At 34.5% G+C, this 63,719-nt stretch overlaps 6 protein-coding genes across 12 annotated transcripts; 3 read left to right on the forward strand and 3 right to left on the reverse strand.

Annotated features, from left to right (window-relative positions):
- Positions 1-3,867: 3,867 nt before the first annotated feature.
- On the reverse strand, positions 3,868-6,385 carry LOC111406806. Its single transcript, XM_023036178.1, has 4 exons — positions 5,956-6,385; positions 5,613-5,758; positions 5,432-5,512; positions 3,868-5,345 (listed from the first exon to the last, which is right to left on the reverse strand). Exons 1-4 carry the CDS (start codon positions 6,383-6,385, stop codon positions 4,662-4,664), a joined length of 1,341 nt encoding a protein of 446 aa, XP_022891946.1. The 3' UTR covers positions 3,868-4,661.
- A 396-nt stretch (positions 6,386-6,781) lies between these two features.
- Positions 6,782-11,427, forward strand: LOC111406136. 3 transcript variants are annotated; one of them, XM_023035357.1, is made up of 4 exons: positions 6,782-6,940; positions 8,155-8,240; positions 10,729-10,856; positions 10,978-11,427. In XM_023035357.1, exons 2-4 carry the CDS (start codon positions 8,208-8,210, stop codon positions 11,171-11,173), a joined length of 357 nt encoding a protein of 118 aa, XP_022891125.1. In that variant the 5' UTR covers positions 6,782-6,940; positions 8,155-8,207; the 3' UTR covers positions 11,174-11,427. The 3 variants fall into 3 exon arrangements, 2 of the variants coding, with proteins under 2 accessions (XP_022891125.1, XP_022891124.1); XR_002704940.1 differs by lacking the exons at positions 6,782-6,940; positions 8,155-8,240 and having other exon boundaries at positions 10,494-10,830; XM_023035356.1 differs by lacking the exons at positions 6,782-6,940; positions 8,155-8,240 and having other exon boundaries at positions 10,502-10,856.
- Positions 11,428-31,320: 19,893 nt separating this feature from the next.
- Positions 31,321-32,474, forward strand: LOC111406807 (acyl-lipid omega-3 desaturase (cytochrome b5), endoplasmic reticulum-like). The gene is made up of 4 exons (XM_023036179.1): positions 31,321-31,389; positions 31,821-31,894; positions 32,091-32,180; positions 32,258-32,474. The coding sequence occupies exons 1-4, from the start codon at positions 31,321-31,323 to the stop codon at positions 32,346-32,348; spliced, it is 324 nt and encodes a 107-aa protein (XP_022891947.1). The 3' UTR covers positions 32,349-32,474.
- A 3,040-nt stretch (positions 32,475-35,514) lies between these two features.
- On the reverse strand, positions 35,515-36,239 carry LOC111406135. Of its 2 annotated transcripts, none has more exons than XM_023035355.1 (2): positions 35,746-36,239; positions 35,515-35,700 (listed from the first exon to the last, which is right to left on the reverse strand). In XM_023035355.1, exons 1-2 carry the CDS (start codon positions 35,980-35,982, stop codon positions 35,548-35,550), a joined length of 390 nt encoding a protein of 129 aa, XP_022891123.1. In that variant the 5' UTR covers positions 35,983-36,239; the 3' UTR covers positions 35,515-35,547. The 2 variants fall into 2 exon arrangements, with proteins under 2 accessions (XP_022891123.1, XP_022891122.1); XM_023035354.1 differs by having other exon boundaries at positions 35,515-35,697; positions 35,731-36,239.
- Positions 36,240-38,338: 2,099 nt separating this feature from the next.
- On the reverse strand, positions 38,339-40,589 carry LOC111406134. The gene is made up of 4 exons (XM_023035352.1): positions 39,962-40,589; positions 39,613-39,758; positions 39,430-39,510; positions 38,339-39,343 (listed from the first exon to the last, which is right to left on the reverse strand). Exons 1-4 carry the CDS (start codon positions 40,389-40,391, stop codon positions 38,660-38,662), a joined length of 1,341 nt encoding a protein of 446 aa, XP_022891120.1. The 5' UTR covers positions 40,392-40,589; the 3' UTR covers positions 38,339-38,659.
- A 181-nt stretch (positions 40,590-40,770) lies between these two features.
- On the forward strand, positions 40,771-45,611 carry LOC111406137 (ATP-dependent DNA helicase 2 subunit KU80-like). 4 transcript variants are annotated; one of them, XR_002704941.1, is made up of 5 exons: positions 40,771-40,945; positions 41,431-41,550; positions 42,250-42,332; positions 44,857-44,987; positions 45,109-45,611. XR_002704941.1 is itself a non-coding variant. In XM_023035358.1 (3 exons), the coding sequence occupies exons 1-3, from the start codon at positions 40,928-40,930 to the stop codon at positions 45,182-45,184; spliced, it is 225 nt and encodes a 74-aa protein (XP_022891126.1). In that variant the 5' UTR covers positions 40,775-40,927; the 3' UTR covers positions 45,185-45,611. The 4 variants fall into 4 exon arrangements, 1 of the variants encoding a protein (XP_022891126.1); XR_002704942.1 differs by lacking the exon at positions 42,250-42,332 and having other exon boundaries at positions 40,773-40,945; XM_023035358.1 differs by lacking the exons at positions 41,431-41,550; positions 42,250-42,332 and having other exon boundaries at positions 40,775-40,945.
- The last annotated feature ends 18,108 nt before the right edge of the window (positions 45,612-63,719 follow it).

Genomic DNA, 63,719 nt, shown 5'->3' on the forward strand with positions numbered 1-63,719 from the left:
CTGCTTTTATATTTGCTTAGCTGGAACTGAACTCGGTGTACTTTACCGTACACGCAATGCTCGCAAAAATTCATACAAAGCTTCTTCAAGTTCTTTAACAAACCTTTCTTGACTAGCAGATCTAGCCCCTTTTTAGACATATGCCCAAGTCTCCTATGCCATAGTCGAGTGCACTCACATGGGTCTCCACCACTTTCACTTGTTCCAACTGCTACATCTTCTATAACAGTAGTACCCTGAAGAGCATAGAGATTGCCTTCACGAATACCCTTCATCACAATCAAAGAACCACGAACAACCTTCTTTACTCCATTCCATGTTACAATCTTGCAACCACTGAAGTCTAAAACACCAACAGAGATAAGGTTCTTCCGCAAATCAGGAACATGTCTAACATCCTTCAATGTTCTAACCACTCCATCAAACATCTTGATTCTAATTGAACCGAGCCCCACAGTTTTACAGGAATGGTTATTACCCATGAACACGGTTCCACCATCAGTGCTTCTATAAGTAGTAAACCACTTCCTATTTGGACACATATGGTAAGAGCATCCTGAGTCAAGAATCCACTTACCGGAGATTTCGTCATCACAAGAGATGGTGTAGCACTCATCGCTTTCCCCTCCTTCCGAGGCATAGCTAGCCTCTTGCTTCACTTGCACCTTCCCATTGTTGTTGTTGTTCTTCCAACTCCTTTTGTTTGTACAATTCGTCTTGAAATGCTCAAGCTCATCGCATTTGAAACAAGACCTTTCCGCAAGAGGTCTAGAACTCGATCTAGATTTTTCTCCCTTGCCCTTTGGTTGCACATTGCTTCTACCTCTTACAAACAATCCTTGAGCTTGCTCCTTGTTACCAATGGTAGACATGCCACTAGTTGCAATCTTTCGAAGATCATCCGCTAGAAGTGACGTTCTAGTGTCCTCCATCACAAGTTTATCACCCACAAGCATCAATGTTTGCACTAGGTTCTCGTAAGACTTTGGCAATGAAAGAAGTAGTAGAAGTGCTTGATCCTCATCATCTACTTTCACATCAATGTCCTTCAAGTCCGATATGCACCTATCAAACTTGTTGACGTACTCCCGGATTTGTGTACCTTCATCCATCTTGCAAGTATACAATTTGGACTTCAAATAGATCCGATTAGTTAGAGTCTTCGTCATGAAGTTCGTCTCCAACTTTGTCCCCAACTTCGTCGCCATTTCCTCACCATCAACCAAGAAAGCAACATCTCTTTCAAGGCATAGAATGATAGACGCTCGTGCCTCAAGATCTAGCTCTTCCCAATCCTCGTCAAACATATCTATGTGCTTTTTCTCCTTTTCCGCCAATGCCTTGTGCAACTTTTGAGAAATTAACAAATTTTTCATTTGCATTCTCCAATATGAGAAATCATTCTTCCATTGAATTTCTCTATCTCATACTTCCCAATCTTCACGTTCCTCTAGTAGACATGATTTATCTACTTGTTTACCGGAAATAAACCAACAAAGTTCACTTGAAAATTTTCACAAACACCTTGTGTGCACAATAAAGTTCAAGCCAACCCACAAAAATCAGAGCTTAACCACCCTGATTTAAGAAGATGCTCTGATACCAAATTGTTGGGAATACAACACTCCCAAGATTGCCCAAGAAAGATAACTTGTAATGTGAAAAATCCCAAACCACTTCAAAGATAAGAAATTGGGGAAGAAATGATTTTCAATAAAAATGAAGAACAATGGATTGGATTACTTGAACAAACCTTAAGTTAATCCCAAAGAAAATAAAAATGACTTTGAATTTATACCCAATAAGAACAACCTCTTACTTGATAAATTCTATCCAAGCCCTCTCTCTATTTTTCCTCTAAAAAATCGGGTTCTATACAAAAGGGAAAAAATCAGCTATATAAAGGCTAAATCGGGCGCCTAGGCGCCCACAAGTTTCTGCCCTATTCTTGCACCGGCCAGTGCCTAGGTGCCCACTCATGGCGCCTAGGCGCCCTGCTTCTTCTCCATTTCTCACACAATCTTTAGAGGAACAAGATTACAAAATTCCTGATAAATTATAATGCTTTGGTGCCAGTGACTGGAGTAGAGTTTTTCCATGGAACAATATTTATTATAGTCAATAATATAGTAAACAGCGTTTGGTGTTATGGACAGTAGACGATCTGTGTAACATTTGTCGACTATGAATCTTGAGTGAACGATTTTGTCAATACCATGCATTGTCCGAAGGTTACATCAAAACCTTGTACTCAAACTTTTGATTGAATGGAATGGTGGAAATCTGCTCGAATACAAGTATATGAAACACAAAATCATTGTCGTCGGAAAAACAGTGAATCTGAAATCTTTCATAACTTATATAATTTCTAATTACAAGATCTGTTTTTTCTTCGGATTGGTGAATGTAGTTGCCATAATAATATGTTAATTCTACAGAACTTTAAAAAGAATTCTAATTCTGACCTCATTGTTCACTAAAATTTCATGTTATAAATGCATAATCACCTAATTCAATATCTATTGTGGTAAACACCGATTAATTTTACATAATCTTTAATCAAATTCCAGATTCTTTGAGTCCTATCTTCTAATTTAGAACTTTGTTGTATGTACAGAAAAATAACTTGACAAGATGCTGCCAACATTGTATCTGATACTCGTATAGGGAGAATCACTCAGTACAAGTAACAAAATTCTCCAGGTTGTAGATCAAGTGATATAATATGTCAATGTCCATAATTAGTTTATGTTGACGTCAAAATTTGTTTGATTGAGTGGTTAATAGAATTTTGATCATCTCACCATCCACCTAGGCATCACCTACACGTTGAAATATGCCGTTAGGTGGAAAGATCACCAGCTAAGAAAAAGGGTTCGATGATTATTTGCACTTCAATGATCAAATCAACATCCAGGAGAGAGAAAGTGAGTACAAGAGATGGGTGAGGAAATTGGGCTAGAATTAGAATACATACCTTGAGTGTGAAATGAACTCTCACACTTATATCGTGGAAGGAAAACGGGCCAAGATAAGTTAGTCGACCGGGACCAAGTCCATGCCTAAGAAAAGGTTGCTTGATTTAATCGATCCAATCCAATTAAAATAATTGATTGTTGAGTCAACTAATGTGGATCTCTCTCCATTCTTTATCAGGGGTTTGGTCTCTGGCTCTCAATAACATTTTTTCTTTCATTTTTATTTATTTTAATTTTCAAATCTTAAAATTCTCCCCACTTTCACCTATTTGAAATCCGATTCACATCATCACCAATTTATTCATCATCAATAATTCAAGATTTTAATATTGTGAAGAATAAGAAATAATCAATATGAGAAAGCCACGGGTTATGATTTCATCAAACCATCGACTATGTTTCTCAATTATGTGGTCATCTCTTATTAATTTTTCCAAGTTTAATTTTAATTTTTCAATGATTTTATAATTAATGTTCAGTGATGCCACTAAATTTTCTGTGTAGGATGGATATCTAAATAGGTATTAGGCTCATCCTTGACATGCATATTATGTGGTCGTACGTAGGAGGATTGATATCATCTTTACTGGAGACGACAGTAAGTTTAAGTGCTGACAGCTTGAGCTCTTCAACTAGCACTATGAGTGCCACTGCCTTGCCGCTTTTTTACTTCTAATTCCTCGCTTAATTTTAAAAGTTACTCAATGCTTACTTATTTTTTAATTAATTATTAATCCACACAGAGTTTAAAAAAAAAAAAATAAATAAATAAATAAAACATCAATTAGGTCTTCCCTTTTTCTTTTTTTTTTTTTTGGACTCTAAGACACAATGTTTATTCAAGGCACCCCTTGCATTCATATAGTATATTCTTGCTTTGAAGTGGAAGTGGAACCTGGGTGTTTACAATTTAGCATGTCAAAAAACTCTTGAACCCAACAAGATTCAAATTACAATGATAAAGAATAGGTTTGAAGTTAACATCCAAACTGCAAAAATACACAAGCTACTCTATACTAAATGAATTGGCACAAACTACAGTGATTTCACAGCAAGTGGCGAACTAAGGTATCCATGACTCCATCGGCAGGATTGGATGAGTTTAGCGTGCTCATCCGTAGACACAATGCTAAAAAGAGACACTGTTATATCGGCTTATTAATTACAAAATGAATTCTATTTAACACACTTGAACTATTGATTCCAGTGGATTCCACTATACTAGGAGCTTAAAGAAGCATATCAACAGAGGAAGCAAGAAAGAAAATCATTGAGAGAATCTGTGAAGGTTTGGTCTTGTTGTATGAGGCTTTTATCAAGTGTAGCAAAGGGAAACCCTTTTATGGTGGAGATAAAATCGGTTACCTTGATATTGCACTAGGTTCCTACATGGGATGGCTTAAAGCGACAAAGGAAATAAATGGACAGGAAATTTCTTGATCAACACAAGCCCCCGAGCTTGGCACAATGGGCGGAGAAATTTTTTTCACATTACGCTTTCAAAGAAGTCATGCCAAAGACTCAGAAGCTAATGGAAATTAATAAAATGGTCCAAGGCAGGGGAAAAACAGCTTCTGTTTGATAATGCATAAGATGATTATAGCTGTTTCTTGGAATGTTTTTTTTTGAAGAGTTTTCTTTGTGAAAGATAATCTCTAGCATATAAACTACTGAACTGTTACATTATGAAAAACCTAATGTGCCCATTAAGCCAAAGTCAGGGTTGAAGCAGTCGAGGGTCGGTGCATTCTGCTGAAGTTCTAGAAGAACATCAAGTTCGTCCTCTTCTGGGAGTGTCATACTTGTGACTGAAAAACATGAACTTTGAGGACTTGGTTGGGTTGTGCAGATTTGATTCTCTGTCCATTCCACTCTAGTATTGGAACGATCATTTTCAGTGGTAGAGAGCTCAAATTCAGTACCATACTGATCAAACGACAATGGAATATGTCTGGCCTTCTCAAATCCATGTATCTCATCAACTTGATAATCAAATAAGCAAGGTGTTTCCATGGTTTGATTAAGAGATGACATCTCATCAGCAGCGAGTTCAAATCCAGGATCACACTGATCAAATGACAATGGAATTTGTCTGGCCTGCTCAAATCCATGTATCTCATCAACTTTATAGTCGAAGCAGCAAGGTGTTTCCATGGTTGGATTGGAAGATGATGTCTCTTGAAATATGAGCGATTCAGTCCAAAAGGAATTATCACTGTTATCAATGCAATTCTGTTGAAATCCCATGCTGTAAGGAGTATGACCAGTAGAGTATGGCATATGTAAACTTTGGGTCATGTAGAAAGATGCTGCATTTGAAGATTGTAGTTGCAAGGAACATGGCAAGTATTGTTCTGACTGAAAACCCTGTTTTAAATTTAACAAAATATTATATTTCAGTTTTAAAGACAGGACATATAAATCAATCAAAAAAAGCTAATTGTTTTACATACCAATTGTGACATAGGTTCAGAAGAAACCACAGGTCCCAAATGCATACCTTCAACATTGCTTGGAAAACCACCAAAATAGCCCTGAAAGTTTGTGTTAAATAAGATTTAAGAAAAATTCGAATAGTGGTGAAAAATAAGCAGCCTAATGTGTAATAACAACATAAATGGACAATGCTCTTACTGGAGTAGAAGACATAATATTCCCAGGCAACTGATTTCCAAAACCAAGCATGCCAGCATTAAAATATGAGCTCAGATTTTGTGAACTTTTTGGAGGCCAGGCATTAGGAGGAATGCCCCCACTCAACGGGTTGCCAAATTCAGACGCTGGATAGGAGAAGGAATAATCAGCTTCTTCAAAAGAGTTTGTTATCATGATTAAAAATTAATTCAAACAACAAAACCATATCTATCCATGAATAAATACAGAAGCAGACCAGTATATGAATTCCAGGAAGAACATAATGAAACGTGAATAAAAAGGGCTAGTCCAATCACAATAAAAAAAATAATCATGAAAGTACCTGAACCTGTTTCTTGATCTTTGGTCTTAATCTCCTTTATCCGTTTCTTGACTTGATCTAATTTGTTCTCAACCTTTTTCAGAAAATTTTCTACAGCCCCTTCATCACCTCCCAAAACCTGCTTCTTCTTACAACCATGATCATTATTGTTATGTTTTCGCTTCTTGTTATTAAGGCAGTCTTTTTTGAACAAGTCGATCACATCCTGTACATCGCTGCGATTCTCAGGCCACGTTTCTATCTTCCCATCAGGGCCTAAGATCACAGCACAAGCCTTGACTTCACACAAAACAGATAATTCCATTGTCTTCTTCTTTATACATTCTTTTCTTGCCAAGAATGCCTTCTTCTTGGCCTTCAACTCATCTTTCTTGAAGCTTTTTTTTTGAGGCCTGGAATGATTGTCTGATCCACCATCATCATCCCCCATGATTGTGATCTTTTTTGTATGTGAAGTATGTATATTTCAAGATTCAGACTAAGATCGTGAATTATTACAGTGAGGAGAATCAGAAGGAGAGAAATCAAGATTGAGATGAGAGTAATGGAATTGAAACAGAGAGAAATCAAGATGAGACTAGAGTAATTGAAACCGAGAGGTAATTGAAACTGAGAGAAATCAAGACCGGGAAAAGAGCATCAAGAAAAGATCCGTTGTGTTTAGGCGGGAATTTGAATTACTTAGAGCGCTAGTTTTAACTTACCGTTGGAGTTTTGTTTAATTATCGAGGAAATATCCGGGTCCGGTGGGTGTTTAATTCAAGGCGTCCGAAGGGTATTTGTGTAAATTCGTCGCGTGTATTTAGCTTAGGGTTTTATTTTGCAAACAATTTGAAGATGAATCAATTTGAAGCTGAGACCGGAAACGGATGATTCAAACAAGTCGACAATGGCGAAGGAAGGATGAGATGGGATGGGAAGGAACTGTAATTACGAAAGCAACTCCAGGGCCTTCACCATTTTCAAATGAATTTTTTTTTTTAAGGTATAACATGTGTTGCTCGATCAAACTTCTAAAAAAAATCTTTATATTTTTACTCTCCATGTGGACTAGTTCTGAAATTGAATTCAGTAAAAAGAATTTTGGATATTAATCCAACTTTTGCTGAGATCGCTGGTTGAACGTAGAATTCATTTGTAGATTTTATTTTTTTTATTTAGTTGTAAAATTAAAATAACATCTTTGTAGTTGTTGGACTGTTTTGCCTTTTATTTTGATGTTCTTCTAAATCTCCTTTTAATAATGTCGTTTTGGCACCTATTAATGGATATGACGCTCTTGAGCTTTTGTGCTCGATTCCTGTATTTTTTTCAATGTAGCAATTTCGATGTTTAATGTACAGGGAAAAATTATACCTTTTTATGAATTGTCGGAATACAAATGGTTAGGACTACATTATTTTGATGATTCCAAATACACATGCTTTGTGACAAATATATTGGGTTGGTATCCTGCTGCATTTCCTATATGATTTGTATTATTGCAGTATCGAATTGCAAAGACTCGAATATATCCAGATGTATCTTTGGTACAGGGTTGGTAGGTGGAAGAAAAACTCTCTTTTTATTTGTCTATTTTTGCTTACTTTAATTTCGTGTTCCTGTTAACATAATCTTTTTTGATGATGTTTTCTTGAATTGCTGCACTGTGAGTGGCATCTTTTATGCTAGTATTTTTTCAGAAAAATGCTTCTTGTACTCTAGTGTATACCCCTTTCACATGAGAGGGGGCCCACATTGATTGAAAAATTCGTGGGCCCCCTTGAATGTGAGGGGGCTGTGCACTAGAGTGTATAACTCTAGTGTACAGGTAGCATTTCTCATTTTTTTATTTGACTCAAGACAATTTTTCTTTCGAATACGGATAATTCGAAGTTGGTCAATATGAATTTTCGTATCCAAACCTTTTTATGGCTTTTCTTGGAAGCTTTCTGTATTAACCTGGCAGTCCAAATTTCTAACCATAGCAGTAGATGATCTTGGTTTATTTGTTATTGCCTTCAAACTCTCAGAACAATGGTTGGCATGCCCTGTTATTTAGTTGATGCTAGTTGGATTTTGTGTTTGACAATCAGATTTACAAAATATTATTCTTTTGAAAATGTGTGGCCTTGATGTTGTTTTCCTAGTGTATTGTAACTGATCAGAAATAGTTTGTACACATTTGACTATTATTATTATTATTTTTTTTTTTTGTAGAATATCCTGTGACTTAAGCCTTTGAGCCTTACCATGGTAGAGAAGGGAGCAGTATGGGCAATATTTCTTCAGTGAAGTCCAAATCTGTATGTACTTCTGTTATCAATATCTTTTTATGTTATCTTTGTGCACTTTTGCAGGACTTGACCTTCACTGAAATAGTTAGGCCAAATTGTTTTCTGACAAGAAAGCAGTGTTTTGCAAGGAGATTATTTTTCAATTTCTCCTTACCATAGTTAGGAGAGGGTGGATTGTTTGTTTGATAGTTAAAAGTCTTTTTCTTACATTTTTATCTTGAGGGGATTAGTGAGATGATGGATATTGGTCCTTTAACCGTTGCCTTTGGTTTTGGAAACAACGATTCTTGACCAGTCATGACAATGTGAATTGGTTATACTAGAGGAAGTTGGGATGCTATTTGTGTAGGCTTTGTTGCAAATTTGTATGAACATAGGACAATAGAGAACACAAGTGAGACACTAATCCCTTTGTTTGGTAAGACTTGAGTTTTAATGACAAATCCTCTAGCTGTAAAAATAAGGGCACTGCATTTTCATTTCCCAGTTATCAACTTGACCACATCTTGATTTAGTGCAAAGATGTTATTTTAATTTGACAACTAAACTTGAAAAATTAAAGAGCCAAATGCATTGCCCTTAAAAGAGCTCTTCTAGTCATCACTACACTGCTTGTTAAATACTGGTGTGTCTCAAGCCATTAATATTGCTTGATCACCAAAGCATTAATTGAAGGAAACTTGCTTTAGAATAAATAGAATCACTTTTCAACCTCCTAACTGATAACATTTTAGTAAGTAGTCCTACCGAGTGTTTGCTTTTGTGCCAATTTAAATTGCAACTAAGCCACACTTATCCCGAAGGTTTTAAAAGTCCCAGTTTTGTATTTTATATAGGACAACTGAACAGGGAAACAACTAATCAGTTTCTTTTGATTGGTACTTTTTATTTAATAATGAGCTCTCATGGAAAATCTTTGGGAAAAAAAGGTTATTATGCTGTGTCCCAGAAGCTTATTATTAATATATTTTTTTCCTCTCTCTCTTTTTTATTATTTTATTATTTTTTAATTTTTCAATTTTATTATTTTTTTATATTTTTCCATTGAATTTCTGGAAACATTGCATTGTTTGTACTGCAACGCATTCTTGCAGCAAAAGCACTTAAACTTGGTGCCGGTGAATCCTGAAAGGCTACTGTTCTGAAAAAACAAAACAATGCCTTGTTAGCTATGTGAACGAGAATTTTCTACCAATGACGTTTCTGATTTGTGCTTCACAGATTATTTTCTTTGGTATTTTTTTTCCTTTTTTCATAAAATAATTGCGTTTGGCCTACATGTGAGCGATTTCATCATTTCCTTCTTGTAAAATCTAAGCAACAAGATGCAGCTGTACCTCCAACTGAAGAAACTCTCAGGAAGATAACAGAGCCTGATCCTGAACTTATTTCTCAAAATAAAGCTGTTTATAGATTAATTTCGTAGATGCTTCGAACTGAAAGGGAATTTGAATGTTATTTTGGCTGATCATCATAATTATTTTTTGTATGCAACCAAATTCTACAGAAGTAGTGGTTTTTCTTACTCAGTTTATTCTGTAGCTTAAGTTGTCTCAAATATTATTAACAGAGAAACCAACTGGATCAAGTGAGGAAGGAGTTGGCAAAGGTACTGATGTGCAAGACACTGAATACACCTCTAGAGTCAAAGTTGAGAAAATGGGGGATTTGGATCCTGTTCAAGATTTTGAAGCCATGATGTCTCAAAGAGAGTACAGAATAGTTTAATGAAGCGATTCATGATATGAAAAATAAAATCTCCTTTAAAGGAGACACATACCATAAAGCACTATAACGTTTAGTAGCTCTTTGCAAGGGTTGCATTCTAGAGCAAGTTTTCTTTCATGCTTTGTATACACCCAGAAAATTGCCTAGACACTAAAAGCCTACATATAAATGATGATTCAAACATATTGTTTGGTTTAATATATGACTAGATAATCACTATTTTATCTTTACTGGCGTGTAACTTTCCATCTTGAATATTTATTCGCGCTTGTTGGCCCCTCCCCCTTCCTCAATGTTATTTTACATCACTTGTTGACTGCACAACATCATAGTAGGAAGAACAGTGGAAGTGTTGTTTTAGGAGTTATTAATGATGAAGTTCTCGTGTTATTCTCTGACAATTTCTGCAGCTCTGCCAGATTCAAATTACTGTTGCATTCAGGGAAATATGTGGACTGTATTTTTTATCCTTGTGATTAAGCACACTATTTCAACTATATATTGGTTCTTATCCAAGAAATGTAAGTTGGTTAGCTAACAAAACAAATTTGTGAAATTCAAGCAACCCTTTCCCAAATTGACATGAGAAATGTAAACCGGTTAGCTATGAGAAACAAATCGCTGAAATCCAGTGACTTATTTTTTTATTTTTTACCCCAAATTTGCATGAAAAATTTGTATTCTGAACTTGTAGTATATAAGTATGTTGACTCTTTTAGCAGACTACTTTGAAACAGCTGTCAAATATTTTGAGTTTTTCCTTGAACAGGAACCCAAACAATTCAATGATTTCCTGCACCATCTTGTCAAATTCTGCCAAGAGAAAGACCTCAAAAGCTTCGGTGAATATGCATCACTAGAAATTACACTGGTAAGCAAGCAAGAAGCACCCGACAGGTCTGTTATTACAAAGTTTGTCCTACAATTCTTCATGCCCTTCAATTTTTACTTTCATTCTCACCATATAATTTTAGGATAATGCTTATTTTTGGTCCATATATCCTTGCTATCCAAACAGTGAAGTCTACCAGGATGATGCCAGAAGCTTTATAAAGGGAGCCAGAAGCCGAGCAAGGATTGTGAGAATTGGCCTGGTGGCCTCTAGTTTGAAGTGGGCACGAGAAATTCACTCAGATATTTTGATGATATATTCTCTGCTCCTGTCTTTGATATGTATAGATTTCAACAGGAATCACGCCAAACAATGGATTTAAAACTTGTCCATTCTGAAAAGTTGAATAGATTTTTCAAGCTTAATCTTTCAAGTGGCATTGAAAGAAAAGTTGATGTTAATGTAAAATGATGTTTCAATGAATTATTAGTCGGTAAGTTGTTCAACCAATTTCGGACGTTGGATCTCAACTTCTTTCAAAGAGTCTCTGTTTTAATTCTTGGAGGGTGTAGACTTGCAGTACTACGTAAATTGTGTGATGCAGTATGGAAGAAATGCTTCATTTTTTACTACTCATTTTGAGTGTTGGAATGTTTAGTATTAATATCTGGCATTGGGATCTAGAAATATTTGTGATGAACGTACAAAAAACCTTCTTTGGATTGCCCATCATTTTGGGACCTATTTATGGATTTGAACTTTTATACTGTATTCCTGTGTATGACTTGTTGCTCCCACGTGGCTGTTATTTGAAAAATTCATTGTTCAAGACTAAAGATAGAGAGGAAGCAGGAAACATTAGTTTGAACACAGGTCCAATTTTTTTTCTTTCTTGAGGGGTGGTACAGGGGATGGAAGATACCGCTCCTCGAATTCTTAACCTTGGTTGTAGACGCAACAATTCTTGACCATCGAAGACAAGGTGAATTGGTTATACTCGTGATAGTTGGGATGCTAGCTGTGTAGGTTTTGTTGCGAATTGGTACGAACATAGGACAATAGAGAACGCAAGTGACAAATTATTCCCCTTGTGTGGTGAGACAAAAGTTTTAATTAAAAATCTTTTAGTTGTAACAATACTGTTCATTTTCAAGTTATCAACTTAACCACATCTTGTTTTGCTATCAACCTTATGGCTGTGGTAGTTGATTCTCGTGGTTCATTTAAAGGGTTTTCCCTTCAATTGCTCAGATAGTCATTTTCAAGTTTTTTGCTAAACTGTGTATTGTGGGCGTCTTGTTATGAAAATACCCTTACAATTAAGGATCTTTCGAAAAATCATATGAAAATTTTTTTGAATGTAAAGAATACTGTGTAAAATTAAAATGTGACATAACGTTACTTAATTTTATATATATATTTTTAGAAATTGTCAGTTAATATCACTTTTAAAAGTTTAGTGTTACTTTTATATTAAAAATATGACATACAATTTCATTTTTATTAAAAAGTGATGTATGTCACTAAAAAAAGTGATAAAAATTTCCAGAAGACGATCGAAAAAAGTGACAAAAATTCAAAAAAGTCACAGAAACAAATTAAAAAAGTTACACAGATTAAAAAGTGGCAATAAATAAAAAAAAGTGACAAACACTCGAAAAGTAAGAAAATAAAAAATACGACAAACTAAAAAAAGTGACAAACATTCAATGTCACTTTTTTAAATAAAAAATGACATACTATTATTAAAAAATTGATTTTGTCGCTCAAAAATGAAAGAAATTAACATCTAAAAGAAATTCTTATAAACAAATGAAAAGCTCAATCAAAGATTTATTGTTCAATTAAAATTAGATTGTGTGTGACATTTTAATAAACAAGTGGCACAACATGCTATATCACTTTTTACTAAAAATGCCACAAAATGCAATATATATATATACACACACACACACACACACACACACACACACACACACACACACACACACGGATTTGAAAAGTACTTTTGATAAATAATCGTGACTTTTAATTTAAGCAAATCCAACAGTTAGTATCTCATGGATCTCAAGTGGTTATAACTAAATTTTCCATGATCCTAGTGAAATATTATATGTCAAAAATACTTGTCAAATCTATGTGTAGGAAGAACGCTCCAATATATGTATATACACCATCACTTTTCATCAGAGCTTTTAATTCATTGTAAATTGATTTTCTTTGACGAATTGAGTTGATGTACAAGTTTAGCTTGTTTCTTTCACATCCATAACAAATTGTAATTGAATTTTTTGTTAAGACATGTGGCTTCGGTTATACATGTTTTAATACACAATTATACTTGTAAAATTTATCAAATGCCATTGCCAATATTTGAGTTAGTTTTCTCTACTTAATCTCACATATTTCAAAAATATTACTTTCTAATTTTTACAAAATTTATTCTTAAAAAATTTACATCAAACTGGCCTTTAATATTTTGTTATTAGTGAAGTTTATGTGCCAGGGTTAATAACACCTTTGGTCAATGAACTTTCAATAAAATCTCAATTTGATTATTCAACTTTAATCTCAATTAAATAATTAAATTTCAATTTACTCTCAATGTTAATCACTCCATTAGCCCCCAAACCCTTTGTTGTTATATTGATTAACATCAACCCACGATTGGTAATATTTTGTTTTTGTGTGTGTAATAATTAATTAATTAAGCAATTATTTAATCAATCAATTAGATTTTAATACATATTTTATAAACTTTTATTAAAATTTGATTAAAAAAAACCATTTTATCAAAAGCTTTGTGAAACAATCGCTTACTTGAGTCATTGGTTATTATACGAGGCATTTCAGTAGAAACCTTTTCGTTTCGTTTGAAAGAGACGAATAAGACCAATTTCCTAGAAGTGTAAAAATGTTAAGGATTAATTGTCGATTTTATAAAATATATAGTTTTAAGCACAAAATTATCCATAATTTCACGTTGACCAGTTTCTAAGTAACATAATAACACTCTCTCCACTTAATTGACATTTTTACCAATCAATGCACTTCACTCTTTAGCCTTTCTTCCAAAAATTATCCATAATATCACGTTGACCAGTTTCTAAGTAACATAATAACACTCTCTCCACTTAATTGACATTTTTACCAATCAATGCACTTCACTCTTTAGCCTTTCTTCCAAAGTGCACACTTACTTAAAATTAAAATTTAATACCTGTTTGGTGAAAATTAATTTAAAATTTTTTAGTAGATTTTAATAAAAGTCTATTAAATGTGTGAATAAAAAATTGTGAATCCTATAAAATTAGTGGTTAAAATTATTGTTGACTTTGACTTTGACTTTAACTTAAATTAAAATTTTAAATTTAATTTTTACCTAACCACAAAAACCATAAATAAAAATTCATTTTTTTTATTTAAGTAACGTCGTTGAATAGTAAAACATTAAGAGTGTGTTTGATTAACATGGAAAATATTACTTAGAAAATAAAATATTTTCCATCTATTGTGGAAAATAAAAACCACCTCTACCCAAGGAAAATATTTTCCTTAAAAACAAGGAAAATTAGGCATATTTTCAAAAATTGGAAAATGTTTTCCATGGAAAAAAAATAGCAATCAAACACTCTAAGTGAAAATTTGGATGGAAAACTAATATTTTCCATGGAAAATAAATGTAATCAAACACACCCTAAATCTATGAAGAAAAGAAAAGAAATAGGAATTTCTTGTTTCGAGTCAAAATTGGACGGTGGAAGCGTAGCCAACAGCCACAATTACACAAGAAAACAAAATTCATTTGCAAAGCACAAAAGAAACAGGAAATACACAGTTAATCCCACGCTTTGTGTTGTCATTGAGAAGTCGAGACGAAATCTATTATCCTCTTAAATATATATATTTTCTTAATGCAATTTCGATATTTCATTACATCATATCTTATGAACAAATGAAAATAGACTGTAACGTGTAATGTGCTAAGATGTCGAAAAATACGTAGCGTTCAAAGGTGATGTGATAAAGGACAAGGAGTTCGAAATAACATATTTGAGTTCAGAGAAACCATTTATTGGAATGAGAAAATTGCAACATGAATTTCTTATCTATTATTTTTATTGCAAGTTAGTCTTAAATTTTTTATTCATTATAAAAAATTACCACTACCCAAGTCTAAAGATTGTGGTGGCACTCCCTCTCCACACCAATATGAAAAACATTAGAGATCCAAAGACTAATCATTGAGAAGACTTGTCGGAAATGGCCAGTTGGTTGGTCCAAACAAGAAAGGCATGGGAGTCTTTAGGCATAATCTTCTTCGACTAATGAGATCTCGATCCAGAAGCCTTTTGAGTATCTTTTCGATAGGCATTTCTATTCGCTGTAGATAGATCTCGCCCGATGTTCCCCTCCTTTTTTTACTATCTTCGTAAAAACTAGAAAGTATTAGAAAAGTGTTCCGTTACCATCATATATTTTTTGCGCAGTATTTAATGGTTTTTTTATCCAACATATAAAAGAAAAAAAATTAGTTGGGAACTGATTATTTACATACATACCCATACTATTATTACGTAAAACTACAGGTTAATTGAGCCACAAAAGCAATGCATTGTTTATTTCTTCTTCAAGAATGGCAATAAAATCATAATTGGTCTAGAATACTAGTGAAACATATTTTTCATTTTAGATGTTCCCATCTTTTGCCCACTAAATGGTAGTTGGCTTAAAATTAATTAATTTTAACTTAATTTATATTACTAATAATTTTTTTTTTTCAAATTTTCGACTTTGATGTCTTCCGCGAATAAATCTCCAATCATTACAAATTCTCTCGAAGTGGATAGTACGTAAAGTTATTGGCTTGAACACAAAAGCCCTGTCGTTACAAAATTCAACTTTAAGGAAAGGTCATGGGTTGGATGCGACAGAAAGTCATGAGAGATGATATGGACTACCGCTCTCTTAAAGAGACAGTACACAAGTTAGCGATTTAGATATAAAAGTCGAGTCGTTACGATGAAGAACTAGCTTCAAGGGATGATAAGGACATTGAATTGTAAGCCTAAAAGTACAGCAACAGCTTTCTAGATGATACTGCAAGGGTTAGGGCTAGTGTCTCAATGCTAGGGTTACCTCGTTACAATGATGTAATGCCTTAAAAGATTGGTGGGTAAATTCCATTTGTAATAATCATATTTTTGTCTGATATCAATCATGTGATTAATTGTATTTAAACTTGGAAAATGCCTTGTGTACTGGGAAAACTTCACAGATGTTATACAGAGACAGTCACATGGGGGTGGGCCCCATGTGAATATTTTACAATTAATCTGCAAGTACAGATTTTTCTAAACAGAATTAGTATAAAAAGACACTTGTCTTCCCATGATTTGCTGTTGTCAAAAATTGTTTTTAACAATAGTCAATTACAGAAGACAACTATTTTTCTGTACAAATTCTGTAAAAAAAAAAAAATGTACTTGTAGCATTGTTCAATATTTTATGGGTGTGGGCCCCACTGCTATGAAATCTCCTGTAAGTGTAGCACAGTTCTTTCAATTTTATTCAATAGGATAACTATATATATATGGATTGAGAAATATTTTTCATTTTTCTCTCTTGACTCTTCATGTGGTCTTGTGTGTGGAAGTTTCTGGGTCTCTATCTTGAGACTTTGTGTCTATGTCCTTTCTTCTTCTTCGTGATGTCTGTTCATTTATGTAGGAATGTATTTTATTAACTATCATGTCATCAATTTCCATTAATCCAAGTGGTACAATTGGGTGTAGTTATTCAATTCAAAACAAATTAAAATATAGTTATCCTATTGAATAAAATTGAAAGAACTGTGCTACACTTACAGGAGATTTCATAGCACGTGTTTCATAAGTCTTGGGCCGAGTTGTAGCCTACTTCACATTGAGTTATTGGGCAATAGTGTAAGTAGTATCTGTTGTGTTAAGTAATTTCATCTTTGTCCAATTGGACTGGACCAATAAATCAAATGGCATCATAGCCCAATAAAGTTCGATCATCATTCTCCTCTAGTTTACAGTCGTTTCAGCTTTTCTTTTGAAAGGCTTATTCTTCTTCTAACTCGGATGCATATATAGTGGTATTCTTTCGTGGAGAAGTTCTCACCTTTTGGGAATGATGGGCTCAAGGAAATAATTTATCTGAATCAATATGGGGACGATTGACACCGGTGAAAATTTGGTTTCCAATGTTTTTTTCTTGGGGAAGACGAGAAGGGCCAGTTTACCTATTTTAATGTAACTCGATTTGAGAATGGATAGAGCCTTCATTCATGAAATTCGATAAAGTGTTCACTCTTCCCCTTTAGAGTGGAGTTTCGCCTTTGTACTTGGCCAGCCACAGTCTCTAGTTTTTATACCATTTATCTTATTGGTTATGCTTGTTTTCGATATTCGCTAAAACATGATCTAGCCAGATTATCTTGTAGTTAACCAAAATTGGTAATAAACGAGCTCACTTTCAAAGGAGTTAAAAGTGTTTGTAGAGTGCATTCTGTAGACATTTCACCAAAAATAACATGGAACATAACTTGTCGATTTATAACGAAGTAAGCTGCATTCCATAGGTGCTTTCTGGGCATCCCATTGGAGCCCCCAGTCTACAATTGTGGGATCCAATAACCTCTATGATGAGATAAGGTCCTCTCAATAGGGACCCAGAGTTTTGATCTCTACTTCATTACAAGGGAGCTAGACCTTCGAAAACACTTAAAACTCCGACGTTAGAATTATGGTATCTCCCTATTGCGTTGTTATACTACGAATCATAGTTGCTCCTCATTCCTTTATTTCAAAAAATTCATATTTTCTCATTGGGCTGCGTCATTTTGCATCTCGTCAAAGTGTAAGCTGTGATGAGACGAATGCAAATGGCATCTCGCTTGTGGCAGTTCTTGTTGTGGTTCAATATGACCACATGAATAGGGACAACCCCTTTGCCCAACCAGCCTTGGTGGTTTACAACTTATGCTTTAGAGTATGTCGATGATCTTGTTGACATTTTTGACCTAGCCATTGGACAGGGTATAACATGGTGTGGAGAAGTCTCTAGGATGTCGAGTTCCTCGCAATAAGGTATTAATTTTTTTCCAATATATTAAATTCTAATTATAGACACGTTTTATATGAGGAATGCAAAAATGGCAATTCTATGTTCTTCCATATGAATTTCTAAGTGTTTTCCTCAGTGATCTTAGTAAGGGGATCGACCTTTACTCACTTGGTGAATAATCTAGGGCCATGGTTAATGCTTTACTCCATCCTTGCCCTAGGACAAAGGTCCAATGAAATCGATATCCCACTTGGGAAAAGGCCCAGGGCTCTTCATTAGAGTTAAAACATGGGCATGAAATTTTGGGACATTGGTGAACCACTAGGATACCACATTTTCACACAAAAGTTATGTGCATTTTCCTTCATTGTAGGCCAAGTGTATCTTATTTCAAAACCTTCTGAGCCAGGATGTATCTTCCTGTATAGTTGCCTCATACATTTTCATGTTATTTTTCATAACATATTGGTCTCATTGTAAATAAGCCAAAGTAGGAACTTGGTAAAACCCCATTAATATAGAACCTCATTCTTTGGGAAAAAACTTAGCAGGCCACATAGAAAGCTTGTGGACGGCCACCTTGTTGGTGGTGAGCATCAAATCCCTTACATATATGATGAGTGTGTCTTCAAGCTAATCTTGATAAACTGTGATTTATTTGAGCGTATTTCTACCTAATTACGTAAAATGATATGATTTGCAGGAATAGTTCAAGGTTGAGCGCAATTGATGCAAAAGTGGTAAATTTGAGCTTAATTGGAGATAAATTTTGGCTTTCGAAGATTAGTTAGGGTTGCAATTAATCGACTAAAAGAAATTATTAGTGCAATTTGATGAATTCATGAGATTAAGCAAGAAAAATTGATAATTGGAAAGTTTGAGGATCAAAATAGAAGTTTTGAAAAGTCGGAGGACTAAACTACAAAAATTGAACATTAGGCCATGGGTTGACCTCGGTTTGCAAACCAGCAGTCCATCTGCTGCCAATGATTTAACCTATATGTCTCGGGTAGGCCAACACGAGGCCGACCCTGGCAAGCTCCGTTGAGGCATTTTTACGTTTTGTTTATTTATTTATTTATTTTTAAATTTTCTTCTAGTCTTTTTGAGTTTGTTTTGTTAGACTTTACCTTGATCTATCATGTGTGGATAAACAAACAACATATAGATAAAATGAGGAAAATAAATAACAGAAACTAACATCCAGCCATTGATCTTCAAAATACCAAATTTCAGATTGTGTTTGGTGCTTCCAAATCTTCAAGACCTCTCTGCGATGGTGCAATTTCGTGAAAGTCTCGACTTGGGGACCAATAGCGCTACTTCCCTTTATAAACTCCTTTCCATCAAAGGAGTTACGAAATATGAACGGTTAGGAAAAATGGACGGTTATGAGATGATGTTTAATACCCAATAAATGAGGGAAATAATGGATCATTAAAAAATGTAAAACGTTTATAGTCTCCCACTTGGTCCATACATTTCACTCAATATGATATCCAAAATCCATCAATTCTGACTTTCAAGAAACAAAAATACACGAATCACGGCGATAGGTTCTCTAAATACAAGTATTATCTTCTATGTATCACAATGCATTATGTCTCTTAAACATCAGCCCATATAACTTAATGAACAAACCCTATATTTATTCTAGGTCTAAACATCAGTGATATTTCTCAACATTAATGTGTACACAAGGAAAATCAAATATGAGAAAATATCACAAATATATTTTCATTTAATTAATCATTCGTTCTTATAACGAAAACTACATAAAGGTATCAAGTCCCATTTTATCCGCATGATCCTTAAATTTTAATGGTGGCATGCCTTTTGTCAAAAGATCAACAATCATTGATTCAGTATTAACATGTTCAATGACCAAAAAGATCAACAATCATTAATTCAGTTCCTTATGGCTAGATACTTTATATCGATGTACTTGCTTCAACTATCATTTTGTTGTTCTTAGCCATAAAGACTGTAATACCTTAATTTAGTAAAAAACAAAACAAATAAAAAAAAGGAAGAAAAGCCAAAGATGTCATAAAAAAATAAAAATAAAAAAATTAAAACAATTAAAAAATAATTTAGCAGGCGGTGGACCAAAGTCATCCAAATCCATCCCATTTATATATATACAATGCAAATCCATTATTCACAAAAAACGTACACAGAGCCTGCACAAGAAAAACGAGGAGGAGAGAAAAAAAAGGAAGAGAAAAGAGAAAGGAAAAAGAAGAAAAAAAAAAGGAGAGAAGAGGAAGAAAAAAATAGAAAAGAAAAAAAAGGGGAGAAGAGGAAGAAAAAAATAGAAAAATTCGCCTATGTTGTTAGAAAATTAAGTGGTTTACATTATTAGGCTTGAATTCCACAATTTTGAAAGGTAAGTAAAAAGTTACTTATTGTTAAGTTATGTTTGATTTTATAGTTGTTATATTGTTAGACTAAATTCAATTTTATTGAAGGGGTTAAGTATAATAAACTATAAAATTTAGTAAAGTGAAAGAAAAACTAGTTTTAGTGATTAAAAAGACTGTAGAAATCGCTTAAACGTGAAATGATTAAGTTTGGGTGCTGCCTATTTAATTATTGAAATTATTTAAAATAATTAATTGTTTATTTAAAAATTATATTGTATTTCAGGCGACGATACTAACATCAGAATAGCTTACCAACCAGATTGATTTTGCGAACATAGTACTGTGAGTGGAAAAATATAAATATTTTCAAAGTATTTATAAATTAAGTATATTGTTAAAGTATTGCAATTATATGCAATTATGTGTTCGAATCACATGATTATTATGGAAATATCTTTTATTATGATACATGTGGAATTTCAAGGATTATTTATTGTACGTTTGTGACTTTGTATATGAGACATGTGATATTGAGATTTGTTTGGTATGTGGGACGTGATATTGAAATCGACCAGAAAAGTACTCGCGATTATGTACTTCTTCTAGTTCACAGAAGGGCCTTGGCCGTATTCTATCCTACACGAAGGGTTTAGACCTGATATTGATTTCGATCGTGTATATATAGTTCACAGAGGGATCTTGGCCGTGTTATATAATTAATTATGAGAGGTCTTTGAGATCGACTTTCGTTCACGGAGGGGCTAAAAGCTCGTGGCGAAAGTTTTTAGCCTGAGAGGCGAATTATATATTTCAGTCAGATGGTACATTTTTGGTGGATTTTTCAGTATGTTTGATGCGATGAGATTATAGTGTGGTTATTAGCTGATATTTATATCATAATTTTGGGATGATATTTTACGATCTTATGTGAATATTTCACTTTTGGTTATTTACATGATGTTATCTTGTGAATTATTAAATGATATGAACTTGATTTTCGATAGAAATGTAAAATTGAAAAAGTATAATTATTTTCGAACTTCTCCATTTACTGAGCTATCAACTCATATTTTTTCCCACGATTTTTCCTACAGGTAGCAATTAATTCTTTTTAGTTGGAAGAGCCTAATGATTTCGAAATGAGAGCCACACGACATGTTGAATATTATAACTCATATTGATGAAGCACGAAGTAAATATTTTGGGCCCATCGCATTATATTTTATATAAGCATTTGATTTTGTTGCATTTTTTTTTTTGAAATAACTCATAGTCAGCCTTGGTGATAGATTTGACATCTAATCAGCATCTATTATCGGCGCACGACACGTTTTGGGTCCACTAGGGTGATTTGGGACGAATCATGTCAAAGACTGCAGTTGAATTATCACAATGTATCGTCAATGGCTTAGAGATTGAATCCACGATTCTAAGCCCGTAAATGAAACTCTTCATCCAAACACCATGCAAGGTAACCTCAAACCAATATAAGAACTTAGTTCGTCTATATATAAGCATGTAATTTTGGTCCCTTGACTTCCAGTACATGGGTCCACAGTGATATAAGAACTCAAAATATTTCGGTTATATCAATATTCAATAGTCAAAAATGTTATTAAAATATTCCAAAATAATAACATAACCAATTTGTCTCAAAATATTTCGTTTATATCAATATTCAATAGTCAAAAATGTTATTAAAATATTCCAAAATAATAACATAACCAATTTGTTATGAAAAGGACCTGGAAATCTGCACCATTTTTGACCAACTCACTATTTGATAATCACGTGCAATAAGAAATTGGCAGAATTGATCTTTGCAAAACTTAACAGTACAACAGTAGCCTTATTTCATGTGAGTGGAAGCCTCTTGTTTTGTTTGTTTTTTGCCTTTTTTTTTAATTATTACTTTCTATGGTTTGTCTTCAACCGGGTCATTTTGGCCCGATTTCAACGCAATGAAAAACCTGACGGTTTCTCTATCTTCCGGACACCAAAAATTACATTTCAAATCCCAGAAATGTTAGAAATATGATTTCCTGATGATTCTTATCCTTATTTCCATAAAAAAAACTATGAAATAAGATTTTGAAATCTTTAGAAAAATTTCTGAAAAAATTGCAAAGAATTTACCGAGCAAGGCACAGGTAAATATGACTTTGATACCTACTGTTAGACTTTACCTTGATCTATAATGTGTAGATAAATAGGCAACATATAGATCAAATGGTGAAAATAAATAACAGAAACTAACATCCAGCCATTGATCTTCAAAATACCAAATTTCAGATTATGGTTGGTGCTTCCAAGTCTTCAAGACCTTTCTGCAATGATGCAATTTCGTGAGTGTCTTGACTTGGGGACCAATAGCACTACTTCCCTTTATAAACTTCTTACCATCAAAGGAGTTACAAAATATGAACGATTAGGGAAAATGGACAGTTATGAGATGGTGTTTAATATCCAATAAATGAGGGAAATGATGGACCATTAAAAAATGCAAAATGTTTACATGTTTTGGATAGAAAAAAAAGTATAATTCTATACAAAAACCGATAGGGGATGGGAAAAGGGGTTTCACAACTTGAGAATTAGAGAAAATTACATCTAAGAAAAGGAAGAAATCAAGGGTTTGAAGCATTGATTTGGGCAAGAAGTGCATCTTGGTGAAAGAGTCATCAACTTCTGTATATCTTAATTAACAATCTGGTGATGTACTTGATTATTATTCTTTGTTTTTCTTCATCCATTATGCATAGCTAAATTTTTTGTTAAAGCTAACAATGTTGATTATCGAGACCCTTTAATTCAATTTTCAATATTTTAGTTTTCAATTTCATACGTGTTGATTTTATTTAAAGTGTTTATTGCTTGAAATACTTGGCCAATAATTCATTGATCTTGTGAATTTATAATCAGTCAAGAAGTGAGTTATAGGTTTAGACCACGTAGTAAAATTCAAGTGGTACAGAAATGTAAAATTTGGGAACTGGTATAAAAGTGTTAAGATACATTCCAATCAATGCACTTGTTATATAGATTCTTAGCAATTTGATGGGTTTAAGTAAGATGTATCCGAATTCACATAAAGATATGAAATTGACTTAGTTAGATAGAATCAAATTGAACTCGACAGAAGTAAATTGAATACATTATAGGAATTCGATAAAACACTACAATATGTTATGAATCTTGATTAGAGAATTAAAGATGAATAATATATTAAATTGTGTGCCCTAATATTCCTTTTATATTCGAATAGCATTCAAGTTAGTTAGTATAATTAAGATCAACAATCACCAATGATAAATCGTTTTCATCAAATAGAAATAGAAATAGTAAATTAGGAATAAATAATGGTCTCTGTGGGAATGATTATCTAGCCTCAAAGGTCCATTGTATTATTTGTTCCATATCGTACACTTGCGAGAGAAAAAGTACAAGAAGTTTTTTGCATCATTGTTAGGGACTTATTTACATTTAATTTTAGTTTATTCTACTTTGACTTATAGATAAAATGATGTCCGTTGTATGCTCTGATCTAAATGTGAGAATCTTGAACAATTTGATCCAAAAATAGAACGCACCTTTAGACAAAGACATAAGGAACACAAACAAAAATAGAAATATCAGATGGCAAAAAAATAGAATATTTTGAGGTTGTCAAATTGCACAATAAGTTGCCAAGATGGCAGAACCACCAATTTAACATCGCAAACAAGTTGAGGTAGATGAAGGAGACTTGACAATGTCAACGTTCTTTAACTCCTATAATAGCGTCTAAGCACTCCAGTATTATATATCTATCCAAATTTCAGGTAGAAAACTTTCAGATAAAGGCCGAATTGATTAGCTTGACCAGTAATACACTCCAGTTCTATGGGTTGCCTTATGAAAAACCAAACACATCTCAAAATTTATTTGAGAGAATAAGACCTCTTAACAATTATTAGCTTGGTTGACTATTAGAGATCGAAGCAATAAAAATTTGGAGAATCCTTATTTGTTGAAATATTAACTTGCATATGGTGAAATATCAACAAAATTTGAGAGTGAAAGAAAGAGTAAGCCAGTCTTAGAAGGAGCGCCTTGAGTGAGTAATTGAAAAATGATTTTGAGAGTGTCCATCTCATGAGAAAAGAGAGAAATAATTTACCATTGAGGGTCACAAAGGGTCCAACTTTAAAAAGGGTATGTGACTAAATTGATTATGCACATATACACATTGGATGAGCATTAGACAAGTTAAACTATGTTTTTGCAGCAAAAATTAGAAGTTTTTTTTTTTTTGGTTTGTGAATTACTTGAGTCGTTTCAAATCCCGAGGCAAAATACGTCGTGCTATTTAACTTGTTAATTGTTGTTTACATGTTTGTTGGGTAGATAAACTTGCTCGGGACAAACAAGAGTTTAGGTTTAAGGATATTTGATAAGCGTGTTTAACACACTTAATTATGCTTTTAATCTTGATAGATTATAATATATTTGAGGGAATCTCTACCTAATTATGTAAAATAATGTGATTTGTAAAAAAAGTTCGAAGTTGAGCGTAATTGATACAAAAAATGATGATTTTGAGCATAATTGGAGATTAATTTGGGCTCTTGAAGATCATTTGGGATTGGGATTAATCAACTGGAAGAAGATATTGGAGCAATTGGATGAATTCATAAGATTAAGCACAATAAATTGACAATTGGAAAGTTTGGGGGATCAAAATAGAAGTTTTAGAAAGTTGAGGACTAAACTAAAAAGTGGAAATTAGGCCACAGGTGTTCCTTGGTTTGCGAACTAGTGGCCCACGATGCTCCCATGGCCAATGATTTTCCCTGTATGTCTCAGGTAGGCCACGTGTTTGCTATTCGAGGCCGACCTGCGACAACCTCCGTTTGGGTGTTTTAACATTTTTTAATTTTCTTCTAGTCTTTTGAGTTTCTTTTGGATGAAAACTCTTCTAAAAAGTAGAATACTATATAAAGACCAAAAGGAGAATGAGAAAAAGAGTCCCAAAACTTAAGAATTAGAGAAAAACACATCGAAAAAACAAAAAATAAGGATTTGAAGCATTAATTTGGACAAGAAGTGCAAGATTCATTTTCGTTACATCTTAATTAAAAAGCCAATGATGTACTCAACTATTATTCTTTGTTTTTCTTAACTGTTATGCGTAGCTAAACCTTTTGTTTGGGTGAACAAAGTAATTTATTGAGGATCTTTAATTCAATTTTTAATGTTCTAGTTCTCAATTTCATATGTGTTGATTTTATTTATAGTGTTTAATGCTTGAATTACTTGGAGAGTAATTCAATGAATTTATAATGAGTCGAGAGGTGAATTATAGGTTTAAACCATGTAGTAAAATTCGGGAACTAATATAAAAGTGTTAAGATTATAATCAATGTGGTTGTTACCTAAATCTTTAGCAATTTAATGCGTTTAACTAAGGTTATCCGGATTCACATAGAGATATGAAATTGATTAGTTAAATATAATCAATTTGAATTCGAGAGAGGTAAATTGAATACGTTAAATATATTTGATTGAACACTATATTATATTATGAATCTTGATTAGAGAATTAAAGGTCATCGAAAAATATAATTATGCACCCTAATATTCCTTCCATCTTCAAAAACCTAATTCAATTATTGTGCACGTTCTAACAACATTCAAGTTAGATAGTATAATTTAGATTAACAATCAACAATCATAAATTGTTTTCAATGAATAGAAGTAGAAATAATAAACTAGGAATAAAAATAATAGTATCCATGGAAACGATTATTTGGACTCAACGGTTTGTTATACTACTTGTCCGATATTGTAGACTTACAATAGAATAAAAACCAACTATATACGATGATTTATACTATCACTGGGGCTTCTAAACCACATCACATTTTTTTGGCTCTTCTTCTTCTACTATAGGCTTCGTTAGGTGCTCTAGAGGCAAATGTTTCATCAATTTAGAATCAAGACAGCCATTTAGATTTAAATATGGATTTTGCATAATTGTTGTCCTTGTGTAGGATCTGTATAAACCAACACACTTCAATTTACTTTAAGGAGTTAATCACTTTCTTCAAATATATGTCTATCGTCTATTTGCAAACCACAAAGCTTCCATTAATTTGTTTCCCCCAAAGATCATGAGCAAAATGTCTCGCATCTGATGTAGGTTCTCTTTTTGACCTGTCAACATGCAATTTCAGTGTTGGGATTTCCACAGGTTCTCTGTGTAGAATCTGCTCTAGGTGATGCACAAACTCTACAACAAAGTTTTCTAAGGCATGCATTTTAACTGAAGCTCATGACTTAAAGTTGATTTTAAATTGGTTAAATTGGTTGTAGCTTTCTAGATGCAATTACTCGGGATAGTGCAAGCTTCTTGATATAAGGGTACCTCATTGTTGCACCATGTAAGGCCTTACTTAGTGGGTGGGTTGGTAAATTCCATTCGTCATAACCATACTTTCATATGATATCAATTAGGTAATTTTACCTTAATTTGATTTAAATTGGGTAACTTCATCCAATTCTACCGCTTGAACGAATGGAAATTGATGACTTGATAGTAAATGTATGATGTTTATCATTTATTTTACTAGTACTTATTCTACATTAACAACTAACAATTGAGTATGATAACTGTTGACTTCAAAAAATAGAAATTATTTTCTTAAGCTAAAGGTAGAGTTTTTTTTGCCACAATTTTGGTAGAGTTTTTCCTCTTTTAAGGGATGTGGGTATCTTTTTAAGCAAATTGCTTATAGAAACAAGAAATACGGAGTTTTCGTAAAACTTTGGCTTAAAACTGCCCTTCAATTGGAGAATGCTATGATTTTCAAGAGTGCCAACCACCCTTAATTTTGCCCTGATTCGAGGTGGCATTTTTAGTGAGTTTGAAGATTGGATATTCGATTTTCAACCTTTTTTTAGTTGTGTAAATGGTCCTACGTGTTTAGGGGATTTTTGTTTATTTTAGAATTTGACACTCCTAAGCATGTTTAATGTCATGATTAATTCCAATTTTTGACATTGTTCAAACAATTTATTATGTGCATCCATGGGTTAATGGCCCAAGGAACTTCTGGTGGCTGAGGCCTTTAATTGCGTTCTTAGCCAAGTATTTGAATCCTGTGTGTTTCGTTTCTAAATGGTACTTTTTTGGTCAAGGCATGTTTCACTTCAACTGATCCATGTAGCCATGTTGTGAATATTTAGAGACATGTGGCCACGTAATGGGTCCTTTATGGTCCTATTGGATCATAATTACTTTTAGTCCAATGCTACTAACGAGGCACGGTAATTCGATCCACGGATACTTTTTTAATTCGAGGATGTTGACAAGGCAAAGAAATCCGATCTTAGATACTCTTTTAAGGTGGGACGATAAATGATGTATAATCTTCCAATCTTGAGAAAATTTGTTCATGCAGGTTGAAGAAGGTAAGTCCATGATATGTTTTTAGCTTAGCTCCGCTACCCATTATTTGTTTGTAGAAGATAGTCTTTCATTTCCCAAGTTGCCCTCGATTGGAGATACTCTGTTAATCCCAAAGAAATTTTGGCAAAAGATCCGACTTCAAATATCATTCAATTTGAGGTATTGGTATTGTTTATTCAAGATATTTGTTCAATTCTCAAAGTGCTCTCGATTGGATATATTCTTCCAATCCTCAAGAGAGGTTGTTTGCTAAAGGCCAAGGATGGTAAGTCCACTTTAGGTTCTTAGCTTAGCTTCCTTGTCAAGCCTTTATGTAAATTTCCTATAGGTTAATTGAGCGGCCTAAATAGGACATTGACTCTTCCACTGGGTTTTCAATTTCAATAGAGAACCAATAATCCTCGAGTGGATAGAAGCCTAGCGAAAACGTCAACTTTCTCATTAGGTCTTCAAATATAATAGATAACATCTCATTTGGAGATGAGACCTTTCGAATAATGAACTTAAATGCAAGGCTTGCCTCAAATTCATGCATCAATGATGATCCATTAAAATGCTTGGAAGTCCAGTAGTCACCATCAAGGACACACACCTTGCCCTTTTCCTTGTCGTCAAATAATTAGGAGACACAAGATCGAGGTCCTATAGCTTATCAACAGTTGTAGCACATTATTCTATGACACTAATCTTCCAATCAAAGATTAATGTCCTCCTCGTCTCAATATTGTCCGTTAACCAATCAATTGGCGATCAAGTAATTGAATATCAATAAACAAACAAAAGAAATTAACAAATTATCGAAGCTGAAAGAAATTTTTAATTAAATTAACAGTAAGTCTAAGCTACGCGTTATCCTAACAACGAATTATCTAGTTGCTTATAATTGTGAAACTAAACATCCGAAGTTCAAAAACGTCGTCAGATTCATTACTATGAACTAAAAAAATAATACAATCTATTGTTGATATTTACCATGGGAATTCTCATAATGGATCTTTGACCTCTTTCTTGATAATTATATATCTCTTAACAAATTGATGAAGTTCAGCATTCAAATCCCAATTTAGAGCCACAAATCTTGAGAATTAAGTATGAGAAATTGTAATTTGCCTGAAGACGGGCAAATTATCTAAACTTGTGCCACGTTTGATAAATAATCATAGGTTAAGAAATCTGGCTCACATGTGCCGTTGCAATCGCAATGGTTGAAGGTAAATAAATTAACTGTAAATCAAATTTGCATCCTTGTGATCGTTAATGAATAGATGGCTGCGATTGCAATGACTGCGTTCTTTCCATTCTATGCAATTTGGTCCTTGATTTTGTCTCCTTGTTCAACCTAAGTAGCCCAATATTTGCAATAAATGTCCTTCAACTTCCAAACTTGATACTTTGGTTCTCAAATTGAGAATTCCATTCTTTCTGATCGATTCTCGTCTTTTTATCCTTTCTCATCCAGTGATGATTTTTCTTCTAAAATGTCTATAACACACAAAATTAAGCATCTAGCTCATATCTTTTTGTGGCATAGTCCTTTAATAAAACAAAATAGTCCACCATGGGGACTGAAATTCTTCTTGATGCTATTTTTTTTTAAATAATAGCCAGTACTTTGTGATTTTCAATACCGTCTTTGTTGTTTCTGGAAGTCATTATGTTAATGAAAAATGGCTTGGCGACATTGCTAATAAATGAGTCTGTTCTTTGTCTAACTCTATTCCTTTTGTCTGTGTGACATCCGGGACAAAAGAAACTGCTTAGCTTCGATAGATAATTTATTATTATTATTATTATTTATTATTATTATTTTTTAAATTTTAAAATTACTCAAGGTAATTTGAAGAACATTTTGAACCAAGTGATGTTTCTAGAGTAGGGTTATTAGGGTATCCTAAAACTGGGTGGGTCGGGGTTCTATCAATTTGTTTTGCACACATTAGGGGGTAATTTGCATTTCAACATTAAATGTTTGCAATATTATTTTTCCATATTTCCAGACTGCTTATTTATTTCCACAATGTCGTGATTGCAGTGATTGCTACCTAAGTTGATGATCAACTTCATGCTTTAGTCGGGACATAATGCACTGTTTCACAATATAATTTCTTAAAATAGATGTGTACATTTGTTTACATATTATTTTGTTAATATCAGCATCCTTTGATTAAAATTTTAGGTATTGTCTTTTCATCTTTATTCCATCTAACAATTCTCCACTAATATTGGTTGGTCAAACGAAGTGTGATCTCAAGTTGTACTCAGATTTCTTGTTTGCTACAATTTTGCAACTAGCTGTAATTTCTTCTCCCGGTTGTCGATGCAAATTGTATGTTGCCTTCATACATGCCTTTTTTTCACTTTTCTGCTTATAGACTTCCAAGTCTAATCTACTTCTGTTGCTTGGTTGCAGTCAGCTTTCTGCTTGTCTAGGTTAAAAAGCAATATAATTTTTTCCAAATTCGTAGAATGTTTTAATAATTTTCGAATATCTATTTGATAACCTTTATTACATTCCATTGTGATTCTGAAACCACCCTAGTCATCTGAATATGAGACTGCCATTGGTGATGAATATTCACTGATTGGCGTAGATTTGTACCAAGAACTTGCATGACCATTGCTTATAGTAATACATGTGCTTTTTCTGGAACGGGAACACCTAGATTTGGTCCTTCACTGTTGTAGATGGTACATAAGCTTTTTGGTGGATATACAGTCCATAAATTTTTAGTACAATAATATATATCTTCGTCCAAACTGCACAACACAAGGCCATGTTACAGATAGGTTCTGGAGACACAGAGAAATAATAATTAAGAAAAACAATTTCTTCATTTATGGGTCTTCAACATGACGGGATGAATTAATTAGAGTCAACTCGTGAATTGTAAAGCTGAACCAATCTTACCATGATTTCTTTCAATCGTTACTTTTGTATGGTATTGCTACAACATGTTGACTTAATTATGTTCTCTTCCTAACTGCCAGGCTCTTTGTAGATTACCATTTATCGATGAATGTTGCCTTCTTTTTGAGATTGCAAAAGTGGAACATACATTGACGATAACACCTAAGTGACAATGACTAATGCAGATAAAGCAATTCATCTTAACCTACACTACAACAAAAACAACTTTTTACGACATTCATTTACGGCATGCATCTACAGCATGCCGTAAAAAGAGACTAATTACGGCATACTCTATATGAATGCCGTAAAAACTTAATTAATTAAAGTATTTATGGTGAACATCCTCTGCACGCCATATTAAATGAGCATTTACGACGTGCATATAGTGCACGCCGTGTATTGTAAAAGATATGAAATTTACAAAGCCTAAACGTCATTTCTCCCAATTGCCATCCCTTCAACACTACCTCTCCACAACTTCGCCCCGACGCCACAGCTCTCTCTTGTCTCTCTCTGCCTTCCACCGCCGACCAACGGAACCCCGCTCTCACTCTCGTCTCTCTCCCTTTACTTCGACGTCTACGTCACCGTTGGTGTCAATAGGGTAAGTAATTACTTTTTTGTCTTCAGGATTCGAGTTTCAAATTAGAATATGGGCTGTAAATCCTGAAATCCAAACCTAACATTTCATCCCCTCTCTCACTCGATGGATGACAGCTCTTTGGGACTCTCACTCTCAAAGTCTCTATCGACTACCTGGGCACCATCTACAGAAGAAGGTATAAGTGCTGATTTTATTTTCTACCAATTAGTAAAAATTAGTATCTGGTTGTACATTTAGGATTAATCTATTAGGAAGAAAGGATTTGAGAAAAATATACTGTAAATTAGGAATGGATTATAATTTATTTGTTTATAATTTATTATGCATTTATTTGATGGGATGCGTTAGATTATTGAATAATTAACAAGCTATAAATTTTATACTATTTGTGTTACCTTGCTTGAACTTCTGTCATTCAAGTACTTATATGGATGATTTAACATCCTTTTTAACTTATGATTTTCTTTATACTAAACTTGCCTTGCCTCGTCCATATGTTCTCCTTGTAGTATTTGATTTTCTTATACTAAACTTGTCTTGCTCTTATGTTGTTCGGGATATTGCCGTGGCTCTTGGTTTGATGGCAATTGCTTTGCATTTCAGTAGTTGGACTTTTGCCCTGTGTATTGGTTTGCGCAGGGGACAATTTTCTGGGCAATTTTTGTTATTGGCCATGATTGGTAATCCCTTTTTCCTTTCTCAATATCTACTAACTTTATATATCTAATACAAAAACAAAGTGTCTATTAAGATTAATGAGATTTGATTGATTGGTGAGACTGTCTGATATAACAAAATTTTACTTTCACTGTCAACACAAGTAACGGCTATGAAAAGAACGGAGTTGTCTATGATTGGTGTCTTTGTTGATTATAGTGGCCATGGGAGCTTCTCCGAGAATCTCAATCTCAATAATATCGTGGGACACATCTTGCATTCTTCCATTCTTGTAACGTACCATGGATGGTTAGTCTTGAAAATATCTCCAATCCATAATGTAATGCTGTAGAAAACTGATGTTCTTATTTATGTTAACATTATAGGATAATCAGCCTCAGGACTCACCATCAAAATCATGGACATGTTGACAACGACGAATCATGGGTACCAGTAATGTTTTCCATAGATTCTTGAGCTTTTCTTGATTCATGGGTACATGACAATTTTTGTTTGTCTTTCTTTTAAGAATCTGTGGGTAATTTGTGGCTATGATTTCTTAACTGGATGGTCTAATTTGTGTCCCTGCCATTTCTTTTCTCATTCCAGTCTACAAGAGCCTGGATTTGTCAATCAAATTCCTCAGATATAAAGTCCCTTTTCCCCTTTGCATATCCCCGGTATCTGGTAAGGTTGCCTGTGAGATTATTACAGTTAAAAAGAAATTTTAAGTGTACTTTTTTGATAACGTGGCGACATTGGACGTTACCAGACATAATAAAAGGATCATGTCCTGCTCAATACTTATGTAGAATGGATTGGACAATCCTCACACGATTAAGAGAGTGTTGCTTAACTAAACTTGTGTTTTGTTGGTCTTGTATTGCAATGGTCTAGGAGTCCAAGGAAGAAAGGTTCACACTTCAATCCTTACAGTGATTTGTTCAAAAGCAGTGAGAGTTCTAACACCACCGCCCCAGTGGATATTGGTGGGACATGCCAGATGTGTTCTCCCTCTGAGAAAAAATTGAGGCCATGGCTCTAGAGAATTTTGATTATATATGGAAAAAGGAAGAAATTACAAAAGGGAGGAACTTACAAATTTACTAGAAAAATGTTAAATCTGAAGACTCCAGTGATAACTTCGAGGCAGAACCATTTGGTAGAATATATAGTGGAGCAACACTTCCATCTGTGTCTTTGGCTTCTTAGAATTATTTAGACACAATCTACATTTTATTTTCATTTTGTAATAAATTGTACTTTTTTTTGTTTATAGAAATTATGGAAAACGTCATTACGAATGTATTAATGTATGTAATTTTGTTCTTTAATTATTTTAATTATTATAGGTTTGATGGCAATCAAATGAATAAAAATTTGAAAATAAAAATAAAAAATTGATGTTTAGGACTCTTTTACGGCTTGCACGTGTATGCCATAAAATGAGACATCTTTTACGGCATGCATATGTATGCCGTAAAGAGCACATCTTTTTATGGCGTGCAAATGCATGCCGTAAAAAGTCTATCAACGGCGCACATTCCCTTTTATACGGCATTCATTGTACGCCGTAAAAAATTGAGTATTTACGGCATGGCTTTATTACGGCGTTCACGTGTATGCTGTAAAGAACTTTTTACGGCATGCATTGTATGCCATAAAAAGCAAATGATGTTGTAGTGCTAGTTCCTGTTTGGAGAATTATTTTCTCTGCATTTGCATTTCTGCTTTATGCGTCTGCGAGATATTTATTTTCTGAATTGTATCGTTGTAATTTAGGATGAAGAAAAGCGGAGAAACAGTTTGGGTATGGATAAACTGTATGTTCATGTCTCGCATCCTTTAGCGTCAAAGATCTTGGCCTTCTATGAACGGAATAAGGGCAATCTAAAGTTGTCTAAAGCTAAAATAAAGAGGAAAATCGACCCTAAATTAAGGTAGGATATCCTAACATTAATAAATTGCATATCTTTATTGGTATTTGTATGTAATTTGGTATTGAGTGTAGTTTACTTTTGTGACAAAGTCTCAACCATAGTTCAAAGCTGTGTATTATATCCTGAAAGTTTTTATTTTTTTATTTTCCTTCATTTCAGATCCGTCTTCTATAAATTTCCTCCTTTTCATCCTCACATGCCTAAACCACCTGATGGAGTCATAATGCCTGGAAAGGTAAACCATGTTTATTGCTTTACCATATTTTGCTTCTACATTTAGTAGCAAGAAATTTCAAGCCAAAAGAAAAAAAAAAGTAAAATATATAAAAGGAACTGTTTTAAGGCAAGAAGAGTTTTGATGATAATTATTTCCTATTTTCCTCCTGGTGGTGACAAACTGAGCCAACTCCCATAGTGCAGGAAATAACGTCTGATATCCACGATCCCATAAGAAAAAGAGGTCATTTCATATTCTTACACTGTTACACATGAATGCTCTTTTTTCATCAAAATAAAAAAGCTAATGACAGATAATTGTAACTTCTCACAAATAAATGCACGTAAACAAAGAGATCTTGACTCTACTCATTCGTTTGCTCTGTGGATGGCTGCAAGAATTTGTTGAAACTCATTAATCCTTGATGAACACTGAATATTTAAAATCTATCACTCAACAAATTAGTGGATGTGGATGGATCTTTAAGTATAACAGTTTTAGTCACTGCCACTACCTTTTAGGACTCATGCTTAGTTATTTAACTATTTCTATCATAAGAAAGCTTGAGAGTTGGGATACTATTAAAATTTTATGAAGTAAAGATGTTAGAATTTTTTGGGATCAGCCTCTTAGCATTTACATAAGCACTACACATTGAGCGGTTCGATAGTGTAAAATAAGGAAAGATGGCAAATACATGCCAGCTTAAGAGTTTTAAAAATCAAACCTTAAAATTAGGCTCCAAGAAACTCTTTTTAAAATAGGAATGGGTTGGCTTAGTATATTTGGAGAGCCAAACCCACTTTGTATTTGTATTTTATCAAGATTATATACATTAATTGAAGAAGGAGGGAGAAACAAGGAATATTGGGAAAAGCAAAATAAAGAGCAAAATTAAAGAGTGTGTTGGAGTGTGTAAACAAATTGTTACAAATTTAAAGATGCTCTCTAAAAATAAAGAGTGGAGATGTTCTAATTGGTTAAAATATTGTTTGGAAAAGGCAAATGTCTGATTCAATAACATTCAAAACTTTGAAATTTGTATTCACATTAAAAACTTTGGTTAAACTTATTTTTTATTCACATTTCGTGGGACCCTAAAGTACTATTCACTTATTCGTCACTTATATCTATTTATAATTTAGACCAATATAAATCACTATCCAACATGCATCAAGTAAACTTGTCATGAAGAATCTTGTTAGGAGCATTGGCTTGTATATGTAATGTCATATCGTTATTCCCGTATATTGCCTAAAAGGTGCATCTGTTTTGAGTTTCCATTTGGAAATTACAGAGATTATATCTGGGTTAGTTAGCGAATAGTAGGCTGATACTTTTTGGTATTCGATACATTTACAACCCGGTGAGAATTGGACATATATTTGGAAGTTTCTCTGACTAGCCTATATTCCTGATTTATTATTATTTTTTTGTTCATAAATAAATCCTTGCAAACTCTGATATTTCTTCAAATTTATATAGGCCCATTCCACCCAAGTCTGTTTCGGGACCTCATCTAGCAATATTGGCCCATCAGCTCGTATCGGGAAACTATGTCAGCAAGCAGTGTGAAGATATGGATGGCGAAGGTGGAGATCACGGCAAACTTGGGAAATGTCATGCTCCTGATGACAACAAAAAGAAGAAGAAGAAGAAGAAGAAGAAGAAGAAGAAGAAGAAGAAGAAGAAGAAGAAGAAGCAGCAGCATCAGCATCAGCATCATAATAAAAGGAGAAAATTGAACAGATCCTAGTGTTGCAGAATCATTTTCAGACTTCTGATGCACGTAGTGAATGATTCTGCACCAAATGCTTGGAAGTATGGCTTTGTCTCTATCTAGGTTGGTCATTTCACATGATTCCCGAGGCATGGTGGAAGGGAAAATGGATATTGTGCATCTGCCCAACCATCGACCAAGCATCACCAGATGGTTTGGCTTTCGATTCGACATGCCCTCATATTGGATTTCTCTTTTTGCTTGGTTGCTAGAACTGAAGATGGTATGTATGGTATATATGTAATCCTTTGGTAGTACTTTGGTTGTAAACAGATCCAGGCTTTCTAATGCCTGGGATTCAGTTATTTTATTTTATTTTTTTCTAAAACCGATGTTAAAAGAGCATAATTACGATTTTATATTTGTTCAATTCAGCAATGAAAAGCAAAATATTTCAATCTTTAGAGGAACAAGATTACAAAATTCCTGATAAATTATAATGCTTTGGCGTCAGTGACTGGAGTAGAGTTCTTCCATGGAACAATATTTATTATAGTCCATAATATAGTGAACAGCGTTTGGTGTTATGGACGGTAGACAATCTGTATAACATTTGTTGACTGTGAATCTTGAGTGAACGATTTTGTCAATACCATGCATTGTCTGAAGGTTACATCAAAACTTTGTACTCATGTGTGTGTGTGTGTGTATATATATATATATATATATTTTTTTTTTTTTTTTTTTTATGTTCGTGTTTTCTTGTGGTGGTTTCGACCGTCGTTGTAAATTTTGTTGTAGATCTTTGGTGGGGATTGTGGCTGTGTTATGTGGTAGTGATGGAGGGCTGGTTGTGGCGTCGGGATGACATGGGTAACGTGATCTGGTGGTTTGTTTTTCACTGTTTTGGTGTTTGGTTTGTGTTAATGTGGTGGTGGTTTGCGTTGCAACAGCGAGGGGTGGTGATGTGCTTGCTATGGTGCTTTTGTCCCAGACAGTGTTGTTGTTGGGTGGTGGTGGTGGTTCTGGCGACGACGATGGCAGCGATATTGTTAGAGGCAGTGGTTGTCATAATTGTCAGTGGTGATCACAGATTATTTGATTGATTTTGATCATTAATGGTTAATCTGTGACCAATAAACAAATATGTGACCGATGAAAAAGATGATTTGTGACAAATGTGACCTAAAAATATATTAATTTGTGACCGTCTAATAAAATTGTGACCTATAATATTTGTAATCTGTGATCGACATATAAATTGTGACGTATTAATTTTGATTTGTAATGGATGAACAAACTATGACCTATAAATTTTTTGATTTGTGACCATAAAATAATTTGAACATTTCAAAACGTTGATTTGTGACCGAAAAATATTATGTGATTAATTAAATTGTGAATCTGTGATCAAATTGTATAAATATGTGACTTTAATATATTTAATTAATAAAATATGTAATTAATAAATTAAATAATAAATAAATTTTATTAAATTTCTGATTTTTGAAAGTTCAAATCTTTGGTCTTAGTTTTGAATTAGGCTCTTACTTTCGAAATTTTCCCTAAACATAATTGATTGTCGAGTGAACTAATGTAGATCTCTCTCCATTCTTTATCAGGGGTTTGGTCTCTGGCTCTCAATAACATTTTTTTTCTTTCATTTTTATTTATTTTAAATTTCAAATCTTAAAATTCTCCCCCACTTTCACCTATTTGAAATCCGATTCACATCATCACCAACCTATTCATCATCAATAATTCAAGATTTTAATATTATGAAGAATAAGAAATGATCAATATGAGAAAGCCACGGGTTATGATTTCATCAAACCATCGACTATGTTTCTCAATTATGTAGTCATCTCTAATTAATTTTTCCAAGTTTAAAAGCTAGAACTTTAATTTTTCAATGATTTTATAATTAATGTTCTGTGATGCCACTACCTTGCCGCTTTTTACTTCTACTTACTCGCTTAATTTTAAAAGCTGCTCAATGCTTACTTATTTTTTAATTAATTATTAATCCACACAGAGTTAAAAAAAAAAAAATTCAATTATTTCTTCCCCTTTTTTTTTTGGACTCAAGACACAATGTTTATTCAAGGCACCCCTTGCATTCATATAGTATATTCTTGCTTTGAAGTGGAAGTGGAACCTGGGTGTTTACAATTTAGCATGTCAAAAAATTCTTGAACACAACAAGATTCAAATTACAATGATAAAGAATAAGTTTGAAGTTAACATCCAAACTGCAAAAATACACAAGCTACTCTATACTAAATGAATTGGCACGAACTACTGTAATTTCACAGCAAGTTGCGAACTGAGGTATCCATGACTCCATCGGCAGTGTGCTCATCCGTAGACACAATGCTAAAAAGAGAAACTGTTATATCGGCTTATTAATTACAAAATGAATTCTATTCAACACACTTGAACTATTGATTCCAGTGGATTCCACTATACAAGGAGCTTAAAGAAGCGTCAACAGAGGAAGCAAGAAAGAAAATCATTGAGAGAATATGTGAAGGTTTGGTCTTGTTGGATGAGGCTTTTATCAAATGTAGCAAAGGGAAACCCTTAATATCGGTTACCTTGATATTGCACTAGGTTCCTACATGGGATGGCTTAAAGCGACAGAGGAAATAAATGGCAGGAAATTTCTTGATCAACACAAGACCCCGAGCTTGGACAATGGGCGGAGAAATTTTGTTCACATGATGCTTTTAAAGAAGTCGTGCCAAAGACTCAGAAGCTAATGGAAATTAATAAAATGGTCCAAGGCAGGGAAAAACAGCTTCTGTTTGATAACGCATAAGATGATTATAGCTGTTTCTTGGAATGTTTTTTTTGAAGAGTTTTCTTTGTGAAAGATAATCTCTAGCATATAAACTACTGAACTGTTACATTATGGAAAACCTAATGTACCCATTAAGCCAAAGTCAGGGTTGAAGCAGTCGAGGGTCGGTGCATTCTGCTGAAGTTCTAGAAGAACATCAAGTTCGTCCTCTTCTGGGAGTGTCATACTTGTGACTGAAAAACATGAACTTAGAGGACTTGGTTGGGTTGTGCAGATTTGATTCTCTGTCCATTCCACACTAGTATTGGAACGATCATTTTCAGTGGTAGAGAGCTCAAATTCAGTACCATACTGATCAAACGACAATGGAATCTGTCTGGCCTGCTCAAATCCATGTATCTCATCAACTTGATAATCAAATAAGCAAGGCGTTTCCATGGTTTGATTAAGAGATGACATCTCATCGCCAGCGAGTTCAAATCCAGGATCACACTGATCAAATGACAATGGAATTTGTCTGGCCTGCTCAAATCCATGTATCTCATCAAATTTATAATCGAAGTAGCAAGGTATTTCCATGGTTGGATTAGAAGACGATGTCTCTTGAAATATGGGCGGTTCAATCCAAAAGGAATTATCACTGTTATCAATGCAATTCTGTTGAAATCCTGTACTGTAAGGAGTATGACCAGCAGAGTATGGCATATGCAAACTTTGGGTCGTGGAGAAAGATGCTGCATTTGAAGATTGTAGCCGCAAGGAACATGGCAAGTATTGTTCTGGCTGAAAACCCTATTTTAAATTTAACAAGGAATTATATTTCAGTTTTAAAGCAAGGACATATAAATCAATCAAAAAAAGCTAATTGTTTTACATACCAGTTGTGACATAGGTGCAGAAGAAACCACAGGTCCCAAATGCATACCTTCAACATTGTTCGGAAAGCCACCAAAATAGCCCTGGAAGTTTATGTGATAAATAAGATTTAAGAAAAATTCGAATAGTGGTGAAAAATAAGCAGCCTAATGTGTAATAACAACATAAATGGACAATGCCCTTACTGGAGTAGAAGACACAATATTCCCAGGCAACTGATTTCCAAAACCAAGCATGCCAGCATTAAAATATGAGCTCAGATTTTGTGAACTTTTTGGAGGCCAAGCATTAGGAGGAATGCCCCCACTCAACAGGTTGCCAAGTTCAGACGCTGGATGGGAGAAGGAATAATCAGCTTCTTCAAAAGAGTTTGTTATCATGATTAAAAATTAATTCAAACAACAAAGCCATATCTATCCATGAATAAATACAGAAGCAGACCAGTATATGAATACCAGGAAGAACATAATGAAACGTGAATAAAAAGGGCTAGTCCAATCAAAATTAAAAAAAAAAAAAAAATCATGAAAATACCTGAACCTGTTTCTTGATCTTTGGTCTTAATCTCCTTTATCCGTTTCTTGACTTGATCTAATTTGTTCTCAAGCTTTTTCAGAAAATCTTCTACAACCCCATCATCACCTCCCAAAACCTGCTTCTTCTTACAACCATGATCATTATTGTTATGTTTTCGCTTCTTGTTATTAAGGCAGTCTTTTTTGAACAAGTCGATCACATCCTGTACATCGCTGCGATTCTCGGGCCACGTTTCTATCTTCCCATCAGGGCCTAAGATCACAGCACAAGCCTTGACATCACACAAAACAGATAATTCCATTGTCTTCTTCTTTATACATTCTTTTCTTGCCAAGAATGCCTTCTTCTTGGCCTTCAACTCATCTTTCTTGAAGCTTTTTGTTTGAGGCCTGGAATGATTGTCTGATCCACCATCATCATCCCCCATGATTGTGATCTTTTTTGAATGTGAAGTATTTATATTTCAAGATTCAGACTAAAATCGTGAATTATTACAGTGAGAAGAGAATCAGAAGGAGAGAAATCAAGATTGAGATGAGAGTAATGGAATTGAAACAGAGAGAAATCAAGATGAGACTAGAGTAATTGAAACCGAGAGGTAATTGAAACTGAGAGAAATCAAGACCGAGAGGAGCATCAAGAAAAGATCCGTTGTGTTTAGGCGGGAATTTGAATTACTTGGAGCGCTAGTTTTAACTTACCGTTGGAGTTTTGTTTAATTATCGAGGAAATATCCGGGTCGGGTGGGTGTTTAATTCAAGGCGTCCGAAGGGTATTTATGTAAATTCGTCGCGTGTATTTAGCTTAGGGTTTTATTTTGCAAACAATTTGAAGATGAATCAATTTGAAGCTGAGACCGGAAACGGATGATTCAAACAAGTCGACAATGGCGAAGGAAGCATGAGATGGGATGGGAAGGAACTGTAATTACGAAAGCAACTCCAGGGCCTTCACCATTTTCAAATGAATTTTTTTTTTAAGGTATAACATGTGTTGCTCGATCAAACTTTTAAAAAAAAATCTTTATATTTTTACTCTCCATATGGACTAGTTCTGAAATTTAATTCAGTAAAAAGAATTTTGGATATTAATGCAACTTTTGCTGAGATCGCTGGTTGAACGTAGAATTCATTTGTAGATTTGATTTTTTATTTAGTTGTAAAATTAAAATAACATCTTTGTAGTTGTTGCTCTGTTTTGCCTTTTATTTTGATGTTCTTCTAAATCTCCTTTTAATAATGTCGTTTTGGCACCTATCAATGGATATGACGCTCTTTGAGCTTTTGTGCTTGATTCCTGTATTTTTTTCAATGTAGCAATTTCGATGTTTAATGTACAGGGAAAAATGATACCTTTTTATGAATTGTCGGAATACAAATGGTTAGGATTCCAAGTACACATGCTTTGTGACAAATATATTGGGTTGGTATCCTGCTGCATTTCCTATGTGATTTATATTATTGCAGAATCGAATTGCAAAGACTCGAATATATCCAGATCGCACCAGGAAAAGCTTCGGATGTCTCTAGTCAACGTGAAGCTGGGCGTACAAAAAATGTATCTTTGGTACTGGCCCTACTGGGTTGGTAGGTGGAAGAAAAACTCTCTTTTTATTTGTCTATTTTTGCTCACTTTAATTTCATATTCCTGTTAACATAATCTTTTTGATGATGTTTTCTTGAATTGCTGCACTACGAGAATGGCATCTTTTATGCTAGTATTTTTTTAGAAAAAACGCTTCTTGTACTCTAGTGTACACCCCTTTCACATGAGAGGGGGCCCACATTGATTAAAAAATTCGTGGGCCCCCTCAAATGTGAGGGGGCTGTATAACTCTAGTGTACATGTAGCATTTCTCATTTTTTTTATTTGACTCAAGACACTTCTTTCTTTCGAATACGGATAATTCGAATTTGGTCAATATGAATTTTCGTGTCCAAACCTTTTTATGGCTTTTCTTGAAAGCTTTCTGTATTATCCTGGCAGTCCAAATTTCTAACCATAGCATTAGATGATCTTGGTTTATTTGTTATTGCCTCCAAACTCTCAGAACAATGGTTGGCATGCCCTGTTAGTTAGTTGATGCTAGTTGGATTTTGTATTTGAAAATCAGATTTACAAAATATTGTGCTTTCTAATTCTTTTGAAAATGTGTGGCCTTGATGTTGTTTTCCTAGTGTATTGTAACTGATCAGAAATAGTTTGTACACATTTATTATTATTATTATTTATTTATTTATTTATTTATTTATTTATTTTTTATTTTTATTTTTATTTTTCTGTAGTATCCTGTGACTTAAGCTTTTGAGCCTTACCATGGTAGAGAAGTGAGCAGTGTGGGCATGTTTCTTCAATGAAGTCCAAATCTGTATGTACTTCTGTTATCAATATCCTTTTATGTTATCTTTGTGCACTTTTGCAGGACTTGACCTTCACTGAAATAGTTAGGCCAAATGGTTTTCTGACAAGAAAGCAGTGTTTTGCTAAGAGATTATTTTTCATTTTCTCCTTACCATAGTTAGGAGAGGGTGGATTGTTTGTTTGATAGTTAAAAGTAATTTTCTTACATTTTTATCTTGCGGGGATTAGAGAGATGAAGGATATTGATCCTTTAACCGTTGCCCTTGGTTGTGGAAACAACTATTCTTGACCAATCATGACAATGTGAATTGGTTATACTAGTGGGAGTTGGGGTGCTATTTGTGTCGGTTTTGTTGCAAATTTGTATGAAACTAACAATAGAGAACACAAGTGAGACACTAATCCTGGTAAGACTTGAGTTTTAATGACAAATCCTCTAGCCGTAAAAATAAGGGCACCGCATTTTCATTTCCCAGTTGTCAACTTTACCACATCTTGATTTAGTGGAAAGATGTTATTTTAATTTGACAACTAAACTTGAAAAAATTAAAGAGCCAAATGCATTGCCCTTAAAAGAGCTCTTCTAGTCATCACTACACTGCTTGTTATATACTGGTGTGTCTCAAGCCATGAATATTGCTTGATCACCAAAGCATTAATTGAAGGAAACTTGCTTTAGAAGAAATAGAATCACTTTTCAACCTCCTAACTGTTAACATTTTAGTAAGTAGTCTGAGTGTGTGCTTTCCTGCCAATTTAAATTGCAGCTAAGCCACAATCATCCCGAAGGTTTTAAAAGTCCCAGTTTGGTATTTTTATATAGAACAACTGAACAGGGAAACAACTAATCAGTTTCTTTTGATTGGTACATTTTATTTAATAATGAGGTCTCATGGAAAATCTTTGGGAAAAAAGGTGATTGGGCCTGTCTGGGAGAAATTAAAAGCTAAAAAGTGACCGTTGGCAGCAATTTTCCTACCGATGCAGCCCACAATTTTTGACTGCCTGTGTGTGAGGTGGGACTGCAGCTTGGACCAACGGCTCTATTTTGGCTGAAAATCTGGTGAAAAAGCACAGCCAGACAGGCTCTCTCTCTCTCTCTCTCTCTCTCTCTCTCTCTCTCTCTCTCTATATATATATATATATATATATATATATATTTATTTATTTATTTTATTATTATTATTTTTTTTCCATAGAATTTCTGGAAACATTGCATTGTTTGTACTACAATGCATTCTTTCCGCAAAAACACTTAAACTTGGTGCTGGTGAATCCTGAAAGGCTACTGTTCTGAAAAAACAAAACAATGCCTTGTTAGCTATGTGAACGAGAATTTTCTACCAATGACGTTTCTGATTTGTGCTTCACAGATTATTTTCTTTGGTATCTTTTTTTCTTTTTCCAGAAAATAATTGCGTTCGGTCTACATGTGAGCGATTTCATCATTTCCTTCTTGTAAAATCTAAGCAACAAGATGCAGCTGTCCCTCCACTTGAAGAAACTCTCTGGAAGATAACAGAGCCTGATCCTGAACTTATTTCTCAAAATAAAGCTGTTTATAGATTAATTTCATAGATGCTTCGAACTGAAAGAGAATTTGAATGTTATTTTGGCCGATCATCATAATTATTTTTTGTATGCAACCAAATTCTACAGAAGTAGTGGTTTTTCTTACTCAGTTTATTCTGTAGCTTAAGTTGTCTCAAATATTATTAATAGAGAAACCAACTGGATCAAGTGAGGAAGGAGTTGGCGAAGGTACTGATGTGCAAGACACTGAATTCACTTCTTGAGTAAAGTTGAGAAAATGGGGGATTTGGATCCTGTTCAAGATTTTGAAGCCATGATGTCTCAAAGAGATAGTACAGAATAGGTTAATAAAGCAATTCAAGATATGAAAAATCACCCAGGAAATTGCCTAGACACTAAAAGCCTACTTGTAAATGATGATTCAATTTATCACATATTGTTTGGTTCAATATATGACTAGATAATCAGTATTTTATCTTTATTGGCGTGTAACTTTCAATCTTGAATATTTTATTCACACTTGTTGGCCCATTCCCCTTCCTCAATGTTATTTTACATCTCTTGTTGACTGCACAACGTCATAGTAGGAAGAACAGTGGAAGTGTTGTTTTAGGAGTTATTAATGATGAAGTTCTCGTGTTATTCTCTAACAATTTCTGCAGCTCTGCCAGATTCAAATTACAGTTGTATTCAGGGAAATATGTTGACTGTATTTTTTATCCTTGTGATTAAGCATACTATTTCAACTATATATTGGTTCTTATCCAAGAAATGTAAGTTGGTTAGCTATGAAAACAAATTTGTGAAATTCAAGCAACCTTTCCCCAAATTGACATGAGAAATGTAAACCGGTTAGCTATGAGAAACAAATAGCTGAAATTCAGTGACTTATTTTTTTTTACTTTTTCCCCCCAAATTTGCATGAGAAATTTGTGCTCTGAACTTGTAGTATTTATGTTGACTCTTTTTGCACACTACTTTGAAACAACTGTCAACAGGAACCCAAACAATTCAATGATTTCCTGCACCATCTTGTCAAATTCTGCCAAGAGAAAGACCTCAAAAGATTCGGTGAATATCTTGCATCACTAGAAATTACACTGATAAGCAAGAAAGAAGCACCTGACAGGTCGGTTATTACAAAGTTTGTCCTACAATTCTTCATGGCCTTCATTTTTTACTTTTATTCTCACCTCGTAATTTTAGCATAATGCTTATTGTTGGTGCATATATCCTTGCTATCCAAACAGTGAGTCTCCCAGGATGATGCCTGAAGCTTTATTGTTAAAAGGGAGCCAAAAGCCGAGCAAGGATTGTGAGAATTGACCTGGTGGCCTCTAGTTTGGCATGGTCACGAGAAATTCACTCAGATATTTTGATGATATATTTTCTACTCGTGTCTTTGATATGTATAACTTCAACAGGAATCACGCCAAACAATGGATTTGAAACTTGTCCATTCTGAAAAGTTGCACATATTTTTCAAGCTTAATCTTTCAATTGGCAATGAAAGAAAACTTGATGTTAATGTAAAATGATGTTTCAATGAATTATTGGGTAGACGGTAAGTTGTACAACCAATTTTGGACGTTGGATCTCAACTTCTTTCAGAGAGTCTCTATTTTAATTCTTGGAGGGTGTAGACTTGCAGTACTACGTAAATTGTGTAATGCAGTATGGAAGAAATGCTTCATTTTTTACTTCTTCTCATTTTGAGTGTTGGAATGTTTAGTATTAATATCATTCTGGGATCCATTTATGGATTTTATGTTGTTTGAGCTTCTATACTAGATTCCTGCGTGTGACTTGTTGCTCCCACATGGCCGTTATTTGGAAAATTCATTGTTCAAGACTAAAGATAGAGAGGAAGCTGGAAACATTAGTTTGTACAGAGGTCCAATTTTTTTCTTTCTTGAGGGGTAGTACAGGGGATGGAAGATACCGGTCCTTGAATTCTTAACCTTGGTTGTAGACACAACAATTCTTGACCAACCAAGACAAGGTGAATTGGTTATACTCTTGATAGTTGGGATGCTAGCTGTGTAGGTTTTGTTGCGAATTGGTACGAATATAGGACAATAGAGAACACAAGTGACAAATTATTCCCCTTGTGTGGTGAAACAAAAGTTTTAATTAAAAATCTTCTAGTTGTAACAATACTGTTCATTTTCAAGTTATCAACTTAACCACATCTTGTTTTGCTATCAACCTTATGGCTGCGGTAGTTGATTCTTGTGGTTCATTTAGAGGGTTTTCCCTTCAATTGCTCAGATAGTCATCATTTTCAAGTTTTTTGCTAAACTGTATATTGTGGACGTCTTCTTGGATAACAAAGATAGGCAATTTTCTTGAAAAGGTTTTTCGGTCTTTGCTTTTCAGAGAGATTACAAAACTTGGATTAATAGTTACAAATGTCTAGTTGAAATTAATGTTTGACTATGATTGAATTTATAAATCATTTATATAATTGATGGTCAAAATGAAGGCTAAACTTTCATTTGGCTCTTACACTAGGGATTTGATATATGAGATGGTGGTCCAACTCTTCTATAGACTATATGTATAGAAAATGGCTATCAGAATTAATACGGATGGCATTTGACAGCAATCTGTAGGATATATATATATATATATATTAAAATAGACAGACAAACCAGAGGAATTGCTGATGGCGGTCTACCTTTCTGAGATTTTTATGCAGCAAGATTCTAATGCTGATATACCCAAGAGTGTGGAGAGATTGGTGCTAATTTGGCGGGCCTATTACCTGCCTATTAGTGTTGGAACGGATGGATAAATATGTGATTTCTAGTTTTGTAGGCCTTTCGGCTGAGTGGTGCTTGTTTGATGAAGCAGGCTCGTGGGCCATGAACAAGCCTGCGAAAGATTAGTATTTGAAGGCGCACTTTAGAAGTCTTCACGTCTCTCTCTAATTTTTTCTTATTTTACCCATCTCGAAATGAGACTCATTCTGATCACTGAGCTAGTGAAGTCTTGTTATTATTATTTGAGTTAGTTTTGTCTACTTCTTAATCACACATATTTCAAAAATATTACTTTCTAATTTTTAAAAAAATTTATTCTTTAAAAATTTACATCAAACAGCCTTTAATATTTTACTATTAGTGAATTTTATGTGCCGGGGTTAATAACACCTTTGGTCAATGAGCTTTCAATAAAATCTCAATTTGATCATTCAACTTTAATTTGTCTCAATTAAATAATTAAATTTCAATTTACTTTCAATATTAATCATTCCGTTAGCCCCCAAACCCTTTGTTGTTATATTGATTAAAATCGACCTGCGATTGGTAATATTTTGTTTGTGTGTGTGTATTAATTAATTAATTAAGCAATTATTTAATCAATCAATTAGATTTTAATACATATTTTATCAACTTTTATTAAAATTTGATTTAAAAAAAAACATTTTATCAAAAGTTTTGTGAAACAATCGCTTACTTGAGTCATTCGTAATAATACGAGGCATTTTTAGAAACCTTTTCGTTTCGTTTGGAAGAGACGAATAAGACCAATTTCCTAGAAGTGTAAAAATGTTAAGGATTACTTGTCAATTTTATAAAATATATAGTTTTAAGCACAAAATTATCCATAATTTCACGTTGACCAGTTTCTAAGTAACATAATAACACTCTCTCCACTTAATTGACATTTTTTATTTAAGTAACGTCGTTGAATAGTAAAACATTAAATCTATGAAGAAAAGAAAAGAAATAGGAATTTCTTGTTTCGCGTCAAAATTGGACGGTGGAAGCGTAGCCAACAGCCACAATTACACAAGAAAACAAAATTCAATTGCAAAGCACAAAACAAGCTGGAAATACACAGTTAATCCCACGCTTTGTGTTGTCATTGAGAAGTCGAGACGAAATTTATTATCCTCTTAAATATTTTTTTAAATGCAATTTCGATATTTCGTTACATCATATCTTATTACCAAATAAAAATAGACCGTAAAGTGTAATATATCAAGATGTTGAAAAATACGTAGCATTCAAAGGTGATGTGATAAAGGACAACGAGTTTGAAACAACATATTTGAGTTTAGAAACCATTTATTGGAATGAGAAAATTGCAACATGAATTTCTTATTTATTATTTTTATTGCAAGTTGGTCTTAAATTTTTTATTCATTATGCAAAATTATCCTTTATGTTCATGTTAGATACCACTGCCCAAAGCTAAAGATCGTGGTGGCACTCCCTCTCCACACCAATATGAAAAACATTGGAGATCCAAATATTAATCATTGAGAAGACTTGTTGGAAATGGCCGGTTGGTTGGTCCAACCAAGAAAGGCATGGGAGTCTTTAGGCATAGTCTTCTTTGAATAATGAGACCTCGATCCCGAAGCCTTTTGAGTATCTTTCTGATAGGCATTTCTATTCGTTGCAGATAGATCTTGCCCAAAGTTCCCCTCAATTTTTTTTTTTTTACTATCTTCGTAAAACTAGAAAGTATTAGAAAAGTGTTCCGTAACCATCATATATTTTTTGCGAAGTATTAAATAATGGGTTTTTTATCCAACATATAAAAGAAAAAAAATAGTTGGGAACTGAAATTGATTATTTACATACATACCCATACTATTATTACATAAAACTAAAGGTTGATTGAGCCACAAAAGCAATGCATTGCTTATTTCTTCTTCAAGAATGGCAATAAAATCATAATTGGTCTAGAATACTAGTGAAACATCTTTTTCATTTTAGATGTTCCCATCTTTTGTCCACTAAATGGTAGTTGGCTTAAAATTAATTAATTTTAACTTAATTTATATTACTAATAAAATTTTGTTTTTCAAATTTTCGACTTAGACGTCTTCCTCGAATAAATCTCCAGTCATTACAAAATTCTCTTGAAGTGGATAGTACGTAAAGTTATTGGTTTGAACATAGAAGCCCTGTTGTTACAAAATTCAACTTTAAGGAAAGGTCATGGTTGGATGCGACAAAAAGTCATGAGGGATTATATGGACTACCGCTCTCTTAAAGAGATATTACACAAGTTAGCGATTTGGATACAGAAGTCGAGTTGTTACGACGAAGAACTAGCTTTAAGGGATGATAAGGACATTGATATTGTAAGCCTAAAAGTACAGCAACAGGGAAAACTTCACAGATGTTATACAGAGACAGTCACATGGGGGTGGGCCGCATGTGGATATTTTACAATTAATCTGCAAGTACAGATTTTCTTAACAGAATTGGTATAGAAAGACACTTATCTTCCCGTGATTTGCTATTGTCAAAAGCTGTTTTTAACAATAGTCAATTACAGAAAGACAACTATTTTTTTGTCCAAATTCTGTAAAAAAAAATCTGTACTTGTAGCATTGTTCAATATTTTATGGGTGTGGGCCCCACTGCAATGTGTATTCTGTAAAACATCTGCATGAAATCTCCTGTAAGTATAGCACGGTTCTTTCAATTTTATTCAACAGGATAACTATATTTTAATTTGTTTTGAATTGATAACTACATCCAATTCTACCACTTAGATTAATGGAAATTGATGACATGATAGTTAATAAAATACATTCCTACATAAATGAACAGACATCACGAAGAAGAAGAAAGGACATATACACAAAGTCTCAAGAGAGAGACCCAGAAACTTCCACACACAAGACCACATGAAGAGTCAAGAGAGAAAAATGAAAAATATTTCTCAATCCATATATATATAGATGGATTATCACCGTTGATTTTAGGTTAGGAGATCAAAGTGTCCAGAGTAGCACATGTATTTCATAAGTCTTGGGCCGAGTCGTAGCCTACTTCACATTGAGTTATTAGGCAATGGCGTAGGTAGTATTTGGTGGGTTAAGTAATTTCATCCTTGTCCAATTGAAATGGACCAATAAATCAAATGGCATCATAGCCCAATAAAGTTCGATCGTCATTCTCCTTTGGTTTACAGTCGTTTCAGCTTTTCTTTTGATAGACTTATTCTTCTTCTAACTCGGATGCATATATAGAGGTATTCTTTCGTGGAGAAGTTCTCACCTTTTGGGAATGATGGGCTCAAGGAAATAATTTATCTGAATTAATATGAGGATGATCGACACTGGTGAAAATTTGGTTTCCAATGTTTTTTTCTTGGGGAAGATGAGAAGGGCCAGTTTACCTATTTTAATGTAACTTGATTTGCGAATGGATAGAACCTTCATTCATGAAATTCGATAAAGTGATCACTCTTCCCCTTTAGAGCGGAGTTTCGCCTTTATCCTTGGCCAGCCACAGTCTCTGGTTTTTATACCATTTATCTTATTGGTTGTGCTTGTTTTCGATATTCGCTAAAACATGATCTAGCCAGATTATCTTGTAGTTAACCAAAACTGGTAATGGACGAGCTCACTTTCAAAGGAGTTAAAAGTGTTTGTAGAGTGAATTCTGTAGACATTTCACAAAAAATACCATGGAACATAACTTGTCGATTTATAACGAAGTAAGCTGCATTCCACAGGTGCTTTCTGGGCATCCCATTGGAGCCCCCAGTCTACAATTGTGGGATCCAATGACATCTATGATGAGATAAGGTCCTCTCAATAGGGACCCAAAGTTTTGATCTCTACTTCATTACAAGGGAGATTGACCTTCGAAAACACTTAAAACTCCGATGTTAGAGTTATAGTATCTCCCTATTGCGTTGTTATACTACGAATCATTATTGCTCCTCATTCCTTTATTTCAAAAAATTCATATTTTCTCATTGGGCTGCATCATTTTGCATCTCGTCAAAGTGTAAGCAGTGATGAGACGAATGCAAATGGCATCTCACTTGTCGCAGTTCTTGTTGTGGTTCAATATGACTACATGAATAGGGGTAACTCCTTTGCCCAACCAGCCTTGGTGGTTTACAACTTATGCTTTAGAGTATGTCGATGATCTTGTTGACATTTTTGACCTAGCCATTGGACTGGGTATAATATGGTGTGGAGAAGTCTCTAGGATGTGGAGCTCCTCACAATGGTATTAATTTTTTCCCAATAAATTAAATTCTAATTATAGACACGTTTTATCTGAGGAATGCAAAAATGACAATACTATGTTCTTCCATACGAATTTCTAGGTGTTTTCCTCAGTGATCTTAGTAAGGGGATCGACCTTTACTCACTTGGTGAATAATCTAGGGCCAGGGTTAATGCTTTACTCCATCCTTGCCCTAGGACAAAGGTCCAATGAAATCGATGTCCCACTTGGGAAAAGGCCCAGGGCTCTTCATTAGAGTTAAAACATGGGCATGAAATTTTGGGACATTGGTGAACTACTAGGATACCACATTTTCACACAAAATTAAATAACTTTAGCACATAAAAACAAAGTCAATAAACAATTCCCATTAACTTCCAGCACATGGGTCTACAGTGATATAAAAACTCAAAAAATTCCGACTGTATCAATGTTCAATAGTCAAAAATGTTATTAAAATATTCCAAAATAATAACATAACCAATTTTTTATGAAAAGGACCTAGAAATCTGCACCATTTTGACCAACTCACTATTTGATAATCACGTGTAGTAAGAAATTGGCAGAATTGATCTTTGCCAAACTTAATAGTACAACAGTAGCCTTATTTCACGTAAGTGGGCCCTTGAGTTCAAGGAAAAAAAAGCCTCTCGTTTTTTTTGCTTTTTTTTTTTAATTATTACTCTCTACAGTTTGTCTTCAACCGGGTCATTTTGGCCCGATTTCAACCTAAGGAAAAACCCAACGGTCTCTCTACCTTCCGGACACCAAAAATTATATTTCAAATCCTAGAAATATTAGAAATCTGATTTCCTAATGATTCTTATCCTTATTTCCATAAAAAAAACTATGAAATAAGATTTTGAAATCTTTGGAAAAATTGCAGAGAATTTGCCGAGCAAGGCAGAGGCAAATATGGCCTTATACCTGCTGTTAGACTTTACCTTGATCTATCATGTGTCGATAAACAAGCAACATATAGATCAAATGTGAAAAATAAATAACAGAAACTAACATCCAGCCATTGATCTTCAAAATACCAAATTTCAGATTGTGTTTGGTGGTTCCAAGTCTTCAAGACCTCTCTGCGATGGTGCAATTTCATGAAAGTCTCGACTTGGGGACCAATAGCGCTACTTCCCCTTATAAATTCCTTCCCATCAAAGGAGTTACGAAATATGAACGATTAGAGAAAATGGACGGTTATGAGATGGTGTTTAAATGATGGACCATTAAAAAATGCAAAATGTTTACATGTTTTGGATAGAAAAAAGTATAATTCTATACAAAAACCGAAAGGGGTTTCACAACTTGAGAATTGGAGAAAATTAAATCTAAGAAAAGGAAGAAATCAAGGGTTTGAAGCATTGATTTGGGCAAGAAGAGAATCTTAGTGTAAGATTCATCAAATTCTCTATATCTTAATTAACAACCTGGTGATGTACTAAATTATTATTCTTTGTTTTTCTTCATCCATTATGCATAGCTAAATTTTTTGTTAGAGCGAACAATATAATTTATCCCTTTAATTCAATTTTCAATATTTTAGTTTTCAATTTCATACGTGTTGATTTTATTTATTGTGCTTATTGCTCTAATTACATGGCCAATAATTCATTGATCTTGTGAATTTATAATCAGTCAAGAAGTGAGTTATAGGTTTAGACCACGTAGTAAAATTCAAGTAGTACAGAAATGTAAAATTTGGGAACTAGTATAAAAGTGTTAAGATACATTCCAATCAATGCGGCTGTTATATAAATTCTTAGCAATTTGATGGGTTTAAGTAAGGTGTATTCGAATTCACATAAAGATATGAAATTGACCTAGTTAGATAGAATCAAATTGAACTCGGCAGAAGTAAATTGAATACATTATAGGAATTCGATAAAACACTACACTATGTTATGAATCTTGATTAGAGAATTAAAGGTGAATAATATATTAAATTGTGTGCCCTAATATTCCTTTTATATTCGAATAGCATTCAAGTTAGTTAGTATGATTAAGATCGACAACCACCAATCATAAATCGTTTTCATCAAATAGAAATAGAAATAGTAAATTAGGAATAAATAATGGTCTCTGTGGGAATGATTATCTAGACTCAAAGGTCTGTTATATTATTTGTTCCATATCGTACACTTGCGAGAGAAAAAGTACATGAAGTTTTTTGCATCATTGTCAGGGACTTATTTACATTTAATTTTAGTTTATTCTACTTTGACTTATAGATAAAATGATGTCCGTTGTATGCTATGATCTAAATGTGACAATCTTGAACAGTTTGATCCAAAAATAGAACGCACCTTTAGACAAAGACATAAGGAACACAAACAAAAATAGAAATATCAGATGGCAAAAAAATAGAATATTTTGAGGTTGTCAAATTGCACAATAAGTTGCCAAGATGGCAGAACCACCAATTTAACATCGCAAACAAGTTGAGGTAGATGAAGGAGACTTGACAATTTCAATGTTCTTTAACTCCTATAATAGCGTCTGAGCACTCCAGTATTATATATCCAAATCTCGGGTAGAAAACTTTTAGATAAAGGCTGAACTGATTAGCTTGACCAGTAATACACTCCAGTTCTACGGGTTACCTTATGGAAAACCAAATACATCTCAAAATTTATTTGAGAGAATAAGACCTCTTAACAATTATTAGCTAGGTTGATTATTAGAGATTGAAGCAATAAAAATCTGGAGAACCCTTATTTGTTGAAATATTAACTTGCATATAGTGAAATATCAACAAAATTTGAGAGTGAAAGAAAGAGTAGGTCAGCCTTAGAAGGAGCGCCTTGAGTGAGTAATTGAAAAATAATTTTGAGAGTGTCCATCTCACGAGAAAAGAGAGAAATAATTGACCATTGAGGGTCACGATGGGTCCAACTTTAAAAAGGGTATGTGACTAAATTGATTATGCACATATACACATTGGTTGAACATTAGACAAGTTAAAATATGTTTTTGCAGCAAACTTTAGAAGTTTTTTTTGGTGAATTACTTGAGCAGTTTCAAATCCCAAGGCAAATACGTCGTGCTATTTAACTTGTTAATTGTTGTTTACATGTTTGTTGGGTAGATAAACTTGCTCGAGACAAACAAGAGTTTAGGTTTAAGGATATTTGATAAGTGTGTTTAACACACTTAATTATGCTTTTAATCTTGATAGATTATAATATATTTGAGGGAATTTCTTCCGAATTATGTAAAATAATGTGATTTGTAAAAAAAATGTTTGAAGTTGAGCGTAATTGATGCAAAAATGGTGATTTTGAGCATAATTGGAGATTAATTCGGGCTCTTGAAGATCATTTGGGATTGGGATTAATCAACCGGAAGAAGATATTGGAGCAATTGGATGAATTCATAAGATTAAGCACAATAAATTGACAATTGAAAAGTTTGGGGGGATCAAAATAGAAGTTTTGGAAAGTTGGAGGATTAAACTAAAAAAGTGGAAATTAGGTTGCAGGTGGTCCTCGATTTGCAAACTAGTGGCCCACGACGCTCCCATGGCTAGTGATTTTACTTGTATGTCTCAGGTAGGCCACGTGTTTGGGCGTTTTAACATTTTTTTAATTTTCTTCTAGTCTTTTGAGTTTCTTTTGGATGAAAACTCTTCTAAAAAGTAGAATACCATATAAAGACCAAAAGGGGAATGAGAAAAAGAGTTCCATAACTTAAGAATTAGGGTGTGTTTGATTACGTTTATTTTCCATGAAAAATATCAGTTTTTCACCCAAATTCCTATTTAGAGTGTTTGATTGCTATTTTTTTCCATGAAAAACATTTTCCATCTTTTGAAAATATGCCTAATTTTTCTTGTTTTTAGGGAAAACATTTTCCTTGGATAGAGGTAGTTTTTATTTTCCACAAAAGATGGAAAATATTTTCATTTCTAAGTAATATTTTTCATACCAATCAAACACACTCTTAGAGAAAAACACATTGATAAAACAAAAAAAATCAAGGATTTGAAGCATTAATTTGGACAAGAAGTGCAAGATTCATTTTCTTTACATCTTAATTAAAAAGCCAATGATGTACTCAACTATTATTCTTTGTTTTTCTTCAACTATTTTGCATAGCTAAACCTTTTGTTTGGGTGAACAAGGTAATTTATTAAGGATCTTTAATTCAATTTTTAATGTTCTAGTTCTCAATTTCATATGTGTTGATTTTATTTATAGTGTTTAATGCTTTAATTACTTGGAAGATAATTCACCGAATTTATAATGAGTCGAGAGGTGAATTATAGGTTTAGACCACGTAGTAAAATTCAGGAACTAATATAAAAGTGTTAAGATTATAATCAATGTGGTTGTTACATAAATTCTTAGCAATTTAATGCGTTTAACTAAGGTTATTTGGATTCACATAGAGATATGAAATTGATTTAATTAAATAGAATCTATTTGAATTCGAGAGAGGTAAATTGAATAAGTTAGATGTATTTGACCGTACACTATATTATATTATGAATTTTGATCAGAGAATTAAAGGTCATCGAAAAATATAATTATGTACCCTAATATTCCTTTCATCTTCAAAAACCTAATTCAATTATTGTGCACGTTCTAACAACATTCAAGTTCGTTAGTATAATTTAGATCAACAATCAACAATCATAAATTGTTTTCAAAGAATAGAAGTAGAAATAATAAACTACGAATAAAAATAATAGTCTTTGTGGAAATGATTATCTGGACTCAATGGTTTGTTATACTACTTGTCTGATATCATATACCTACAATAGGAAAAACACAACTATATATGATGATTTATACTCTCAGTGGGGCTTCTAAACCACATCACTTTTTTTTTTTGGCTCTTCTTCTTCTACTGTAGGCTTCGTTAGGTGCTCTAGAGGCAAATGTTTCATCAATTTAGAATCAAAACAGCCGTTTAGATTTAAATATGGATTTTCCATAATTGATGTCCTTGTGCAGGACCTGTATAAACTAACACACTTCAATTTACTTTAAGGAGGTAATCACTTTCTTCAAATATATGTCTATCGTCTATTCGCAGACCACAAAGCTTCCATTAAATTGTTTCCCCCAAAGATCATGAGCAAAATGTCTCGCATCTGATGTATGTTCTCTGTTTGACCTGTCAACATGCAATTTCAGTGTTGGGATTTCCACAGGTTCTCTGTGTAGAATCTGCTATAGGTGATGCACAAACTCTACAACAAAGTTTTCTAAGGCATGCATTTTAATTGAAGCTCATGACTTAAAGTTGATTTTAAATTGGTTAAATTGGTTGTAGCTTTCTAGAAGGGTACCTCATTTTTGCACCATGTAAGGCCTTACTTAGTGGGTGGGTTGGTAAATTCCATTAGTGGTAACCATACTTTCAAATGATATCAATCAGGTAATTTTACCTTAATTTGATTTAAATTGGGTAACTTCATCCAATTTTGCCGCTTGAATGAATGGAAATTGATGACATGATAGTAAATGTATGATGTTTATCATTTATTTTACTAGTACTTATTCTACATTAACAACTAACAATTGAGTATGATAACTGTTGACTTCAAAAAATAGAAATTATTTTCGTAAGCTAAAGGTAGAGTTTTTTTTGCCACAATTTTGGTAGAGTTTTTCCTCTTTTAAGGGATGTGGGCATCTTTTTAAGCAAATTGCTTATAGAAATAAGAAATACGGACTTTTCATAAAACTTTGGCTTAAAACCGCCCTTCAATTGGAGAATGCTATGATTTTCAAGAGTGCCAACCACCCTTAATTTTTGCCCTGATTCGAGGTGGCCTTTTTGGTGAGTTTGAAGATTGGATATTCGATTTTCAACCTTTATTTTAGCTGTGTAAATGGTCCTACGTGTTTAGGGGATTTTTGTTTATTTTAGAATTTGACACTCCTAAGCATGTTTAATGTCATGATTAGTTCCAATTTCCAAGATTCTTGTTGAGGTATGTATATTTTTGACATTTTTCAAACAATTTATTGTGTGCATGCATGTGTTAATGGCCTACGGAACTTCTGGTGGTGGAGGCCTTTAATTGCCTTCTTAGCCAAGTATTTGAATCTTGAGTGTTTCGTTTCTAAATAATACTTTGGCGGTCGAGGCATGTTTCACTTCAACTGATCCATGTAGCCATGTTGTGAATATTTAGAGACATGTGGGCATGTAATGGGTCCTTTAGGTCCTATTGGATCATAATTACTTTTAGTCCAAGGCTACTAACGAGGCACGGTAATCCGATCCACGGATACTTTTTTAATCCGAGGATGTTGATAAGGCAAAGGAATCCGATCTTAGACACTCTTTTAAGGTGGGACGATAAATGATTTATAATCTTCCAATCCTGAGAAAATTTGTTCATGCGGGTTGAAGAAGGTAAGCCCATGATATGTTTTTAGCTTAGCTCCGCTACCCATTATTTGTTTGTAGAAGATAGTGTTTCATTTCCCAAGTTGCCCTCGATTGGAGATACTCTGCTAATTGTTCGCGAAATTATTTGTTTCGATTCAAAACCCACCGTAAGTGTACGGTTCGTTAACAAGTAGCGAAATGGATTATAAGTCCAAGTATCGATCCCACGAGAATTGAATTAGTTCGAATTAATCTAATATGACTTTAACCGAAACACGACAAGCAAATTACGTTTTTGTACTTTAACTAACATAATGTAATCGTTGATGCAATTATTGACTAAGGATTATACTAAGTTCAAAGTAACTTGGATGCAATTTAACTAAAATTTTATAGAATTAATGGACGTTCTAACTCACTAGGATCACGAATCCGCAAGCAATACCCATTCAATAGTCATTTATGCAACTTTGACACACAATTCCACAAAAGATGAATAGATATTCCTATTTTAATTTAGCAATCTCTCTTGAGCAATGCCAAACCTATCCCAATATATGATTCGACTATATTTCTATGACGAATACTAATATACCGACATGCATTATAATTCACGAATATCCAATGATTCACACAAGGCATAGAGGTATATTTCTATCCTCTATCGGACCCTATGACGATTTATACTATGTCGAACCTATTTTCCTTCTTTTGAATGCATAAAATAGGTCACCACATTCATATAATCACGTGCACAATAATTATATGAAAATACAAACGAAATAAATTAATCAATTCCGGAATTGGTATTTACATACGTCAAAAATCCAAAACAACAATTAAATGTGGTATTACAAGGTTCATTAATCTCCTAGTAGTAATAAATTTAGCCTAACATGCTAAAAAGAACAAAACTCAAAAGTATTTGAAGAAACGACATCACCCGAATCAATATTCACTCCGATCTTCAATTGGCGTGATGTTTATCTCTTGTTTTCTCCCTAGTTTCTTTTTCAAAATCTACCAAAAACATGTAAAAATGGCGTCCTTCATTCTAGTCGAATTTTTGTATTTATAGGACCCTAAAATTTTGTTTCCATAAGAGTTTCGGAAGAAAAAGGAAACTAATTTTTTTTCAGATTTTTGTTCTATGCGACAGCGTAGAGTAATTCTATGCGGTCGCATAGAAGGAATTTTTCAAGCCTTTTTTTGTTTTGGTATGGTACTATGCGACGCATAGAGGATAATACTATGCGGTCGCATAGTACTATCAACTATGGAGAAATTGCGTTTTGGTCCTCCAACTTGCATCCTTCACTTCTTAGCATCTTCTCTTCATTCTTTTCATTTCATCACCCCACGATATCGTCAATTTGGTAATTGGCCTAATTGATTTCTTGATTTTTTCATCGGATCAACTTCTGGATATTTGCACTTTTGGTCCCTGAACTTTCACTTTGCGTCACTTTAGTCCTTTTTCGCATTTTTCTCCTGAATTTCACCATGTTCATCGTTGTTTCCTACAATTCACAATTGTACAAGATTAAGTCACAATTCAATCATTTTGCTCGTATTTAAGTCATGTTTGTGACCTAAATAAGTGTGTAAAAACACACTTATCAAAAGCTATTAGAGATTGGTCGACACCTAAAAGTATAACGGAAGTTAGGAGTTTTCATGGTTAGGCTAGTTTTTATAGGCGTTTTGTGAAAGATTTTAGCACTATCACCGCACCACTCGCGTATTTATAGTAGTGAGCGACATTCTCCTAGTGGGACTCAACTACCTGGATGTCCTTATCTGCTGGAGTCTTGAATAGTTAAGGAGTTGGTCAAATTCCATAATTATATGTGGGATAGAAGTATATGTTGAGTTAGAGTCCTAATTGCGTAGGAATTCTAAAGGGTCAACAATCGTAGGTTGTGAGGGAAGCATATGCTCGAGGACTTCTGATACTTGAGGACAAGTATTGCAATATGCGAAGCAGCTAGGCAGATGTGGTCGGGCATAATATCTCGAGGCCACCATATGCTCGAGGACTCCATAGCTGGAGATATAAGTTCATCTAAAATTCGTTGTCGGGATAATATAATCATCGGGCTGCTGGAAATGTCAGTATCATTAGCCCCCGTGCACATATGTTCGAAGCCTTCGCTCGAGGATATGATGCAAAGAGGCTTGAAACAAAAGCTGGAGTATTTAGCTCGAGGACATTTTTGATGACAGGTGTTCAGAAGGGTTGACGTGTACTGAGGTAAGCCCTAAATAGGAAAAGACGGTAAAAAAGTGGATGTAGGACATGTGGCCAGATCTGACGGTCGGGGTAGTGACCTTTGGACTATTCGCTCCTGTTGCCTATAAATACCCTCTCCACATTTCATTTTTCACTTTTTACTCTCAGTGAACTTCTCTTGCTAATCGTCGGGATCAGAACTTGAGTTTTTAGGCGTCGACTTTAAGGTAAGACCTCGAGTTTTTAAGTTATTCTTTAGGCACTTTTTTACCTAGGTCAGGATGTCTAGCAATAGTAGTAGTGAGTCTTCGTTATCCTCGAGGAGTACTCCCGAGAACATAGGATGCTCGATCATACCTATGGTCGTCCCAATTAATGCCCAACCTCGGGCACAAAGTATCCCGACCCCATTTAGGTACTCCCGAGGTTCCTTGTAAGTTTAAAGAACATCTAGTAATATCGATGGCTAGGGAGCACGGGCTCATGCCGAAGTGTGATATTAGGATGCCAGGGGGAGAGGATAGGATGGCCTTTGCTCGAGATGGAGAGTTCGTGATTTTTAGGGACTCAGTAAAGGGGGGATTTAGATGGCCTCCGCATCCTCTTTTTTGTGTCTTTATTGGTTGAGCATAACATGAGCCCTAGACAGCTCGTGCCAAATGGGTGGATGATGCTCACCTATTTTTTTATATCCTGTAGATACCTAGGAATTAACCCATACATCGATCTTTGTAAAATGGTCTTCGACCTGAAATAGCTACCTCAATATACTTTTTTTGCCTACCTTTCATCCCAAGGAGGCTTTAGATTATCGAGGATGCCCAGTTCATTGAAAGGATGTAAAGAAAAGTGGTTTTATGTCGTACCTCAGGATAGTGACCTTCCTTTTAGTCCTAGGTGGGTTTTGCCCGACACTCCCAGGTTTTGTGAAGGCCAGACCTACTTTGAGTCTTTAGAAAGGCATAGGATGATGTTAGAGAACCTTGAGCCTCTTGTATATGATATAGATGACATCCTTGGGAATGATGTTCTTGATCTCGCGGATGTGAAAGGCACTGAGGGTAGGGATCATTTTTTTGCCTTATTCCTTATTAGTCAGTTTTTGAACGTATAATTATGCTCATGTCAATGACTTGTTTTTTGCAGAGATGACTTTTGATCTTTTAGCCCTCAAACAGACTGTGAACAAAAAGTCGAAGGCCCCTCAAGCTCGACCTCCAGGTCAGAAAAGAGCTCGAGATTCAGGCCCTAAGAATATTAGGAGTGGGCTAGGCGAACCTTCTGCCCGGGGACAATCCCCGACCATATAGGCCAATGAAACTCCAACTGCCCCTCCTCGATCACGCCCTCAGCCAAGGAGTACCCCTGAGGTTGTTGACCTCGAGGATGAGGTCCCTCCTATGCCTTCATTCCAAAATCAAGATCCTGATTGGTGTTCAGCATCGTGGACAAACATCGAAAGGACCTCGGCTTTAATGAGGTACGAAGGCTCTTGAATCTCTTACATTGAAGGTAAGCTCGCTCAACTTACTTGGTGCAATTTATGGGTTTATATGATGTGATTGCTTAAGCTCGGGTTTATATGATGTAGGCTCTTAGCATTGCCCTTGGCCTTTATCTGAAGGGAAAAGACGAGGCACAGAAAACTGTTGAGCTCGAGGACACTTCTCGAGCACATGAAAAGAGGTTAGCTGACATGGAAGCTAAGCGCCTCTTTCTCCAGAGGGAGCTCGAGGATGCGAAGAAAGACGTTCAGAGAGCTTGGGAAGAGGCTGGATCTGCCAAGGGCGAGGCCGAGGATTTAAAGCTCGAGATCGAGCGTTTGAAGATTGATTTCGAAATTCGCCTGACTGAAGCTCGAGGCATTGCGATTGAGGATTTCAAAATGTCCGAGGAGTTCAAAGGGCTTAAGAGAGAGTACGCCATGGGCTCGTACTTCCACGCTTTCAAAGAGGCTCGGGCATTTTTGAGGTCGAAGCCTGACACAAAACCCGAGGATTTAAAGAGCATCCCTGAGGTTGCTGATGACCTCAAGCTTTCAGAGTCCGAGGAAACTGTCGAGTACCATGAGGTTGATATTGACGGTGAGGACGTGGCAGAAGAGCAGGGGAGCACGCTTCGGGAGAAAGAGCCGATGACCTAGATTAGTTTATGTTTTTCTCATGATGACATCCCCTTCTTTTGTATTTTGAACAAGTATTATGCTCGATCTTAGATAATGTTCCATTTATGGTATTTTACTCGATCAAGTATTTTTCATTTTGCGCGATCATGTATGGCTGATGTCTCGATCAGGACAAACTTAAATAGCTCGACGTTGAGATGAAACAATAACTTGACGTCGGGGATGTTTTTGTCGACGCCTAAGACGTATTAATATCTCGACGCTAAAATGAGTTAATAGCTCGACGTCTAGATTAAATATCTCGACGCCTAGGATGAATTAACAACTCGACGCCTAGACTAATTAAATATCTTGACGCCTAAGATGAGTTAACAACTCGACGCCTAAAATGAAGTTTTGGCCTTGACGTACTCGAGCATGTATACAAGTTATCTCGAGGACTCAATTTGTAAAATCATTTATGAACATTATGCATTGAGCTCGAGCATGACAAGTTATCTCAAGGACTCAATTTTTGTAAAAATCATTGAGTTGAGCTCGGGCATGTATACAAGTTATCTCAAGGACTCAATTTGTAAAATCATTTTTACACCAGCGTTGAGCTCGAGCATGTTATGCACGTTTATCCCGAGGACTCAATTTGTAAAATCATTTTTATGCCAGAGTTGAGCTCGAGCATGTTATGCATGTTTATCCCGAGGACTCAATTTGTAAAATCATTTTTACGCTAGAGTTGAGCTCGAGCATGTTGTAAAATCATTTTTACGCCAGAGTTGAGCTCGAGCATGTTATGCATGTTTATCCCGAGGACTCCATGACAACAAAATTGTATCGACCTATAGCGTGATTCCCAAGGACAGTAATGGCATTTTTATAAGATCTCTCATACCATTGATCGGGCACTGTATGATCGAGAATGTTACTTGACGTGCTTGCGCGGGGCAAGGCTTTTTGATTGCTTGCGCGGGGCAAGGCTTGAGTTGCTTGCGTGGGGCAATGCTTTTTGATGGCTTGCGCGGGGCAAGGCTTTTTACGTAGGCCTGACAACTAAAAACGTGAACCTTGGCACACAGGCCTGACAATTGAAAACATAGACCTTGATGCGCAGGCCTGACTACTGATGACTGGAAGACCAAGTTACTTGTAATACATCTTTAAATTCTCGACGTTCCATGGTCTTGGAAGTGGCCTTCCTGATGTATCCCTTAAACTGTATGCGCCTCCTTGGAGATGTCGTATGACTTCGAAGGGTCTTTCCCAAACTGGTCCTAGCTTGCTCGGGGCATGACCTGCTACTTCGACCCTTCTTAACACAAGGTCTCCAGCTCTAAATCTCCACGTCCTCACTTTTTTATTGAAGTACTTTGCTGTTTTATCTTGGTAGGAGGCCATTCTTAAAGCTGCCTAATCATGAACTTCTTCCAAGAGGTCGAGGTGTTCAGTGGTGCGCCCTGTATTACCGAACTCGAGCCTCCTTTGGCTGGACAATCTGACTTCAACAGGGATGGTGGCCTCAATACCAAAAGCCAACATGAAGGGGGTTTCCCCTGTAGCAGTTCTGTGTGACGTTCTATATGTCCAAAGTATGGAAGGTAACTCGTCAGACCAGAAATCTCTTGCATCGCCGATCCTTGTACAGAGGTCTTGCAATATAATCGAATAGTCACTTCGGCAAGACCATTACTTTGAGGATGGGAAACCGACGTCAAACGGTGATCAACCCCTAGGTTGGAACAAAAGTTTTTAAATTGTGCATTGTCAAATTGCCTACCATTATCAGTTATGAGGACTTTCGGTATCCCGAACCTACATATGATGGATCTCCAAATGAAACTTCTTAACTTCGGCTCTGAACTTGTTGCTAAAGGCTCGGTCTCTACCCACTTAGTGAAATACTCTACAGCCACAGCCACAAACTTCAACTGTCCCCTACTTATTGGCAAAGGACTAAGGATGTCAATTCCCCACTGCTCAAATGGGGCTGTACAACTAATACTAGTGAGCCCTCTACGGGAGGGTGGATGACATTGCCAAATCTTTGGCACTTGTCACACTTCTTGATATATTCCTAGGTGTCTTTCTTCATGGTTGGCCAATAATATCCATACCTTATGAGCTTGAAGGCTAATGCCCGAGCTCCTTGATGGTTCCCACATT

This window comes from Olea europaea, chromosome 12 (genome assembly GCF_002742605.1).
Source record: "Olea europaea var. sylvestris chromosome 12, O_europaea_v1, whole genome shotgun sequence".
Taxonomy (NCBI): domain Eukaryota; kingdom Viridiplantae; phylum Streptophyta; class Magnoliopsida; order Lamiales; family Oleaceae; genus Olea; species Olea europaea.

Coding starts and splice junctions, on each gene's coding strand:
- LOC111406136 (XM_023035356.1), top strand. CDS start 10,663: ATGTTGACTCTTTTAGCAGACTACTTTGAAACAGCTGTCAAATATTTT. Junction 10,857..10,977: donor AAGCAAGAAGCACCCGACAG/GTCTGTTATTAC, acceptor CTATCCAAACAG/TGAAGTCTACCAGGATGATG.
- LOC111406134 (XM_023035352.1), bottom strand. CDS start 40,391: ATGGGGGATGATGATGGTGGATCAGACAATCATTCCAGGCCTCAAACA. Junction 39,511..39,612: donor ATATTGTGTCTTCTACTCCA/GTAAGGGCATTG, acceptor ATAAACTTCCAG/GGCTATTTTGGTGGCTTTCC. Junction 39,344..39,429: donor CTGCACCTATGTCACAACTG/GTATGTAAAACA, acceptor AATTTAAAATAG/GGTTTTCAGCCAGAACAATA.
- LOC111406137 (XM_023035358.1), top strand. Junction 44,988..45,108: donor AAGAAAGAAGCACCTGACAG/GTCGGTTATTAC, acceptor CTATCCAAACAG/TGAGTCTCCCAGGATGATGC.
- LOC111406807 (XM_023036179.1), top strand. CDS start 31,321: ATGACAGCTCTTTGGGACTCTCACTCTCAAAGTCTCTATCGACTACCT. Junction 31,390..31,820: donor GGCACCATCTACAGAAGAAG/GTATAAGTGCTG, acceptor GCATTTCAGTAG/TTGGACTTTTGCCCTGTGTA. Junction 31,895..32,090: donor TTTGTTATTGGCCATGATTG/GTAATCCCTTTT, acceptor TGTTGATTATAG/TGGCCATGGGAGCTTCTCCG.
- LOC111406135 (XM_023035354.1), bottom strand. CDS start 35,982: ATGTCGAATCGAAAGCCAAACCATCTGGTGATGCTTGGTCGATGGTTG. Junction 35,698..35,730: donor TGCTGATGCTGATGCTGCTG/CTTCTTCTTCTT, acceptor CTTCTTCTTCTT/CTTCTTCTTCTTCTTCTTCT.
- LOC111406806 (XM_023036178.1), bottom strand. CDS start 6,385: ATGGGGGATGATGATGGTGGATCAGACAATCATTCCAGGCCTCAAAAA. Junction 5,759..5,955: donor AGATCAAGAAACAGGTTCAG/GTACTTTCATGA, acceptor TCTCCTATCCAG/CGTCTGAATTTGGCAACCCG. Junction 5,513..5,612: donor ATATTATGTCTTCTACTCCA/GTAAGAGCATTG, acceptor ACAAACTTTCAG/GGCTATTTTGGTGGTTTTCC.